Genomic DNA, 72,089 nt, shown 5'->3' on the forward strand with positions numbered 1-72,089 from the left:
AGAGAGGGTAGAGGAGCCCTTCCAGAGAGCTCTTTCACCCTACTTATCCTCTTCTTACAGCATAAAATGGAATGAGGATCCGTGAACTTCGTGTTGTGCAGTATCTCCCAAAGAGGACAAGTAGACAGCAAATGATACCTTTACAACATTCAGACGAGATTGGATAAGTGTCTTTTGCATGCCAAAATTCTGGAGAAGAAACACCTCTTAGAAATTTCTGATCAGGGTGGAGCAGGGTGAGAAGGACATCCTTTGGAACGATGATACTTGGAATAACCCTAAATCAAGTCCTGAATGAAAAGACCTGTCTCCTCCTTAATGATAGAAAATAGATTCTGATACATCCACATAGAGTACAGTCTTGCCTGATTTAGTCAGGCAATTTAGTGTCCTTTATAAAACCGTTTTAAAATTAATGGGTCCCCACAGAGGAGGAATTTTCCCCGTGTTTCCCTTTAAACTGAAGCCAACTAGAGAAAATATTTGAGAAAAATTTCCCAAGTTGATCAACTAAGCAAGATGAATAGGCAACTTTTCTGCCTGGTCATTGTAACAATTATTATCTGGAAATTCCAAGTGGGTATCCCCATTCCTTTCGTATACCCAGCAGGGAACTTACTGGTGTTGTGTTCCAGACAATCTCCCAGAGAGCATTGTTGAAGGCACAGATTACCTGTTGACCAATCTGTACATTGTTGAAGGCACACATTCGTTTCAGCTTGAGCTCACGGAACATGTGTAACACACTAACCCAACACTAGTCTAGGCATCTGAAGATCTGAGGTCTATTTATGGCTCTGCCATGTGGTAACTGTTGACCTCAGGCAAGTAGTGAAGGTCTTATGTGAACTTGCTCATCTGGGATATGAGATGTTGAATTAAATGTACTCCATGTATCCTTCCAGCTCTATAATTCTATGAACAATGTCTTTTTCTTGATAAGCAAAAATTTTATGAAGACTTTTCCCATAATCATTCCTTCTAATCTTTGGTTTTGTTTTTCCTTATCCTTATTACTGTTTCTTGATCAATTTTTCCCTCTGCCCATACTTTCCTAGTCCTTAAAGATATATAAATATTGATAATTGTAACTATATTCCTAACTCTTAACCTAACCATGTTTTTTATTTTTTTCTTCCTTTCCACCTCCCTCCAGACCTCATGTACTTAAAATCACATACTTTCTCCTCATTGCTGACATTAATTTGGAGCTACATTCAGCCTTTTTGTCTCATGTCCATTATCAATAACAAATCTTTATTCAATATGTAACAAATATTTAATGAATTCCTACTATGAGAGAGGTCCTATTTCCAATCTTGGGATACTTCAGGGTACGAAATAGACAACAATTTTGCCTTCATAGAGGTTATATTCTTGGAGGGGGGAAGACAGATAACAAGTAATAAGTGAGAATAAGAGCATTTAATAATATGTAACAGAGGTGAAAGCTACAGAGAAAAGGCAGAACAGGGTAAGGGCACTGAGGAGTGAGTGTGAGAGAGCGATATGACAGATATGATAGGAGCAGAGGGCTACTTTGTGTTCTGGGAAAGCCTCTCTGAGGCAATACAGTGTGACTTCAGAGATGACAGGCCAGCCAGGAGAAGGGAAGGGAAAGTGTTTTAGGGCAGAGTAAAGAATGGGTGAAAAAGTCTTTTCTGAAGCCAAAATAAGCATATCAAATTCATCCATAATGGTCAAAAAAATCTAAAATTCAGGTAAGTGAAGACAGCTTGCCTTTTAGATTCACGGCAATGATAAGTTAAAAGAGTCTGTGCTCGTTCTTATAACTGAACATGTGGTTAATTGCGTACGGAGGATATACACAGACTTATTTTCCTTTCTCCCTCCAATGCAAATATATTTATTTGTTCAGGTGACCTTGTTCTTACAAACATATTTTACACTTTTGCAATGAAAGCATATAGTATTTCCGTCTCATAGTAGGTCATAAATGTTTTTCTTCTTAAATTTAGTGTTTACAGTTATACATTTTGTGACTACTTAATATGAATAGTATTGATGTTCCGCAATTTATTAAGCTATTCCGTAATATTGGACATTCATTTAGGATTTTTTTTTAATTTTTTACTACCTTAGATAAATATATAGCTAACTTAAATCATTTGAATCAGTTAGTCATCCAATACAGTGCTTTTAAAAATGTACCCTTTCTTATTGTCCCAGTTTAATTTACTTAGATATTTTTGTATAATTTAGAAGGTAATTAAAAGGTATGGTACACAAAAATTATCAAGAGGATAGATCTCGTGTTAAGTGTTCTTATCACCAGAAATTTTTTCTAAAATGTGCAGCAAGAGTATTTTTAAAATATAAATGAAAGTCTTTTTACTATTGAGGTAACATTGGTTTATAACATTATAAATTGCAAGTGTACATCGTTATATTTCAATTTCTGTGTGGACTACATCACGTGCACCACCCAAACTAATTACTACACATCACCATACACGTGTGCCCTCTTTCCACTTCTCCCTCGTCCCTCCTCCTTCCCCTCTGGTAACCACCAATCTAATCTCGTATCTATGTGTTTGGTTGTTGTTGCTATTTTTGTCTTCTACTCATGAGTGAAATTGTATAGTATTTGTTTTTCTCCATCTGACTTATTTTGCTTAGCATAATACCCTCAAGGTCCATCCATGTTGTTGCAAATGGCAAAATTTCATCTTTTTTATGGCTGAGCAGCATTCCATTGTGTGTATATACCACATCTTCTTTACCCATTCATCCATCAGTGGGCATTTGGGTTGTTTCTGAGTCTTGGTTATTGTTTTTGTTTTTTTTTTAATCTTTTGTTTATTGCAGTAACATTGGTTTATAACATTGTATAAATTTCAGATGTACATCATTATACTTCTTTTTCTGCATGGATTGCTTCATGTTCTCATGTTCACCACCCAAATACTAATTACAACCCATCACCACACACATGTGCCTAATTATCCTTTTCACCCTCCTCCCTCTCTCCTTCCCCTGTGGTAACCACCAATCCAATCTCTGTCTCTATGTGTTTGTTTGTTGTTGTTATTATCTACTACTTAATAAGTGAGATCATACGGTATTTGACCTTCTCCCTCTGACTTATTTCACTTTGCATAATACCCTCAATGTCCATCCATGTTGTCACAAATGGCTGGATATCATCATTCTTATGGCTGAGTAGTATTCCATTGTGTATATATACCACATCTTCTTTATGCATTCGTCCCTTGATGGGCACTTAGGTTGCTTCCAAGTCTTGGTTATTGTGAATAAAGCTGCAATGAACGTAGGGGTGCAAATATCTTTATGCATTTTTGTTTTTGTGTTCTTTGGATAAATACCCAGAAGTAGAATAACTGGATCATATGACAGGTTTGTTCTTAATTTTTTGAGGAATCTCCACACTGTTTTCCATAGTGGCTGCACCGGTTTGCATTCTCATCAGCAGAGTATGAGGGTGATCTTTTCTCCACATCCTCTCCAACACTTGTTATTTCTTATCTTGTTAATTATAGCCATTCTGATGGAAGTGAGGTGATATCTCACTTCTGTTTTGATTTGCATTTCCCTAATAATTAGTGATGTTGCACATGTTTTCATGTGCCTGTTGGCCATCTGTATATCTTCTTTGGGATAATGTCTGTTCAGATCCTTTTCTCATTTTTTAATTGGGTTGTTTGTTTTTGTTATTGTTGAGTTGTATGAGTTCTTCATATATTTTTGGTATTAACCCCTTATCAGACAAATAGTCTGCAAATATCTTCTCCCAATTGTTAGGTTATCTTTTTGGTTTGTTGATGGTTTCCTTTGCTGTGCAAAAGCTTCTCAGTTTGATGTAGTTACATTTGTTTATTTTTTCTTTTGTTTCCCTTGCCTGAGTAGACATGGTATTTGAAAAGATGCTGCTAAGACCAATGTCGAAAAGAGTACTGCTTGCCTTTTCTAGAAATTTTATGGTTTCAGATCTTACATTCAAGTCTTTAATCCATTTTGAGTTAATTTTTGTGTATGGTGTAAGATCATGGTCTACTTTCATTTTTTTGGATGTGGCTGTGAAGTTTTCCAAACACCGTTTATTACAGAGACTTTCCTTTCTCCATTGTGTGTTCTTGGCTCACTTGTTGAAAATTAGCTGTCCATAGATGTGTAGGTTTTTTTCTTGAACTTTTGATTCTGTCCCATTGATCTGTGTCTGTTTTTGTGCCAGTACCATGCTATTTTGATTACTATAGCTTTGTGGTATATTTTCATGTCAGGGATTGTGATGCCTCCAGTTTAGTTCTTTTTTCTCAGGATTGCTTTGGCTATTTGGGGTTTTCTGTTGTTCCATATAAATTTTAAGATTCTTTGTGCTGTTTCTATGAAAAATGTCATTTGGACTTTGGTGGAGATTGGGTTGAATCTCTAGATTTCTTTAGGAAGTCTGGATTTTTTAACTATGTTAATTCTTCCAATCCATGTGCACAGGATATCTTTCCATCTCTTATGTCTTCTTCAAAGTGTTTCAAAAATGTTTTATAGTTTTCAGTGTACTGGTCTTTCACTTCTTTGGTTAAATTTATTCCTACTTATCTTATTCTTTTTCTTGAGATTGTAAATGCGATTGTATTCTTAATTTCTATTTAAGCTATTTCATTCTTAATGAATAGAAACATGATGAATTTTTGTGTGTTGATTTTGTACCCTGCAGCTTTACTATATTTGTTTATTTTTTTCTAAAAGTTTTTTGGTGGATTCTTTAGGGTTTTCTACATATAAAATCATGTCATCTTAAATAGTGACAGTTTTATTTCTTCCTTTCCAATTTGGGTCTATTTTATTTCTTTTTCTTACTTGATTGCTCTGGCTAGGACTTCCAATACCACGTCAAATAAGAGTGGCAAAAGTGGGCATCTTTGTCTTAAAGGGATAGCTTTCAGTTTTTCACTGCTGAGTATGATATTAGCTGTGGGTTTGCCATATATGGCTTTTATTATGTTGTGGTATTTTCCTTCTATGCCCATTTTATTCAGAGTTTTTACCATAAATGGATGCTGTATCTTGTCAAATGCTTTCTCTGCATCTATTGAGATGATCATATGATTTTTATTCTTCATTTTGATGAGTGGTGTACCACGATGATTCACTTGTACATGTTGAACCATCCATGCATCCCTGGAATAAATTCCACTTGATCATGATGTATGATCTTTTTAATATATTATTGTATTCTATTTGCTACTATTTTATTGAGGGTTTTTGCATCTATGTTCTTCAGAGATTTTGGCCTGTAATTTTCTTTTTTTTTTTTTGGTGAGGAAGGTTAGCCCTCAGCTAACATCTGTAGCCAATCCTCCTATTTTTTGCTGAAGAAGATTTGGCCTGGGCCTACATCCATGCCTATATTCCTCTACTTTATATGTGGGATTCCTGCCACAGCATGGCTTGATAAGCGGTGTGTAGGTCCACTCCCAAGACCCAAACCCACGAACCCCAGGCCGCCAAAGCGGAGTGCACTAACTTAACCGCTATGTCACCAGGCCAGCCCCTGTAATTTTCTTTTTTTGTGTTGTCCTTGTCTGGTTTTGGTATCAGGGTTACATTGGCCTCGTAGAATGAGTTAGGAAGCTTCCCATCCTCTTCAAATTTTTGGAAGAGTTTGAGAAGGATAAACATTAAATCGTCTTTGAATGTGTGGTAGAATTCACCGGGGAAGCCCTCTGGTCCTGGACTTTTGTTTTTTGAGAGGTTTTTCATTAATGTTCCAATCTCCTTTCTGGTGATTGGTCTATTCAAATTCTCTATTTCTTCTTGATTCAGTTTTCAAAGGTTTTATGATTCTAAGAATTTATCCATTTCTTCTAAATTATCCAATTTGTTGGTGTACAGCTTTTTGTAGTATTCTCTTATAATCTTTCGTATTTCTGAGGTGTCCGTTGTAATTTTTCCTCATTCTTTTCTGATTTTATTTATTTGAGCCTTCTCTCTTTTTTCTGGGTGAGTCGTCTCACTGAAGATTTGAAAATTGTGCTTATCTTTCCAAAGAACTAGCTCTTAGTTTCATTGATTTTATTCCATTTTTTGTTAGTTTCTATTTCATTTATTTCTGCTCTGACTTTATTATTTCCTTTGTTCCTTCTACTAATTTTGAATTTTGTTCTTCTTTTTCTAGTTCCTTTAGGTGCACTGTTAGATTATTTGAGATTTTTCTTGTTTATTGATGTAGGCCAGTATTGCTATAAACTTGCCTCTTAGTACTGCTTTTGCTGTATCCCATAAATTTTGGCATGTTGTATTTTCATTTTCATTTGTCTCCAGGTATTTTTTTATTTCTTCTTTGATTTCTTCTTTGACTCAATAGTTGTCCAGTAGAATTTTCTTTAATCTCCACATATATGTCACTGTTCCAGCTTTCTTCTTGTAGTTGATTTCTAGTTTCATACCATTGTGGTCAGAAAAGATGCTTGGTATTATTTGAATCTCCTTAAATTTATTGCAACTAGTTTTGTGGCTTAATATGTACTCTATCCTGGAGAATGTTCCACTTGCATTCAAAAAGAATGTGTATTCTGAAATTTTTGGATGGAATGTTCTGTATATATCTGCTAAGCCCATCTGGTCTAATGTGTCATTTAAGGCCAACATTTCTATGTTGACCTTCTTTTCAGATGATCAATCCATTGATGTAAGTAAGTGAAGTGTTAAACTCCCTTACAATTATTGTATTATTAATTATTATTATTGTATTATCATTATTATTATTGTGTAATTATTAATTATTGTATTACTGTCAATTTCTCCTTTTATGTCTGTTAATAACTGCCATATGTATTTAGGTGCCCCTACGTTGGGTGTATAGATATTTACAAGTCTTATATCCTCTTGTTGGGTTGTTCCCTTTATCATTATGTAGTGACCTTCTTTGTCTCTTGTTACAGTTTTTGTTTTAAAGTCTGTTTTGTGTGATATAAGTATTGCTACTCCAGCTTTTTTTTTATTTCCACTTAGATGGAGTATCTTTTTCCATCCCTTCACTTTCAGTTTGTGAAAGTCATTGGCTCTGAAGTGTCTCTCTTGTATGCAGTATATATACGGGTCTTGTGTTTTTAACCATTCAGCCACCCTACAGCTTTTGATTGGAGCATTTGGTCCATTGACATTTAAAGTTGCTATTAATAAGTATACTTATTGTCATTTTGTTCTTTTTTCCAGGTGGTTTAATAGTTCTTCTCTGTTCTTTTCTTCTTCTCTTGTTCTCTTCCTTTGTAATTTGATGTGTTTTTTTACTGTTATGTTTGGGTTACTTTCTCCTAATTTTTTGTGTATTTATTATTCATTATATTTTGTGTATATAAATTTATTACATGTATATCTTATTTATTGGGTTTCTGGTTTGTGATTACCATGAGGTTCATATATAATAACATATGTAAATAGAAATTTATATTAAGTTGGTCTCTTAAGTTTGACATCTTTCTAAAAGCCCTACACTTTTACTCTCCTCCCCCTATTTTATGTTTTTGGTATCATATTTAACCTCTTTTGTGTGTGTGTCTGTGTGTGTGTGTATCCCTTAACCTCTTAACATGGAGATAGATATTTTTAGTACTTTTGTCTTTTATTTGTTTATTTATTTTGTAAGGAAGATCAGCCCTGAGCTAACATCCATGCTAATCCTCCTCTTTTTGCTGAGGAAGACCAGCTCTGAGCTAACATCTATTGCCAATCCTCCTCCTTTTTTATCCCCCAAAGCCCCAGTAGATTGTTGTATGTCATAGTTGCACATCCTTCTAGTTGCTGTATGTGGGACGTGGCCTCAGCGTGGCCAGAGAAGCGGTTCATCAGTGCGTGCTTGAGATTCGAACCCGGGCCGCCAGTAGCGAAACGTGCGCACTTAACCACTAAGCCATGGGGCCGGCCCAGTACTTTTGTCTTTTAATCTACGTATTAGCTTTATAGGTGGTTGATCTGCTACCTTTACTCTATATTTGTCTTTACCAGTCATTTTTTTCTCTGATAATTTTCTTTTCCTATTTGTGGTCTTTTCTTTTCCACTTAAATAAGTCCCATTAACATTTCTTGTAAGGCCAGTTGATTGGTGATAAACTCCTTTAGTTTTTGCTTCTCTGGAAAACTTTTTATCTCTCCTTCCCTTCTGAATGATAACCTTGCCAGGTAGAGTATTCTCGGTTGTAGTTTTTTCCTTTCAGCACTTTGAATGTATCATGCCACTCCCTTCCAGCCTATAAGGTTTCTGCTGAGAAGTCAGCTGATAGCCTTACGGGGTTTCTTTTGTACAAACTTGTCTTTCTCTTGCAGCTGTTAGGATTCTCTCTTTATCTTTAATTCTTGACATTTTTATTTTAATGTGTCTTGGTGTGGGCATCTTTGGGTTCATCTTGTTTGATGTTCTTTGTGCTTTCTGTACGTGGATGTCTGTTTCCTTCTTTAGGTAAAGAAAGTTTTCAGCTATTATTTCTTTAAATAGATTCTCTGTCCCTTTGTCTCTCTCTTCTCCTTCTGGGGCACCTATAATATGGAGGCTAGTAAGCTTGATGTTGTCCCAGAGGTCCCTTAGACTGTCCTCATTCTTTTTAATTCTTTTTTCTTTTATCTGTTCAGCTTGGGTAATTTCCTCTACTCTTTCATCCAGCTTGTTGATTCATTCTTCTGTGTCATCTACTCTGTTGTTGATTCCCTCTAGTGAATTTTTCATTTCCATTATTGTATTCTTCAGTTCTGATTGGTTCTTTTTGATATTTTCAAAATCTTTGTTGAAGTTCTCACTGTGTTCATCTATTATTCTCCCAAGATCACAGAGCATCCTTATGACTATTAGTTTGTACTCTTTATCAGGTAGATTGTTTATCTCTGCTTCATTTAATTCTTTTTCTTAGGATTTGTCCTATTTCCTTATTTGGAACATATTCCGTTGTCTCCTCACTTTATCTACCTCTTTGTGCTTGTATCTATGTATTGGGTAGATCAGCTACATCTCCCAATCTGAGGGATGTGGCCTTATGTAAGAGATGCTTTATGAGGCCCAGAAATGTGCTTCCCTCTCATCATCCGTTCCAAATGTTCCAGGAGTATCTCCTGTGTGGGCCGCATGTGCCTTCCTGTTGTGGCAGGATTGCTTTTGCTGCGTGTACATGGGTAGGCTAGGCTGGCCCCCAGGACACCTGGTTATAAGGCTCAGCTGTGAGTGGCTGGTATGACCACTTTAGTCACTTCATTGGGTGGCACAAGCCCCAGCACTGCTTGCCACAAGGTCTAATAGCACACACCTGCTGTTGTTTTGCTGTTAAGTGAGTCAGGCCCCCAGTGTGGCTGGTTGCTAGGATCATGGGCTCACAATTGCTGTAGGCCTCCAGCCTGTGAGGTGGTTGTCAGCTCTCTCAGGGGCACAGCTGGGTGGGGTTGGCCCCAGGCATAGCAGCACAAAATCTTTTCAGGCGTTGGAAGGTGGTACAGATCCCTTGTGGCTGTTTAAGATGGCCAGTGGCACAAATCTGCTGCAGCTGACACACCCCACTGCCCATGGGCCCACACATCCAGCTAATGCAGTCTCACCACACATACATGTCCTGCCCCACTGAGGCTGACCCAAACTCCGTGCTACAGAGGGCCCACACACCCCACCTATATGAAACCACAAGCTCCCTATAGGTTTGCTGGTGGGTGTGGTCAGTCCTTAGGGTGGGCTGTCTATCCTGGCTGAGCTGGATTAAATCAGTGCTCTAGCAGGTAGGGCAAACATCTGTGATAACAGACCAGGAAGATATCCAATGGCATCTGTCAGCTTCTGTGTCAGCACGTCTGTACTAGGTCACAATAATGGCCACCACTAGTGTCTCAGTCCCTGGGAAGGAGGGCCCAGCCACCTCCTGTCTGTCTGATTTATATATATATATACATATATATATATATGTATATATATATATATAAAGAGTATACATCAGAAATGTTTGGAATAAAAAGTGTTCATCTACTTTTATATAGACTCAAAACTGGAAGAAAAGTGAACTCATGAATAAATTATACTATAGCTATAAAATGGGATACTACAAAACAATGGAAAGAATGAAGTCTTGCTACACAAAACAGCAAGAATAAGTTTTGCAGACATAATGTTGAAACCAGTTACAATAAAATACATACTTTATTATTACATATATAAATTGGAGCATACTTATACTAATCTGTGGTGATAAAGGTCAAAAGAGGGGAAAAGACTGAGAGAAAACATGAAGGATGCTTGGAGGTTACTGGAATTGATCTATTTCTTTATTTGGGTGGTGGTTATACTGGTATATTTATCGTGTAAAAAATAAAGCTGTACACTTAAGATTTGTGAACTTCTCTGTATGTTATATTTCAATAACAACGTTTACCCAAGAAGTGAACAACACATCAATTTATCTCACTTTGAATATATATACCACTGTACGACTTTTTATTTTAATTAAATGCAAGCAAAGAATTAGCCCTTGTCAAGTGGATTTAAAACACCAGAGTAAAAAAAGACATTTCTCCAGGAATAGCTACACGTCTTTGTCACCAGAAACTTCTGCAGATGAGTATCTATCCTATTCCTGAAGATTTGCAAAGAAAAATATACCATACCCACTATTGTGAATTCATTCCAAGCACTGAGATCAGAAACGGGATACTAAATAGGTAATTCCAAATCAAAAATCAACTTTAAAATCCCTGCTATTTCTTTAGGCAATAAAGTGACTAAGCAAAGGAAGGTACGGCACTTTCTGCTCTTGTTTTGCAGGAGACATGTTTGCTGGGAGCCGTGTCCTCAACCAACCCTGCCCCACTGAGTTTGTGTTCCGTGTGTTCACAGCTGTCCCTGAATTCCAGGTTCCCCTGTTCCTCCTCTTCCTCCTCCTCTACTTGATGATCCTTTGTAACAACACAGTCATCATCTGGGTGGTGCACGCACATAGCTCCCTCTGTACCCCAATATACTTCTTCCTCTCCAACTTGTCATTTGTAGAGATCGTCTACACCACCGTTGTGGTGCCCTTGATGCTTTCTAACATTTTGGGGTGCCCAGAACCCCATTCCGTTGGTGGGCTGTGGGGCCCAAATGTTCTTTTTTGTCACCCTTGGCAGCACGGACTGTTTCCTCTTGGCAGTCATGGCGTACGATCGCTACATGGCCATCTGCCACACACTGCACTACACCCTCGTCATGACCCCGAAGCTGTGCGTCCAGATGGTGGCCAGCGCCTTGGGCCTGGCCCTCTTCCTCTCCCTGCAGCTCACATCCTTAATCCTCACCCTGCCCTTATGCGGCCACCACCGCGAAATCAACCACTTCCTCTGTGATGTGCCTCCGGTCCCGTGGCTGGCCTGCACGGACATCTGCGTGAACCAGGCCGTCCTCTACGTCGTGGGTATCCTGGTGCTGACCGTCCTGTTCCTGCTTATCTGTGGCTCCTGTGTGTTCATCACCTGCGCCATCCTGCGCATCTGTTCTACTGAGGGCCGCCGCTGGGCATTCTCCACCTGCTCCTCCCACCTCACCGTGGTCTTGCTGCAGTACAGCTGTGGCAGCCTGGTCTACTTGCGTCCCCGGTCAAGCACCTCAGAGCATGAGGACTGCCAAATCTCTCTGGTCTACACATTTCTCACCCCTTTACTCAATCTCCTGATTTACATTCTGCGCAACAAGGATGTCAAAGATGCTCTGAGGAATGCCATCATGGGTAAGGCAGCATCTGACACCAGTTGAAGGCTTAGGGGGCCTGGGGTGGGTGTCTGTCATTTGCCATAATAATAAACTCTAAATGACAAATGCAGAATTATAATACTTTATCACACTTTGCAGTTGATATTTCTCTTTTGCCATATTTACCCCATGTCCACAATCTGCATTCATTTTCTTGAAGTGCTTTGAATAAGATTTGAAAATTTGTATAAAACTTCCAACGCAGGCGCTCTAGTGTCCTAGCCCTACTTTAAAGATCGCAGCTCACTGTCATCACACCCAGGGCAATTGCTCTGTCAGGAGCCCTCCATACACCCTGGGAATAAAGCTTGCTTCCCTTAGACATCCTGCCTCCTGAGGAGGGAGTAGGGTTAGTTTATCCTGTGAAAAGTGCCTTAAGTAAGGACTATTCATAAAGACATATTTTACTCAAAGAAATAAGTTTTATTATTGTTTTAGATTTGAATGTATGGCAAACAATTTCTTCTTTAATGCATCAATTTCCCTCACTCCATATATCCCAACTGGTCACCTTCACTTTCTTTCATTCTACCACTCCAGGAAACGGTCAGGAATTAGCGTTCTTTGACTAAGCACCTACTATGTGTCAGTCATGCTAGAGTATTGAAACCTGCCCCTGGTTGATGCCAGCACTGCCTGCATGAACCATCTATACTGGTGGCTTTCACAAAGCTTCAGCTCTTCCTCTTTGCTGACCTCTTCCTGTGCCTTCATAATGGCTGCTGCTCGTAGATCCACTCAGCAGGTGGCACCACTGTTCCTCCCACCCTCTGCTGGATGGCTGTAACATCTTCCTGCACCTGTGCCCCAAACACAGCTAAATCCTCAAGTAGAATCGGCTTCCCTCTCTGGTGATAACAGCTGACACCACACTGCTAAACCTTCCCATTTATGTCCTGAGGAACAATGAGGTGAAGAGGGCTCCAGAGACAGTTCTTAGGAATCATCTCTCCCAGTACGACTAGAGGAGAGTACAACCTCTCAGGCATGGGTCTGGAGCCAGCCCATAAACCTGGGCCTAGTTAGCATCTCCAAGAAGAGAGTGAGAGTGTCTGCCAGTGGGTATGAAAACTGATCTAAGAAATTGGTGTAACCTTTCTGAATGTCATATAGCTAAGTATACCAAAGGCCTAGAAAAGTTTCTATTCTGTGCTTCGATAATTCTTATTCTAAAATCATAACCTCAAAAAATTAACAGAGTCAAACAAAACTGAAAATATAAGATTATTTCTTAAATGTAGAAAATGAAAAGTTATTAAAATTAAGCTTCCAATGCTGGATACACAAACACAGCATCATTAAAATTATATTTAAATTAATATTTAATAATAAGAGGTAATATTTATGATTATAACTATAAGTGATAAAAGCAAGGTACAAACCTTTGTTTAAAATAGGAGCCCAATTTTGTAAAAATACATATGTGGAATGATGAATAGAAATAAACAAAAAGTTGACAAGTGTTATCCGTGGTTTGTAGCATTAGGATAATTTTTTCTTCTTTATTGATTTATGCATTTTTCTACGTTTTTTCAAATAAGATTATATTACTTTTATAATCAGAAAAATGATAATTTCTGAAAAGAATCTGAGGCTCCTATAGATTTATCTGGCACATAAACCTCCCATCATCACAGCACGATCCTCCTCCACTTTTCATTATTTTTCCTGGATTAACATTTTTTGTTTTCATTAATTCATTTTCTCTTCAAAACTATGTTTGATGCTTTTAACTTTTAAGCTGATTTCACACGGGAATAAGGAGAAGAACTACAAAGTGTTACTTATTCTGGGAACAGTCATGGATTTAACAATATATTCGAAATGCCTTCACTTCCAACTAAATGTTGGAGGAGAGGAACAGAACTCTCTGGTCGGCAGGTTGCTTATCAACATGTCCGGGCCAAGTCACATCAGAACATAATAAATCAATTAAATGTACACTGTGCTAGGCATTGTCTGGAATGCCTACCAAAGGAAAATTTTCAACTGCATTTTCATGCCTCCTTTCATTTTTATTTAATGTCACAAATCATACAGAAAATTAACCTGGAGCTCTAAAATAAGAGATGGAAATGTTACTCTGTTGGGAAGAAGGCCCTAAAGAATTGATCAGTCCTTTCAACTGAATTACTGGGCTCCCCTGGATGTCTTTCTGCACATATTTTAGCTGCATAGAATGAGGTCCTCCATCTTAATGAAAATATTTTCCCTTAATATAAGAGTCTTTCCATGAATTTATTACATTCTGGAAATAGAACACTGAGTGGAATATCAGCACATCATGAACTAAACGATGGGACTGAAATATCAATCTATGATATTTCTGGTTAGAAAATGATGATCCCCTCATAACAAGGTAGCCTCCTGGTAGCATAAATGGAACTTACAAAACTACTTTAGGTTTCCTCCACTTTTCCTCTCCTGTATCTTCACCACTTCTTTCCAAATCCTGCTCATCCCCTTCATGCAGCCTTTTGGATTTGTGAGCCTGTCTTTGGTATCAACTACCTTATAGAGACAAACTTGCCCAGAAAGCAACCTCTCTCCTCACTGACATCCTCTATGTATGCCTTTCTCAATGAATTTTATTAAAATATATCTTATCAGTGTATTTAATTGAGTACATGTCTCCACTACTAACCAGCAAGTACCTTACGGCCAGAATACATGAAGAAATTATCTCCAGTAAGTTGTGAGAGTGGATTTTTCCATTTCTTTCCTTACTGTTTTATTGGTGGATGAAAGGAAGTGTTAGTCACAGTGCTGAGAGTAATGTTTCACGTGGGAATTCCTTCCTAGCATTTCTCAAAAAATTTATTTACTTTTATATCCAAATTCTGAGAAAAAGTAGTTGAGAAATCAGAAAATTAGAACAAGTATTATAATTCTGCTGCAAGAATTAAAGCATAATAAGCAACATAGAAAGGTTACGAGTTCACAGGAATCCACTCATGTCAAGGGGAAAGCAGGAGCAGGAAACAAGACACGTGATGTCAAAGGTTAAGTGTACATATCTAGAACCAGGACAAGAAGTGTTGGGAAAGAAGCAGTCACGATCTAACCAGTCAATCTTTCTTGTAGCTGTTTCCATGTGTGTGCTCATGGCCCCATCTGCTGCTAACAGTGAGTCATTCTTGCAAATAAAATAAATATTAATAAGTTTATATTCCTAGGATATTTTATACAAATCCTCTGGGTGATGTTCCAAGACATAACAAATTTTGGAAGCAAATAATTCCTTAAACTGTCAATTTTGATATGTGATTCTGTGTAGTGTTACTAATCTTATTGAGAGATCTGAATGTTTAGTTATTCAAATAGTACCCAATAATGTTCATGGGGCATTTTCCAGTCTTTGGCTGTTCACTATAATCTACACTACTTGGTATATACTAATACACTTAATATTTACAATTATCAAACAAATTTTGGATATCTACAATAACAAGTAAAGAGTATAATGAATGTTGAAAATATTTTTAAAATAATTTATAATTTCACGCCTGTCTTGACATGAGTACAGCCATGTTTGGCCGCTCCATTGACCTACAGCCACCAGCACAAAAAAAATATAAAAGCTGCTTTCTTCGTGGTGGGAACTGGCCCTTCTCCCATGGAGATAGTTGCAATGTGTAAGAATTTCAAGGTCCTTTGGGCGTCGTAGCACGAGACTGACTGGCCATCTGTGCTGGGCTGGGATGATAACCAGAAAAAACAATGCATGTCCACAACTACTGGGCTGGACAATAGCCAGGGGGCTCAGTGCATGTATGCCACTGATAACCATTTGTGCATGGGAACACTAAATGCTTGCTCTGTAAACTCTGTAGCTGCTTATATAAACTGCTGAAAACCGAGGCCTGGTAAGAGTTCCACCTGTGGAAGGGACGCCTTGCCCAGGACATGTGATTCCTGCCCAGCCATGTCGATTGATTGACAGGACTCTCCCAGCAGTGGGGCATGGATGTTGTGAGTAATTGATTTATTGTGAAGTAATTGATCTGATGTGTTCTCTTTACGGTCATCCTGGTGTTTCTCTTTCCGGTTGATTTGTGTCATTTCCCTTCAGTCGATCTGGTGTTTCCCTTTCCGATCAGTCTGATGTTTTTCCCTCTTATTATATGACCTATTCGAATCTGCCGCTATCTCAGCCGATCTGGTGTTTCCCTTTCCGATCGAGCTGGTGTTTTTCCCTCTTATTATTTGACCTATTCGGATCTGTTTGCAGACTATCGCCTTTCCTATCCTCTATATAATAAAATATACCTTCAGTCCATTTGTTTGGAGTGGAAATTTTCTTTTACATCTCCGATCGAATCCCCCAAACCTCTCATAACAACGCCTCCCTGAAAATTCCCAGGAATTTATATTTCTCCTTCCCACATGTCGAAGACCAAGGAAACCATAGAGGGAGTGTGTGTTTGTGCATTTTTGTGTCGTGTAATTGCAACTAGTGATTGTACATAGAGAGATGGCTAGATAAGGAAATGATTGAATGAGAGAAATTATTATACAACAACACATCCTGGGCAGACAGCCTGTTTTATGGATATCGGATGGGTCAAAAATAACCTGCAATGCCACATCATATATATCAATAGATATATTGATAACGATGACAATGTTCTCTCTTCTTTTTTTTTCTCTCCCTCTTGCTTTCTGTCTCTTTCAGTAGTGACTTTGAAACCACATTGTAAAATTACAGATTCTAGTGAAAATCAGTAGAAGCTTGAAATATGAGGGTGATTATTGCTTGGGCTTCTCTTTGCCCACTAGCTCCCACTCTCACTAGTTTGAGAGTTGTCCTAGTTGCCTCTTTTGGGTTCCAATACAGTCTCATGAGAAGGGAATAGCATGGTGCTCCTAGCACTGGGAAAAAGAGGCTACTCAACAGAGATGGAGCACAATTATGCATAACCATTCCCAGATACCATAGACAACATACTCGGTGACCTTTATAAGACTATTTAGAAAGACCTCTTGGACCCGGCCCAGTGGCGCAAGCGGTTAAGTGCACGCGCTCCTCTGCGGCGGCCCGGGGTTCACCGGTTCAGATCCCGGCACGCGCGACGCACCACTTGTCAGGCCATGCTGTGGTGGCGTCCCATATAAAGTAGAGGAAGATGGGCACGGATGTTAGCCCAGGGCCAGTCTTCCTCAGCAAAAAAAGAGGAGGATTGGCAGATGTTAGCACAGGGCTGATCTCCTCACAAAAAAAAAAAAAAAAAACTCTTTATGCCATAATGTAACAATTCCTTCAATAAATATTTATTATGGACATTCATTTATGTATTTTTTATTAAGGTATAAATGACATACAACATTATATTAATTTCAGGTATACAACATAATGATTCTATATTTGTATATATTACAAAATGATCACCACAATAAGTCTAGTTATCATGCGTCACCATACACAGTTACAGATTTTTTTTCTTGTGATGAGAAGTTTTAAGATCTACTCTCTTAACAACTTTCAAATATGCAATACAGTAGTATTAACTATTGTTGGCACATTGTACATTTACTCATTTTTAAACAAAATTTAAAGAGAATCTAGCACTATTTGCCAAAGTCTCTGACTCTCTGGATCTAATGTTCATGAGGGGAAACAAGACAATAAATAAACAGGCAAATGCCATGAAAATAAGCAGAATAGTGGTGAGGGTGGCAGCGATTTAGGATGAGAAGGAGAGTGTTGAGGGATAGTGACTTGGAAATGAAGAAGGGACAATACTATGTGCCAAGCACTGGTTATCTGCTTGGAATTCATAGACAAATCACAAGATACTTGCTTGCAAGTTTAAAGAATATGAGGAAAATAAACACAAGCAATTATAAATCAATCTTTTTTTCCCAGAGTAGAGGAAAATAATATATGCAAGAAGATCATTGTGTATGATATGTCAATGTCTTCCTAAACATAAGTTTTGGTAAGTTATTCTGAGTGTTCACCAAGAAGTGTTTATATATTTTTTTCCATGACACAGGAAGTCTTAGGAACCCTAGTTCCAAAATATCTGAATTGACAACTCCCTCCCACACGCACATACGAGGCCACAGCTTCCAGCAAATCCCTGTGGTTGTACCTAAGTGTCTTCCACTGGCTTATTCTATCATAAGTCTTCTTAGTCCTGAGAAATTGCCAGGTATCTGGTCTCTCTTCTCTTGTCTAATGTGAATTAACTTCCTATTAGACTGTATGGGAGGGTAACACCTTCAATTTCAATGTTGTCATATGTAGGAACATCCTTGGCTCTGCTCTGCCTCCCAGCTTCTGCTTCCAGAATCCAGCAAAGATTTAACATCTCAACCTCTGCTTATCTGGGAGAAAAGATAGGGCAAGAAAAGATGTTCCATTTACTTGATGTGATAATAGATTCAAATCTACTTGAAGCAAAAAGGAGAAAGTGGTGGGCTTGTTTTGTTTTTATTATATTTTAATTGAAATGTAAACAACATACAATAAAATGTATGGATCTCAGTTGGTTCAGTTGGATGTGTTGGGGCAATTGCATTCAATAACGAAATATTTTCGTCACCCCAGAAAGTTCTCTTGTGCCCCTTTGCAACCAATTATTTTCCCTACCCAATCAACCACTGTTCTGACCTCCATCACTATAGATTAGTTTTGCCCATTCGTGAATATCTTATAAATGGAACTCATACAGTATGTATTCTTTTGAGTCTGGCTTTTTTCACTTAACATAATGTGTTTGAGATTCATATAGGTGGTTGAGCATTTCAGCAGTTTTTTCTTTTTAATTCCTGAATAGTATCCCATTGTATGACTATACCACAATTTCTTAATCCAGTTTCTTTATCCAATGTGAGCTTGATTTTAATGTCTGTTGCACACTCTTTTTTCTTGCTCTTTTATGCTTGACACATGAGAGGCCACTGATCATTGGGTGGTTTCTCTGACTGGCCCCCATATTCCAGTTCTTTTCCACTCCCATCTCTCACTGTTCCAGAGCCTAACACAACTGCCTCAACAAGGCCTTTCTGGAGTTATTTTGTTGTCTGAGCCCTTGGTGATTTTATCAATGTTTATCTCAAACCAGCTAAGAGAGAAGGCTGGGATTGTGGAGCTCTTAAATTATACTCCCTAGGATGCTTACCTCTCTGGAGTAAACAAAAGAGGAGAAGCTGATAGCTATTGAGCTGCTAACTATGTTCCAGGGACCAAGTTAGTTGTTTTGCAAAGATCGTCTCCAGTTTATTGAGATGGAAACAGGGGCTCTAAGGAGTTGAATGACATGCCCAAAGTCACACACCCATTAAGTGGCAGAGCTGAATTTCAAACCCAGGTCTATCTCATTTCAAAGTCCCTGCTCTTTCTGCTGCATCAACCTGAAAGAGCATCAACCAGAGGGCATTGAACCAGGAACGACTCATGTGGATTCTCCTTTTCGTTGTACCCAAACTAATCAACTGATTTTAACAAGTCACCCATCCCTCTGGGGATGAATTTATTCATTTATACAGTGAATGATGTTCTCATTGACCTTTGTGGTGCCGTCCAGCTCTAGATTCCATGACTCTGTGGAATTATTCTACATCGTGTAATTTATGAATGACTAGCAATGTTTGGTAAGGAATCAGTAAATGCAAATCCAAACACCTTATCTTGACATTAATAGTGTGCAGGATCAGGCCACAAGTTACAACTTTGTTTCTTACTTCTGTATATGACCTCAATCTTAGCAATGCTGCTCTCTTTACTGAACCCAGGATATGCAATGAGTGGTCTTACCACTTGGTCTTTGTTCATACCATCCACCTGCTTCAACACCCTTCTCTGTGTCTCCCCAAATATATAAACCCTACTCATTTTAAAAGAATGGCTGTAGTTCACATCCTGCATGAAATATTTACTAATTACCTCAGTCCACGGATAGCTGTCTCTCGCCTGAATTCCTGAGGCATGTTCCCTGCCATGCTTGATATCTGACAGCAACCATTGCACTTATCTCCACCTGCCATTGGAAACTACAAGCTCTTACTTCTTGTTTACATCTTATATCTGCAAGTCAACTGTGAGCTCCTTGAGGATAGAACCTGAGTGTTAGCCCTTATGACTTCCCCATAATACTTAGGTTAGAACAAAATACAGAGTAAAGTCTAAGTAACGTTTTATTAATAAACTTTGAGTAGATAAAATGCAGTCAGAGACTCAGAAGATTTTTCCAAGTCCTTCTCTTTAGATAGGACTAACATTCAGGTTCTATCCTCAGCAATTTCACAGCATTGTTGAGAAAATGGGCTTCTTATTCTTGGAACCATGAACCAGGGTAATCCCTAACTCTGGACGAAAGACTGTAATGAGCAATTACAACAACCACAACTCAAAAGGTCAGGGCAACTAAGAATTCATACTCCTCAGGGAAAGAGTTCTGCGTCCCACAGAAAACAACCCAGATCAGCCAAAGTGTGAGCCAAGAGTGAGGAAATCTAACGAATGATGGAGGAGGAAGATGCAGAGTGTCAATCAGAGCCTCAGGGCCAGCTACAGATGTGAGGACTTGTTTTGCTAACACTCTTGCATTAGTTTTCCAAGAGATCAAGACTGGCTACCTGTTGAAGGGGTCTCAACAGTGAAAAGAATTAGTTCTGGGTGTGGGAGGGGCAAAAAAACTTAGGTATATTAATGGGTTTTGGCTCTTTAAAGCTCACCCTTGTCTGACCAAATCTTACCATAATATTTAATTTAATGGGAGAGGATAATGGATAAAAGTTCCTTAAGGGGATGTCTGGGCAATAATGAATAAAAGGTTGAGAAACACTGCTCTAGATCGACTGGATTTGTACTTTCCTCCTCAGTCTATTTTCATTCTTTTGGAAAAATGGAGGCACCATACTATACTATAGAGTCTAAAGATAATGAGAGAGCATGAGTAGATCTGAGGAGCACAAGAAGTGGATTGTATTGGACACAAACCTTATATAACCTCCTTGTTTCTAATGACCCTGCTCACCTCCCAAATTCTGCTACCTCTTTCCAAGGTCTCTCAGCTAGCAGACATCCACACCTGTGAACCACTCAATAATTATTCAATATTAAAAAGCCAAAATTTACAGCCAGCACAGTGGCATAGTGACTAAGTTTGCGGGGTCCACTTTAGTAGCCCAGAGTTCACAGGTTCAGATCCCCGGCATAGACCTATGCACCCAAGCTGTGGCATCAACCCATGCTGTGGCGGCATCCCACACACAAAATAGAGGAAGATGGACACAGATGTTAGCTCAGGGCTAATCTTCCTCACCAAAAAAAGAAAAAAAAAGCCGGAATTTATCTTTCATTTACAACTAAGAGGCCTGAGTGCTGAATCACTGAGTCTCCAGATTCCCTTCAATGCTGACATTCATTGAAGTAGTACAGATGGCCATAACTGATCCCCTTCCCTAGAGATGGCATCTCTATGGAGCCACAATCCCTAGTGCAGGAATTTAACTCAATTCTTGAGGTGTTTACCGAGTGTTCCCCACTACTAGGCACTAGACAGAAAACAGAGAAGGAATTTTCAAAGTACATACCGTATCACTGGGAACATAAGGCATATAGCAAAGAATTCACTTGCTATGAAGAGCAATAACCAACTAAGTTATAAGCAGAAAATCAAAGTAGGAAGGGGCACCTGAAGATAAACAAGCAAACAAAACAGTAGGGTTTCCCGTCTATTCCCCATTTACCTCATTGAGACTGGGGTGTGAAAACAACTGCCTGTCTTGAAGAAAACACTTCAGGGATATTATCCCAAAGGACTTAGAGGAAGCTATATGTCCCATGTGAGCCCAACACCATGACTCTATTAACTCTGGTGCTGCAGAAAAGAATCTTGTTCTGAAAAATACATAAGAGCTGTTCTCAGTCTCCCCTCTGCTACCCTGTAAACAAGAAGTTAAGCTACTGGGTCCAGATCCAGTAACTTCCTGAGATCTTACCATCTTTCAGAGGTGAGCCTTTTTAGACTTTAGTGCTTCTCTTAGACAGTGAGGCAGGTGCCTTAGGAACTCAGAAGACTTTGTGTGGGACTGCTGATGGGGGGAGAGGTAGGATAGGAAGGTGAGATTAGAGTTTGTCACTCAAAAATACACAATCCCCATTCTGGTCAAACTCAAACCAGCCCAGGGTTTAGAGATCACAGGATACTCTAAGCCCAGTCTGTATCTTGCCTTGAGGTTTAGATATAGATGCTTGCCAGTCCTTTATCTCATTTTAGTTTTGCCTTGGAATCTCCCTTCTACATACAAGTTTTCCCCTCTCTGATTTGTAAGCCAAGCTTCTCAGGGGCAAAAAGACCTCAGAGCTACTGCTCCAGGTTCCACTGCCTTCAGTTTTCCAGAATTCCAGAGTGGAGGTTTCATGTTTTTCTGGCCTCTTCATGGAAAGACAAGCTCTTTGGGGACTTGGCTATCTCTAGTCTTTGAGAGACAAGTGATTTTGGAGATAAGTAGAAGTGAGAAAAAAATGAGAAGGAGACAATGCTAAGAGAGTAGAAAGGCAGGAATCAAAACATCTTGCTGGGCTAGCCCCATGGTCTAGTGGTTAAGTTTGGCGCACTCTGCTTCAGTGGCCTGGGGTTCAGTTCCCGGGCACGGATCTACACCACTTGTCACTGGCCATGCTATGGTGGCGACCCAGACACAAAATAGAGGAAGATTAGCTCAGGGTGAATCTTCCTCAGGGAAAAAAAAAATCTTGGCTCTGAAGCCAATATTCTTTCCAATAAGCCACAAGGAAAACCATACTTAGTTCAATCTCCCTTCCCTGCCTATGGGTAACAACTTGCGTGGTCCCTATAGCTTTCTGGTCACTTTTAGTTTAAAATTAAGCTTTACTTTGCTACTAAAGACCCACTTCCAGGTATTCAAAAGCCCAGCCCAATTTAAAACTTCAATTTCACATCCTTCAAAGCATGTGTCCTCGCTCTTGAGTTCAGGTAGCTTGGGGATGTGCAGCAGTAAAGGGGAAGAATGGGAGTGGCGAAAAGGGTTCAAGTCTTCAAATCCATTTTCATGGAATAGTAGCAGTTGGTGAGTTATGTGTGGCAGGCATGCTTTGTCATGAGATTATGTTAGGTTCTTCAGAGGACCCCTCTCAGGGACTGCTCCATTAAGCACTTCCCTAACAAGGGCAATGAATTTTCTCCCTCATCTCTTTATGACCTGTCCTTCATAGGAGAGCCTCTCCATGACCTCCTACTGCTACAGCCTCCTCCACCCTAGTAGGCTGCTCCTCGGTTGGAGTCCCAACAAGGTGGCTTAAGCCCAACGACCTCTTGTAGCATTCACTTGGCCTATAGGTAGCTTATAGATTTATATTATGCCACAGATGAGGATGCAGGATGTCCCTATGATGCTTTCCCTGTATCGTTGCCATAGTGGCCTAGTCCAGTGAGCCTCCCACCTTTAAAAGTGAGAGGCAAACACAAGTCTTCAGGTTCTTATGTGTCTCCTAAATTTCCTCCATTCGTCTAGCATCTACATGTAAATTTAGTAAAATTCTGGTCTCTTTTCTTGTACACATTCTCCAAGACCAGTTCTTTTGGAGTCCTCCTCCTGGCTTGAGTGGGAAGGAGCACCCACACTACAGTATATTTCTATAGGCATTCCTAACCCTCAGTTGTTTTTACTTCCACAAACTGTTCACTTTAATGACTCTCAAATTTTCACCTTCTCAGATTTAAAGGATAGGTGGGATAGGTCTTAGGACCAGTTTGTTCATTTTTCAGTAATTCCCTCAGGGATAACTAACATCTTTAGAGTACGGAATACGTCTATTGTCGTCAATTTAGGGCATTAAACTACATTTGGAGCCAACTGTAAAAATCACGTTCACAATCATGTTAGAGTTTAAAACGTGTTCATTGAGAAGTATCTATCATGTCTCTGTCTTTTCTTTCTAAGGCATTTCCTGAGTCTCTGCACTGCTGACATAGTTCCTTATTAACTGGTCTTTTTCCACGCTTCATTCTCCTTCAGCCTAGAAGGAGTGCCTACCTCCTTGCAATGGCTGCAGCTAAATGGTACCATATTGGGGTTTCTTGTAGGGGTATGAAGATCTTGTGTTCCTTTCTTCAGATCTTCAGAAATATGCATCAAGGAAACCAAACCACCGTCTCTGAATTCCTCCTCCTGGGACTCTCCAACCAACCTGAGCAGCAGAAGCTCCTCTTTGTGCTTTTCCTGGGTATGTACCTGGTCACTGTGGTTGGGAATGGGCTCATCATTTTGGCCATAGGCTTGGATTCTTACCTTCACACTCCCATGTATCTCTTCCTTGCCAATCTATCCTTTGCTGATATTTCCTCCATTTCCACTTCAGTCCCCAAAATGCTGATGAATATTCATACCAAGAGTCAATCCATCTCCTATGAAAGCTGCATCACACAGATGTACTTTTCTATTGTGTTTGTTGTCATTGACAATTTCCTCTTGGGAGTCATGGCCTATGACCGTTTTGTGGCTATTTGCCACCCTCTGAACTATAGGAGCAGCATGCAACCTAGGATCTGCATTTTGCTTACAGTCATTCCATGGCTACTCAGTAATATTGTTGCCCTGATACATACTCTTCTGCTCCTTCGACTGATCTTCTGTGACAGCCATACTCTCCCACACTTCTTCTGTGACTTGGCCCCTCTGCTCAAATTGTCCTGCTCAGACACAATGATCAATGAGCTTGCTTTGTTCATTGTGGGCTTATTAGTCATTATCTTCCCCTTTGCCCTCATCCTCTTCTCCTACATCTGCATTGTCAGAGCTGTCCTGAGAATCTCATCCATAGAGGGAAAGTGGAAAGCCTTCTCCACCTGTGGCTCTCACCTGACAGTTGTATTGCTCTTCTACGGAACCATTATAGGGGTTTACTTTTTCCCATCATCCACTCACCGTGATGACAAAGATAAGATTGGTGCAGTAATGTTCACTGTGGTGACACCCATGATGAATCCCTTCATCTATAGCCTGAAGAACAAGGACATGAAAGGTGCCCTGAGAAAGCTCATCAGTAGGAAAATCTTCCTCCCATTGACGCCCTAGGCATCTAAATTCCTTTTATTGCTATAACCACGTGTATGATTCTGCCCAGAGTTTGTGGCATAGTTGTGATGGTTCAGCTTTTGATGAACTTTCAGAAATCTCTTCTATTCCAACTTCTGAGGATTTGGGGCTTTTGCACATAGCTCTGGTCTTGGAAGCAAGAACTCTAACCCCCACAGTAAGTCACAACAATAAGGCACCTCTTTATAATCTATGTTACTACAAACTTTGGTGCAAATTGTTTATAACTTAGACAATAACAAGTGCATGTTGTACCTACAGTCCAGCTTTTGCAGCTTTGAAGACAGTTGTTACTATTCCTTTATTCAATCTAGATTTCTCTAGGTCAGCTTTTCTCAATGTTTGTTTCACCAAGGTACTATTCAGTGGGATGTTTAATAGTTGTAAAAATGAAGGATCTGATCTTCAAATAGTTTGGGCCAAGTCTGAGTTAAATGAAGTAAAGGATCTTAATTAGAAAACTTCTCAGAGACTTTAGTATAGTATAAATCTCCAGGAGGGTAAGATGGTATGCAGCATTTCTCAAAACTAAACTTATTCAGTCATACAGAACCTCATTCATCACAGAGTGGTTCATGGGTCAAGTGTAGTGAAAAACACATTTGGGGAAATGTTATTTCAATGGAAAACCAGAAAGTGTGTCTATGGAAGACATCAGTTCTAGTTCTAACTCCATCCCCAAGTAGCTGTGAGACTTGAGGCATGTCAGCTCACATTCTTAAGTCTATTTTCTCACCTATAAAATGAGACTAAAATCAGACCCTTCAATGCCTTCTCTGCTCAACCAGCTGCAGGGGTCTTGGGTTCAGGTTGGCAATTATACTCACAAGATACACCAAGAATCAAATTTTAAGAAAGCTTTAAGAAAAGATACAGGACAGTGTCACAACATACACAATGCCAGTGTGATAGGGGTCCCATGATTCCCAGGCATGCCTTCTAAACATCCTAGTCATTCCATTACTTGGGATGTGCATGGTCATGAGAGAAAGTGCTCAGGGGGTGTGGACCACCTCAGTCTAGGGAATCTTCAGCTCTGGGACTCCTTAGCCATAATGCTTTGCTTATCAATAGCCCCCTCAGAGTTATGTGACTACCACCCATTTTCTGGTGCAGCTGCATCTTAGCAAATACAGGTTACTCATCAGTTACAGATTCCTCCATAGCCAATTTTAACAAACAGACGGAAGTGCTCGAGTCACTGCAAAGCCATTTTAGCAGGACTGTCATGTATCTTGGATACAGTGTACAGTTATATAATTTTTGAATTACTTGCAAAGGAGATTTGACCAAAGGTCAAACCTCAGACTTCTCTGAGGCTGAGAAAGGCTACAAACCAGGTTTGACTACTTTCCTTCCAAATCCCACCCTGGATGTACTCAGACTCTAGTGATGGAATCAGGCACTTGTATTCTGAAAACACCCCTCAAGTGACCCCGATGTGCTAAAGAATCACTGAACCACATGAACTCTGAGTTCCAGTCCAGCCCTGAGATTTTGTGAATCTAGATGCCTATTGATAGATGGAGAAGTCTTTCAGACATCCGTCTTAAAAATACTCTGTAGCTGCCCACAAGTGTGTGTTCTTTTTCCCTGTCAAAATCTTCTTTTTAAATATTTCCAGATCTGTAGCAAAATATTACTAGTTATTGAATCTAATTTCTCTAATAATTGCACTGTAGTGTAGAGAAAAGATCTTGGTCTAAATCTCAGCTTCTCAGCATATCATGATCCATTTATGTGATCTAAGGGAAATTATTAAAATATTGAAACTTGTCTCCATCTGTAAAATGGGAATAATAGTCCCAATATCCCAAAATTGTTTGTGGCTACATGGACATGTATATTAGACATATACTCACAAGATATGCAGATACTAGGCACTGCAGTGCCTAGTACATCATAGACACTAAAATTTAAAAAGCGTTCCTTTTTTTGTAACTGTCTCCTGTCTTCCAACTCCAATCTACCTGCCCTCCCAAACTCGGTTTATTAGTCCCCAGTCTAAGCTGACTTATATTCTTCTTGAAACATAAAAATCCAACCTCTTTAGTAGGAAATATATAATCAGCCACTTGCCTTTCTCTATGGTATCTCAAACTTATACCCTTCATTTGAGTTTTAATTCCACCTGCTTTTATATGGATTACCAAACTAGCCTCTTAACAGTCCAGCCTTCCTCAAGTTCCTCAAAATCCACCCTATCACCCCCACAGCTCCAACATGAAACATCACAGAGCTCTGCTCTCGTTATTCCACATGGTGTACTAGAGAGTCCCAGAGTTGTAATTGAGAGACTTGATATCTGGCTCATCTCTGCAGCTAACTCATTGTGTGGCAAGCCATGATAATAACCTCAGTTTCTTTTTCTGTAATATAACAATTGACCTAATACGAACAAGGAAGTTTTTACAACAGCATGTCTCATTAAAACCCATATATGTAAAACAGAATATGCAAAAAGGGATGCCTGTAAGGAGAGTCAAGAAAATATTATCAGTGGTTGTGATAGATTGTATTTTCCAAAAATGGACACAATATTTTCCATCCTACATGCTCTTGAAGAACCTTGCCATTTCCCCATCAAGAAGTGGAGTCCGTGTCCCTCCCCTTGAACCTGGAGGGCTTTGGGGACTGCTTTGACTAATAGCGTAGCCCAGGAATGGTGCTGCATGATTTCCAAGACTATCTAGGAAAAGCCAATACAGCTTCCGCCTGGCACTTCTTTCTCAGGTTGTGCACCTCTGGAAGCCTGAATTGCTGTGTAAGATGTCCTGCTGCTCTGAAGACGCCACGCTGGAGGGACCATGTGGAAGAATCACATAGAGTTAGAGAGAGGGGCCCAAGGTGCCCAGCTGTTCCAGCTCACACATCTTTGAGTCTTCCCAGCCAGTCATACAACATATGAATGAGTGAACACTCGTATGATCCCAGCCTCAGCTCTGACTGCAAACACATGAGACTTCAAGTGAAGACAGCCCTGCTGAGTCCAGTCAACCCCTAGAACTGTGAGAGATAACAATAAAATAACTCATTAAGTCCCTATAGTTTGGGGTGATTTGTTACACAGCCATATAACCAAAACAGTGGGTTTTTTCATGGAATAGAGTGATTTATTTTATACTCTGTATTGCTTTAACATCTTACAGTAACTGTCATTTTAGGAAGACAAAAAAACCTTTCTTATTTTAAGGAAAATACACTGTTTTGCCTATTAAGCTATCATGCTTAGCATGGTGTCATAATCTTCTCAGCTACATAAACATCAGTTGAGCATATCTGTAATTTTCTCTCTTTATTCTGGTTTCATCTAGCCCATATTTGATATAATAAAACCATCAGGGTTAGACCTGGGTCAATTGGTTTAAATTGATCATCAATGGTCCTCTATTACCTCTGACTTGCAGGTTCTACAGGAGGATGTATCCATTCTAAGGTAAAGCTCCATCAGCAGTGAATCATAGGGAAGCCGATTTGGCTAGAAATAGACTTGTATGCTAGTTAGGAGTTTGCATAGAAAGTGAATTGGGATTAAGTTTGGGACACAAAAGACAATTGGTTAAAAAAACAGAGGATCACAAACTTTTATGAAAACCTTGACAAGTTTTCACAGAGGAGAGGCATAAATCTGTACCTAGATGCTTCTATTTCCCTGAGTCATTCTCCTGTTTGTCATTTTTAACAAACATCTATTGTAAACCTTCTATTTACCGGTATCTGATTCTGGCCCTGGGACTATTAAGATGAATAATTCACAGTCCATGCCTTCAATGCACTCACAAACTAAAGAAAGAAACTGACATAAAAATAACTTTAAGTGATCTTTAAGACTGGATAAGCAAAGACACTATTTAGTCAATCATTAATATCATTAGATTTAGAAAGTATAAATATTTTGTGCAAAGCACAGTAAACTGAATTTTATGCTATACTTGTTCTTTTGTGTTAGCCATTTCTGAGAAAAGCCAACTTATGGTTTTATGAAAAAATTAACAGAAACTCCTGCCGTCCAAGTGTAGGAAACACAAATGCAAGAGAAATGTCTAGAAAAAAAAACCAAAAAATCCACACACCGGGTAGGAATGACTTGTAAGATCTGATGTATAAGTGTCAGCAAATATTCTTTTATTGATTCACTAAACAGATATTTTTTTGAGTAACTAGTGAGAGTCAAACGGAAATGAGACAGTGCTATTGTTCTCCTGGCTCTTACTTCATAGTGTGTGAGACAGACAATGAATATGTGAATAAATAAATGGTGGCAATAATACGAGGCAGCCAGAAGGCCTGTAGCAAAAAGTAAAGCAGCATCAGAGGATGGACGATGACACAGGATGGAAGGGCTATTTTAGGTATAGAGGTTCAGGAGCTGGAGAAGCCCTCTCTTAGGTATTAAGCCGAGAACTGAATAAAATAAAGAAGTGAGTCATCAGAAGATCTGGGGAAACACATTCCAAGACAAGGGAAGAGCAGGTATAGAGAAGCTGGTGTGAGAAGAGTTTGGCATCCTCAAGGAATAGTAAGCGGATGGGACTAGGGGCAAGGAGGGGAGAAGTAAATATAGTCATGGAGGTAGTTAGGGACCCAACCTGGCTGAATCTTATAGGTTATGGTAGAAACTTGGAATTTTGTTTAAATACTTTAAGTATTTAATAAAATAACTATTTAAATCCATGGGTCTAGGTGAAATTACCTGAGTGACTACACAGGGAGAGAAAGACCTGTGATGAAGCCCTGAGTAACTCTAATATTTAGAAATAAGGACTCAGCAATGAATTCTGAGGAGCAGCAGCCAAGGAGGTAGAAAACCAGAATAAAGTAGTGTCAGGAAGACTGAGGTAGAAAGTGAAAATTATTCCAAGAAAAAGGAGGGATCAACTGTTTCAAAAACCACAGGAGCCAAACCATCACTCCTGAAATCATACTTTCTAATCTCTCTTCAACCCAGGCAGCTATCATCCCTAGAGATCTCTTGACCAGTCCTGCATCCTCAGGGTTGAATTCAAATGGAAACTAGCTCCGTCACAACCTATTTCTCAGAAGATGATAATATCTCAAATTTCTTCTTTGGCTCCATCTTCCTTCCACCGCTTATGCCTCCCTCTATATTCTCCTTTTAAAAGAGGAATTTAGATGACTTAGAACTACAAACCCATTTTCAAACTGGAATATGGCTTTAGGCAATACATCTGTGACCTTTTTAACCAGCAAAGAATGCTCAGGAACATCTTCTACTTTCTTTGATAATGAAAAGAATACTATACTATGACCAAGTGCAGTTTATCCTAGAAATACAAGAAATATTTAACATTCCAGAAGCAATTAATGTAATTCACCATATTAATAAACACAAAATAAAACTATATGACCATCTTAGTGGAAGCAGAAAAATCTTTTGACAAAATCCCAAATCCATTCCTGATTTAAAAAAAAAAAATCTCAATAAACTGGGAATAAAGGGAACTCCCTTAATATGATAAAGGGCATCTATGAAAAAATTTACATAATAAATGATGAAAGACTAAATAGTTTCCCCTAAGATCAAGAACAGGACAAAAATTTACACTCTCATCACTTCTATTCAAAATTGTATTGGAAAGAAAATAAGTCAGAGAAAGACAAATACTGTGTGATCTCACTTATATATGGAATCTTGAAAAACCAAACTCGTAGAAACAGAGATCAAATTTGTGGTTGCCAGAGATGGGGTGGCAGTGGCAGGGAATTGGGTGAAGGTGGTCAAAAGGTACAAACTTCCAGTTATAAGATAAATGAGTTCTGGGTATGCAATGTACAACATGATGACTATAGTTAACAATGCCGTACGGTATATTTGAAAGTTGCTAAGATCGAAAACAGTACGGAGATTACTCAAAAAATTAAGAATAGAACTACCATACGATCCAGCTATTCCACTGCTGGGTATTTATCCAAAGAACATGAAAACACCAATGCATAAAGATACACGCACCCCTGTGTTCATTGCAGCATTATACGCAATAGCCAAGACTTGGAAGCAACCTAAGTGCCCATAAAGGGACGAATGGATAAAGAAGATGTGATATATATACACAATGGAATACTACTCAGCCACAAGAAATGATGAAATCCAGCCATTTGTGACAACATAGATGGACATTGAGGGTATTATGCTAAGTGAAATAAGACAGAGGGAGAAGGTCAAATACTGTATGATGTCACTCATAAGTAGAAGATAAAAACAACAACAAACAAACACATAGAGACAGAGATTGGATTGGTGGTTTCCAGAGGGGAAGGAGGGAGAGAGGAGGGCAAAAGGGATGATTAGGCACGTGTGTGTGGTGATGGATTGTAATTAGTCTCTTGGTGGTGAACATGATGTAATCTATGCAGAAATAGAAGTGTAATGATGTACACCTGAAATGTATATGATGTTATAAACCAATGTGACTGTAATGAAATAAAAAAAAAAAAAAGTTGCTGAAAGTAGATCTTAAAAGTTCTCATCACAAGGGAAAAAAATTTGTAACTGTGAGGTGATGGGTGTTAACTAAACTTATTGTGATAATGATTTCACAATATATACATATATCAAATCAATATGTTGTACACCTTAAACTTATATACAATGTAATATATCGATTGTACCTTAGTAAAACTAGAAAAATAATTTAAAATAAATAATAATATTAATGAGGACAAAAAAATTGTTTCAAATTCTAGCTAATGCATGTGAAAAAAGGAGATTAGTTGTTGCCTGAGGGTATGAAGGTGTGGGTGGTGGGAAGGGGCAGGTGGGAGAAAATACAATGGGGTAAAAGGAAACTTTTGGCAATGATGGAGATGTTCATTATCTTGATTGTGGTGATGATTTCTTGAGCGTGTTCATATGTCAAAACTTACCAAATTGTACATTTTAAAATATGTGCAGTTTACTTCATGTCAATTACACCTCAATGAAGCTGTTTTTTAAAAATCTTAGCAAATCAGAAGGAACTTCAGACACACCCCCTGAGTAGCATCTTATGAGATAATAGATGATAGATAGATGATTGATAGAACAAAATAATGAAATATATATATTTTTTAATGCTATTACATGGTAAGAAATAACAATGATCAGCTTTTGGATAGGAATTTTGAATTGTTAGGTGATCACTGAAGATTGAAAAGAAGACATGAAGGCAAGATTGCTTGGAGGCACTGTACAGCTAAACTACTTACTGGAGGAAGTTTGACTCAAGAGGTGCTCTGGAAGGGCTTCAGAAAGCAGTAGTTCATCTGAGCCAATCCTGCTTTTTCTGAGGGAGCTGCAAATTCCCCCAGATCCTTCTCATTGACCTACAAGGGAGCTAAGGTGAATTTCATGAACTTCATATTTACATCAGGCCAGAAGATAAACCCACCCTAGCCCAAACCTATCAAACAATGAGACCAAAAATGGAACTGAAGTCCAGGCCCCTCTGAAGTAAATTGCAACTGAGCACTGAGGGCTGGGAGAAATAGGGAAAAATGCAGACAAGTGTATATTATTTAAGAGTACACACTTTGGACATCTTCCCTGGTCTGCCAATTTGTTGCTGCAGAACTTGGGCAACTTACATAACCCCTTTGGGTCTCATTTCTTCCTTTTGCTAAATGAGGTCAATAATAATTACTTTCCATTAAGGTTGTTATGAGGACTAAGATAAATGATTCATGTAAAGCTTTTAGCATAGTGCCTAGCATTAGTTTAAGTGTACATTTAAGTGTATATTAGTTTAACAGTTAAGTTAAAAAGGTAGTAGTGAACTCTCCACTTCTGGAGGTGTCTGGATCAAGGCTAATGTCAGCCCAGGAGAGACAGTTCCAGACAGTTCTGAAATGAAGATGTTTACTGATCACCTATGGGTCCCTCTGCCCATCGATGCTCATTGGGCCATGGAGCCTGTGACTATCCCCATAATAACACTGATTAACATTTATAGAACTTCACTTGGCACCTTCCATTCTCCATGTGCACCAACTTGTTGTGAGAATAAGTGAGATAAGTAAAAATCCTGACCCAGAGTAAGTACTCAGTAAGTTTTATTTCACAGTTGAGAAAGCAGGCCGATAGGCCCTAACTAATCTGAAGCCATACAGCTAAGAAGTGACAGACTGGACACTTTGGTGCCAAATTCTGAGCTCTTTATACAAAACAAATGCCTCTATCACCTACTACAGAAGTTGATGTGTCAGGCGAACATTTGCGTGGCAATTAATATTTGAAAAATGGCCCCCAAGATGCACTCTGTGGAGTTGTTTCACCACATTCTGCAGTTTTTAAGTGATTTGTGCAAAAACACCTACGAATGCTGATGTTTGAACCTAAATCTCTTGGCCACCAGTGCAATATTTTCCCTATATCTTTTCCTAAACAAGCCCACCAAACACCTCTCTAAAATTTTTGTCATATGTCCTCAAAATGCAAGTTCCTAGAGTTCAGAAGCTGCAATTTATTTAATCTACACACCTCATTTTCTCATACACAACTATATACATGCGCATACACACACACACTGACACTTGCCGTCACATTACACAATACTAACTCATCAGGTCTATAAAATAAATGTTGTTGACTGCCTCCTACCTCTACAGATTGGACTTTTATCTTTTCTTTACCAGGTAAAAGGAAAAAGAAAAGTGCAACAATAATAAATTCAAGACTGAGCTATTATATGGAGTGGGCAGTAGGTCATAGCAGGAGGCTGTGTGTATGGCAGTTAAGAGCTCAGGCTCCATGGGGTGGAAGCCCCACTCTGCCGCTTGCCTGCTGACCTTGGGAAAATTACTCAACCTCCCTACGTCTCAGGTGCCTCATCTACCTGTAAAGCAGAGATGATAATAGGACATGCCTCATAGGGTTGTGGTGAGAATTAAATCAGATAATTCTTGTGGCCAACATCACAATTCCTGGAAGGTGATAATTGCCTAATAAATGTGAATTGTTATCTATTATCATTATCATTAGTTATTTTCAAAAACCACAGAAACAATAAAAAGGGAAACAATGAAAGAATAAATAATGATGGGATTTAGACAATCCCTTTGGACCAAAACAGTAGTTGTATATGTAGATAGATTTTTGATTTTACAAATATTTTTGATTCACTCATCAAGTATTTGTGGTGCCAGGCACTGCGCTACATTCAACAGATAGTAGTGAATAAGACAGACACAGTCCCTGCCCATTCATGCATTGGATCCTCAAAAATATAGTCCTATAGAGTATTTAAACCCACTTGGCAGATAAGAAAACTGAGGACTGAAGAAGTTGGAACTTAAAGGTAGACACTGGAACCTGGGATTAATTCATTTATTCAACAAATATTTATCGAGTGCTTCTTATATGACAGGTGCGTTGCCAGGCACTGGGCATACAGAAATGAATCTCACAGATAAAAATGCTTATTCTCATGTAGTTCACTTTTGTTGTGAGAATTAGACAATATCAAATATGTAAAACATCGTACATCAGATAGTGACAAGTATTACATAGAATAATAAATCAGAAAGTGGAGGTGGAGAGTTCGAGTGAAATTTTAAGTAGGGTTGACTCCCTACTTGTCTCCCCAAGTAGGTGATATTTGAGGAAAGACAGAAAGGATGGAGAAACTAAGGAATGACAGACGTATTTGACAAAACTCCATCTACAGGCTTCCAGAAATTTTTGGTCTGCTCAGGGCTTTCATAACAGCATCTTTTACCTCCTTATTCCTCAGGCTATAGATGAGGGGGTTCAGCATCGGGGTCACCACTGTATACAGCACTGACATCACTTGGTCTTCCTCTGAGGACAGGCCCGAGTTATCTCGCAGGTACATGAACATAAGGGTCCCAAAGAAGAGAGCCACAGCAGTGAGGTGGGAGGCACAGGTTGAGAAAGACTTGGCCCAACCCCCAGCAGAGCAGATCTGCATTACGGCCACGATAATAAACAGGTAGGACACTAAGATCACCAATATACAGGCAGGCATGACAAAAATGGCAAACACGATAATCACCACCTCCTGGATGTAGCTGTCCCCACAGATGAGTTTTAACAAAGGAGGGAGGTCACAGAAAATAAAGTTGATCTCATTGTTTCCACAAAAGGAAAGACTGAAGGCTGTGACCGTTCGAACAAAGGCACTGGAAAAACCAGCAACATAAGCCCCAGCTACTAAGCCCCAGCGGGCCCTCTCAGTCATGATGATGACATAAAGCAGGGGTCGGCATACGGCCACGTAGCGGTCATAGGCCATGATTGCCAAGAGGTAGCACTCAAGAGAAGCAAAGAAAGTGAAAAGGAAGAACTGAGCTGCACAGCGAGCTTGTGAGATGGCTGTGCCATGTTCCAGCAGCACAGCCAGCAGCTGAGGGACGATGACAGAGGAGTAGCAGATGTCCACAAAGGAAAGGTGGCTGAGGAAGAAGTACATCGGGGTGTGGAGCCGGCGATCTTTGCGGATCAGGATGATCATTCCCGCGTTCCCCAGCAGAGTGAGTAGATAGAAACTCAGAAATACCGGGAAGAGAGGAGGCCCCCACTCAGGACGTTCAGTGAATGCAATAAGGAAGAACTCTGTCACTACAGTGTAATTCCTCCCAGCCATCCATTCAGCGGTTTACCTGCGAGGGCTAAGACAAAAGAGCCAGATGAAGGAATCCCTGAAGAGAAGTTCAAGTCATTTCAAGTAAAAAGCTTTAATTTGAGTGTCTGGTATGTAGGTACTCAACTTCAACAAATTTTGCAGCCTAAAGTGGAAATGGACAAACACAGAGCTCACTAAAAGGAAGACAAAACGTGATGAATGCTTCTATTATACTAAGATTGGAGAGTAAGTGATTCCCTGACTTACAAGTCAGCTCTTGTATTTGCAACTCTGTCCCCAATTAGCTGTTTGATCTTACACAAGGCACTTAACCTCTCTGAACCTCAATTTCCTGTTCTGCTAAAAGGGGATCATAATATCTGCCCTGCTGCTGAGATAAGGTTAATGCATAGATTAAAACAGACGCAAAAGCGCACTGGAAAGCTAAAAGCATACATACGGTGGCTATTTAAAATTTTAAACAAATGCTTTAAGGAAGGAAAATTTATATTCTATCAACAAAAGAGCATGAACCAAAAAAGTCCACTAGCAATCAGCAAAGGGCTCTGCTTATTGGGATGTTTCTATTCTCAGTCTAACAACATGAATGTTTAACAAACAGCTGTTATCTTAATTAGAGTTGGCTGGCTTCTTAAGGGTTTTTTGTTTTTTGTAAGTACTAGCATTAACCTTGAAATGAAAAGAGCAAACATAAGCTTCTTTTAGGACCTAAAGCTCCAAAAGCGTTGTTTGGTTGTTCTCACAGTCCCTAATAAAAGCAGTAGTTTAATAATAAACGGCATCCACATTTGAAATCAGAAATATTTCTGCAGCCTGGTGTTGTCAAGCACTGTTGAAGGAATCTGGGTTAATGGATTTGGGGTCCTTAATAGAGTTCCAGAACAGGGCTGTAGAGGAGGGCTTTCATTGTATTTGATTACCCAATGCACCAGGAGCCAGGCCAATACTGAGCTGACCCCTTAGGGATAATAACAAAGAAAAAGAATTAGGTTTGGAAGCCATGAGCTGGGCATGAACCATCCTCACCTGAATTCCACTTCGCTAGTGCCTTCCTCCTTTGTTTAGTGTTTCCTCTGCAACAGACCTGCTGATCCAGAGGAGACCTGGGTTATAGTTCACCCACAGTAGATGTGTGACCCTGAGCAAGTCACTTTTCCTCTCTGGACTTCAATTACCTTCTCTTTGTTTCCTTTCATAAACAACAATGCAGCATGAGTCCATAATCATAGCAACCTGATTGATATGGAGTCACTTCCAGAATCTCTATGTCTTATTCCCACTTTGTGGAGTCTCTATCTTTCCTCTCACCCTTGACAAAACAATACATCCCTGACACTAGAGTTTCCTGGGATTTTTTCAGACTCAGTCCAGAATAGCAGGCTAGGGGACCAGCCTCTCTCCCTGAGCTTCTGATCCAGCACTAGACCTTGCCAATGGTGCTTCTTGTATTCATTGCCCCTGCATCATCAGTTCCTGAGGGGAGTCTCCAGGGAGAGGCAATTTATCTTCAGGCGACTTCCTAACAAGGTGTCTAATATCATTGAAGATTTCTTTCTAATTTCAAACTCCCAAAGCCGTATCCCACATCCTGCCATCACTCACCAGGGTCTGATGGGGCTGGTTCCTAGTCTTGCCTCATTCCTGCCCTGTACCAAAACGAATGCATTTCTTTGAAGTTTTCCTATATCTCAGTGGGAAATTTTGTCAAGAGTTTTGCACAATGCCATCCTAGCTGGCTATGCCCTGATCCCAAAGGAGGCTGTTTTGTAAGCACAAGCTTTTGCTCCCCATCGCCAAGACACACTGCAGTTGGTGCCTCTGAAAGTTCAGCATTTGGCAGAAGCAGAATGGTGCAAGTGGGGCAGTCACAAGACAAAACATTGGAGAGACAGGTGTGCGCGGGTAGTGAACAGACTTCTACCAGGCAAACTGAGCAAATTCTTAACGGTGACCAACCTGTCCTCCAGATCACTGGTCCTCAAACTTCAGTGTACATAATAATTACCTAGGGAATTTGTTTAAAATGTGAATACTATAGCCCCATCCCCATAAATTCTGACGCAGTGCCTCCACCACAGGGTGCAGGCATCTACATTGTTAACAGGCATCCTAAGTTGTTCTGATACAGCTAGTCCCCCAAAATTATGTCTTGAAACAGTGCCTGGGGAAGCGTTCTTAGGAACTCTAGTCCTGCTTGACCCTCTGTGCTGTAAACTAAGTAAAATAACAAAGGTGTGTTCTTGAGGAGCATGATTTCTCCAAATTCCCGTCAGTGCCCTCCTTCCTCAAAGGAGACCTCAAATAGTCAGGATGGCTTTGATGTTTCCCTGTCTCATAAATTAAAAAGTCTAGATACCGAGAGGGTTATTCAGCTACTTGGTGGCAAATCAACGACTTTGAACCAGATCAGTGTTCTGTTGACTAAGCCTATTCAGAAGATGGGACAAGACAAGAGGACTCCAGGACAGCAGTTCTCAACTTTGCTGCACATTAGAATCACCTGGGGAGCTTTTAAAATCTTGAGGCCCAGAGTGTAGCCCTTAACAATTAAACCAGAATGTCTGAGTATAGAAGTCAAACATCAGTATTTTTTTAGATCCCCAGATGATTACAAAGTGCAACATGTTTGAGAACCACTGGCAAATTGCTCCTACCTTGCAAAGCCTTACATTTTCCCAGGTGTCTTAGGTAGATGCTCCAGGGAGGAAAATAGGTTTACTGTTCTCATAAGTTTGGAAATCACTACATACTGTATCCTCCACATGGAAAATGATATTGCATATCAGCATAATAAAGGATCTGTAAAGTCCTATAGTTAAGAAACCTTGTCAACTTCCATTAACCCACCATTTCCCAAAAATATTTGACCACAGAATCTCTTTTTCATTAAAAGCAAATTAGCATCTTATAGAACTAGAGTTCCTAGGGAAGGATGCTCCTTAGACAGTGCAGCTGTAAAAAAGCCCAGCAACTGACCAAATGCCAAACAGCAAAGCAGTAACCATTCCAAGAGAAGTCATCTCCTGATGACTCATCTCAAGATCTGGCTCCTTTAAGTCTCTGTCAGGCTGACTGCCCCCAGAGCAATGGCTTCTACTGGGAAAGGATTTGGGAAGGGGCCAGGTGGAGAGCAACATCCTTCCAGAAGGATCCCTCAGGAGCTATGAAAGAGGAAAACATCTTATCCTTTAAGAAAGACTTTTCCTTCAGTTGTGGAGTGAGTCCAAGAGCTGAGCCCCTGCAGTTCTGCTCCGTAAACAATAGAAACTCCACCCAACCCCAGGTGAAATAAGAGGCTGAGGCCGTCAGAACTCTACTTTCAGGAAGCTGTGGTAGATTTTCAAACTATCTAGTAATTAAGATGATTCAGTCACCATGAGGCCAGCCTCAGAAAAGAAGCAGAATGAACCTCACAGAATATAGATCAAGATTTCATACATTGTGAGCATTGGGACCTATAAAACTAAAGTAAAAGAAGTTTAGAGATTCGTTCCTAAGACCTATAGATCTGAAATCAGAATCTAAACCAACGTTGGTTTCCTGACTTAGAGATTCAAGGCATAGTGGTAGCTGAGCCAAAACGTGAAAGGGAAACCCAATAGGATAATAATAGTGAAGACTACTTAAGCTTCTTGCTATATGCCGTTTCACTCTTCTAAGATGATAGATGATATAGATAGATAGATAGATAGATGATAGATAGATAGATAGATAGATAGATAGATAGATAGATAGATGTATTAGCTCATTTAATCCACACAACAATCCTATGCGTTAGGTACTATTATTATCCCCATTTTAAGGAGACAAGAAAATTTAGGCACAGAGAGTTGAAGTGGATCACCAATAGTCCCACAGTAAGGGATAGAGCTAGGATTTGAACCTAAGTAGTCTGGCTGCAGAATGCACACTCTTAACTCCTATACTACACGGCAAATCCTCATGAAGATGTCTCTGAACTCCATGTTTGGGGATAGTTGGGGTGTTCTTCCTTCTACATCTCTATTTTCTTTCCAGCCTTTTAGAAAGAAGGAAACTGGGCTTAGAGATGGAATCTAAATTGCAGAGTGAGCAGATTGTGGTAGAAAATTTTGGGTGCACTTGGCAGGCCCTTACTCCTTCTCAGAAGTATTGCTCACAGCCACGAGGAAAGGATGGACTCAGCATCCACTTTGGCCTCATACAGCCTTACCTTTCTAAGCACAGATGATTAGATGAGGAGAAAACTCTGAGTTGATTGCCAAAAAGTCTTTTCTTGAACTACTGTAAGTAGATATCTGTTCCTTGTAACCAGGGAGTCATGACTTGCAGCCAGGAGGAGGCATTAGGAAGGACTGCAGGTTTTGGTATAAGAAGAACATATTCTCAGCTCTCACCATGGAATCCATCTCTACTGTCTTCCCCCATGCGCAGGTGGATCTCATGCCACTTCAAGGCTGAGGACTGCCTAGTGCTCATAAATTTGCTTTGAAAGAACTTATCCTGTTGTAACAGTTCATTAGTGGTAAACTGCCCTCACTTTTACGTATTCTGGAACTGCAGAATTTTTATATGCTCCTTAAGATACTAGAACTAAAGGGAATATTAGAAGTCAAATGACCCAGGCTTTCCAATTCACAGGCAAACAGGCTGAGGTCCCCAAATAGGAAGACGGTCAGTGGTTGGATCAGTTCATTTGATTCCCAATCCACAGCTTTTTAAGGCCAAACAGGTTAACTGGCTGTTAACCCAATGGTCCTTTATTTCTCTCAAATACAGAGGAGGCCCCAAACAACAGATAACCAGATAACCAAGCAAATTCATCTTGATTCCGTTCTAAATCTTAAAAATACATACCTGCCCTTCCTATCCCCCAGATTCTCTCAGGGGTATGCAGACCTGAGACAAATTCTCCCATTGCTTCTTTTATAAGTTTTCTCAGAGCTTCTATGACTAAACTTCCCAAAATGACGTAGCCAGAAGAAACTCAGGATGCAGTCCAACTCCTCACAAACATGAATAATGAGATCCTAAAAGGGGAATGATTTGCAATCCCTGGGTTTCTTAAAGAGGACTTCTTAGTTGCAAGTGACAAAAACCCAGCACATAACATGGCTTGAACACACACATGAATTCACGACAAGATTCTCAAAACCATGGGGAAGGCAGGCAAGTGTGCAGCTAGATCTCAGGGACAACAGGGACGAGTAACTCTCATGACATCAGGAATTTCTCTAAGGTCCATAACTGTCTCTGAATATCAGCTTTATTTTCTTCCTAAACCTACTTCTTCCACAAAGTAGAAAAAATGACCTCTCGTTGTGTCCACACTTCACACGTCCCATCTTTTCCACCACAAAGGAGATGAAAATCACTCTTTCTGAAAATCACAAGGAAGTCCTCAGATGTCGCATGGCCAAGGGATGGGGTACCACAATTGGCCTAACATTGGTCAGGTGCCTACCTCAGGGTCAATCACTGAAGACCAGAAAACTGGGAATTACAGGGAGATGGAAGTACTTGTGTAAACCAAGAGTAAAGAAAGGAGCGTTTCCCAGACAAGAGGGGATGCTGTTCTGGAAAGATGAAAGAATAGATTTTCACCATGCTAAGGTAAGGAAAATCAGAGATATTCCCACCTGTGCTTCAGGGAATCCCATAGAGGTGGTGGCTGAGCAGTGACTCAGGGAGGCAACAAGTGACAGAGCTCGCAGCAGATCTGCCAACTGTGCTTAAACAATTCATGTCTATGTCCTGCTTGCAAATCTAGTGGCCATCAATAAGGCATTGGAAAGACGACTGCTGTTCAGTGATTTCTTTAAGCTCTATGCCTGACTTCCTAGGGCCAATGTAAATTGTGGAAAGTTTGTCTCTGGCCACTCCATCTTCCTTGGCCTCGGCACCCATTCCCATAATTCTCAGTTACCTCATTCTCAGGTGCTCACTCCCCATCCTAACCCATGCTCAGAGAGGCCTCTGGACAGTCACCTTCTGAATAAAGTGGCTAGCAATGCATGGGGGTTCCCTTCTCAAATAATTTACACTTGAACAGTGGTAAAGCCCAGATATATAGAATGTCAGACCACAAAGGGACTCACAATTCTCTCATTCTAACCTCTCCCCAGTTATGCAGATGGAGAAATTGAGGTGAAGAATGGGTAATTCCCTTATGGAAGGACACACAGCTGGTTAGTGGCAGTCACTAACCGGCATTCTTTCTATCACATCCTACAGTCTTCAGAAAAGGTCCAAGAGGCTAATTTCAAGCAAAGGAACTGGAAGCAAAGAAAGGAGATTTAGAAGGGAATCAGAGCCCTTCTTGGCACCTTGAAAATCATGCCATATTGCTCACGTCTGCTGCAACCAGTGTAAGGAAATATCTACTAACTTGCACTGCCCCTGGAAGCACTGTGGCTTTTCTTCTCCCACCTCCTGTACCAAGAAATGTGGTGCCCAGGACCCCTCTGTCTGGGGCAAAAGACAGTGGGGGAGTCTCCTGAAGCTACCAAAGGGGCCATGATACCAAGTCCCTTCTTGGACAGTTCTTGGAGGACTTGGCTCATGATAGTGGAGTCACCTTGGAGGAAACCATGTGTTGGCAGGAACTTGAGAAGGGCGATGGGAAGAGTCCAGCTGAGTGCGAGGCTTGAGACCAGGCAGGGTGTGGGTATGGTATCATACTCGCCATCCCCTCATTGATCTGGATATCCAAGGTTATCTCTCCAGAAGACCTTTTTATTCTCCTTTTAGGCATTATAGCCACATTCAAAACCTTCATGTAGATGGTGTTTTCTGGTCTGGATAGTCTAGTATTCCCTAAGGATGTATATCCAAAAGCAGATTTTTGAATGATTTCTCATCAGCTGTATATTTGCTGTTAAAAAAAGACTTTTAGAATTAAAATAATTCAATTAATCACAGGTTGCTTTATTTGAATGACTTTAACACAAGATATAGCCAGACTTAAGGTGATGCTAACACCTATTTATGACAAGGTAACCTCCCTATTATCAACTATTCTTTAAAATTACCCAATTTAATCCTGTCTCTGCTTCCATACATAAGTGGAAAGAATTTTTTTAAACCTTCCCTGAGTTCTCTTTATAGAGCAAAAAATAAAAGTCCCATTGAGGCTTTGTATCCACTAGTTCCTACAGACCTTTAAGTTAGCGCTTTCTTCTAAAATAGAAGTCTTTAACTGCCTACTTAGAATTTCATCAGAAGAAGGCATGAAATTGTCTCCTTAAACCTGGCAACTCATCCTCGGATTAGTCCCTTTCAATTCCTCATGAACTCCTTGCCTTCTGGCAGATTCTAAGAGAGCAAAGAACTCTTCAGTGTATTACTTTTATTCACAAAGATCCAATATTGTCTTTTTCAATCAGGAGGGAGCTTCATACAACTAATCCAAGCTTTCTAACTACTTCCTTAACTTTTCCTAGCACCTGTAACACAATTGACACATGAACTGTTTATTAACCAGTCCCCTTAGTGGAGCTATCAATTTTCAGCCTGGGTTTTAACAACCAGACAAACCACTATTTAAAGGATCAAATATTTCTTTTGAAAATTATAATATATATTTTAAAGCATCCTGTCTTCTAGAATAAGCACAATGTCTTTGAAGATTTAAGTGTGTTTTATTTTACTATAAGTGATCTTAAATTGAATATCCTTTGTATGCCTTCACCATGAATCTTCTATGCTTCACTTCTCTGATTCTTTCCATTTAAAATCCTGTTACTGTAATTCCAGGTGTGACATAGCAGCATTTTTGGGTGGCTGAGTTTGGAATCATCCTCTGTTTGTAATGTTATTGATACTGTTATACTCTCCCTCATGGTTTATATCATTCATACCCCTGGGACCTTGTTTTTGGGTAATCAAAGGGAAAGGGAGAAAAGGAGTTTGAGTTCCAGGAACAAAGATCAAAGAAGGAACATAAAATGATGAGTAGATGGGGCCCATTCCTTTCCAGTGCCTTGGGTCTGATTGAGGGACCTACAGTTAGATAACTGAAGATCAAGAGCCAACAGATTATTTCCATGTGTTGGCTGTTGTAAATAATGCTGCTGTGAACATGCGGGTGCAGATATCTTTTTGAGTTAGTGTTTTCATTTCCTTTGGATATATTCCCAGAAGCGGAATGGCTGGATCATATGGTGGTTCTATTTTTAATTTTTTTGAGGATCCTCCATCCTGTTTTTCATAGTGGCTGTATCAATTTACAATCCTACCAACAATGACAAGGGTTTCCTTTTCACCACATCCATGCCTGCATTTGTTATCTTTTATCTTCTTGATTATAGCCATTCTAACAGGCATGAGGTGGTATCTCATCGTGGTTTTGATTTGCATTTCCCTAATGACTAGTGATGTCACGGATCTTTTCATGTACCTGTTGGCCTTTTGTATGTTTTCTTTGGAAAAATGTCTATTCAGGTCCTTTGCCCATTTTTTTAATTGGGTTATTTGTTTTTTTGTTATTAAGTTGTATGAGTTCTTTATACATTTTGGATATTAACAGACAGAGAAAGACAAATACTATATGATCTCACTTATACATGGAATCCAAAATAAATAAATAAATAAAACAACTCATAGAAATAGAGATCAGACTTGTGGTTACCAGAAGCAGAAGGTGGGGGAAGGAGCAACTGGAAGATGATGGTCAAAGGCACAAATTTCTAGTTATAAGATAAATAAATACTAGGGGTGTAATGTGTCCATAATGTATAACATGAATCCTAAGAGTTCTCTTCATAGGGAGAAAATTTTTTTCTTTTTTCTTTTCTTCTTTTTTTTTCTTTTTATTGTATCTGTACAAGATGATAGACATTAGCTGAAGCTATTGTGGCAATCATTTCACAATATGTGTAAATCAAACCACCACGCTGTACACCTTAAACTTATATATGTCAATTATTTCTCAGTAAAACTGGGGGAAAAAACCCAACAGATTCTGGGAGGCTTTGGACACTGGCTGAGGTGTTGCTGAATGCAGGGACCCAGTGTAGGCCAGGATTCACTCCTGCTCACCCCTGCGTGGAATGCAGCAATACTCTGCCTGCCCAAGGTCAAAAGCTTTAAGAACACAAAGAGTTGACATCTATGATACAGGCACTATAGATACTATTATAGGCAATGGGAATAATGGGAATTCACCAAGTGGTTTCTCAGGCAAACAATGTGACTAAGTGGGAGCTAAAACAGGGAGAAGAAAGAACAGGGCGTATTTCCAGTGCTATGACATTGACAGACATGTTATTGTGGGAGTTTTTTAGTGATTCATGTGAAACATCTCTGTGGACTACTACAAGAGTCTGAAGAATACTTTGAGCATAGTCAGCTTTATTGGCTGGACCATCAAACTACCCTAATCATTAAAAATACATGTAATCTAAATATCGAAACCTAATTGGTGATATCATTCTGAAGTGTATACAAGTGAAGAGTACTGACAATGATGTCTGCAACTCATTTTGAAGTGCATCAAAAAATATGGTAGAATGATGGATGAATTGAAGGATGGATAAATGAATAGATTACATATATATATATATGATAAAGCAAATATAACAAAATATTCGCAATCGCAGAAACGAAGTATCGGGTATAGGGAGTTCACTATACATTATTTTCAACATTTCTATATGATAGAAATCTTTCATAGAAAATTTTGCCGAAAAAATGTAATCTTATTTTATAGTCACAGACCAGAGAGGTGTGCACATCTGGATTACACAGGATTTAACTTCAGATCCTTTTGTCATTTGTCCTGGGAGTTAGAGCTCTCACCCCAATCTCTTCTCAGCCTGCCTCTTCCTTTTCTTCCTTTCTTTCTCCAGGATTAAAAGTTTGGGCTCTTTTTTACACCTTGTACCATGACACATACATTTAAACATTGAGCGTGCTATAAATAATGACTGCCCAGAATGCTAACACTGCAGAGGAGGTGATTCTCAGGATTTTCCAAGGTTGGAGACAGTTAGGACAACTTGGCTTTGTTGAGAATTTTCCTCAGGGCCTCCTTCACTTCCCTGTTCCTCAGGCTGTAGATGAGGGGGTTCAACATGGGGATCACTGTTGTGTAGAACACAGACACCACCCGATCCTCCTGTGAGGACTGGCCTGAGTTATCTCTCAGATACATGAAGATGAGGGTGCCAAAGAAGAGTGACACAGTGGTGAGGGGGGAGGCACACGTAGAAAAGGTCTTGGCCCTGCCTCCAGCTGAGGAGATCCTCATAATGGTCATGATAATAAACAGATAGGACACCAAGATCACCACCATGCAGGCAGGGATGACAAAAATGGTGAACACAATAATTACCACTTCCTGGGTGTAGCTGTCCCCACAAGTCAGCTTTAAAAGAGGAGGGAGGTCACAAAAAATGAAGTCAATCTCATTGGTTCCACAGAAGGAGAGAGTGAAAGCTGAGACTGTCCGCACCAAGGCACTGAAGAGACCAGCAATGTAAGCCCCAGCCACGAAACTCAAAAGGGTCTTCTGTGTCATGATGGTGACATAAAGCAGAGGTTGGCACACGGCCACGTAGCGGTCATAGGCCATGATTGCCAGGAGGTAGCAGTCAATGGAGCCAAAGAAGGTGAAGAGGAAGAATTGAGCAGCACAGCGTGTGTAGGATAAAACTGCCCCATGCTCCAACAAAATGGCCATCATCTGAGGCACAGTGACAGACGAGTAGCAGATGTCCATGAAAGAGAGTTGACTCAGAAGGAAGTACATTGGGGTGTGGAGCCAGTGATCCATGCGAATCAGGATAATCATGCCCAAGTTCCCTGACAAAGTGATGAGATAGATAAATAGAAAGAGGAGGAAGAGAGGGAGTGACCATTCAGGACAGTCAGTGAAAGTGATAAGGAGGAATTCAGTCACTGAGCTGAAGTTCTTCTCTGCCATGAAGCCAGAGGTACCTGAGAGGTCTAGGATCAGAGGCAAGTTAGGAAGATATAAATAGGGCTTAACTATATCTCTAGTTTACATCTACTGAACAGGTACTATGGACGAATTATGCCAAGTGCCGTGTGAGGCTTCAGAGATGACTGGTCTTAGCTCCTACTTTTAAGGGAGTTCTGTAACAGAGTCATCTTAGTATGTCAAGAAAACTGATACGGACAGGCATCCTCAGAATAGGAGTGCATAGTCTCCAATCTTTATTGCTAACTAGCTGTATGAGCTCCTATAAGTGAGACAATCACTCTTACCCCAAATTTCCCTATCACTCCAATAAGGGTTGATACAGGGAGTCCTGCCTACCATGGGAATATCCATCTCAGGACTCTGTCCCTTTTTGTCCATGACCACAGTTCCTCCCTTATTTCAAAACCTCTTCATCTCTTGCCTGGATCAAAACAACAGCCATGTAACTACCAGCTCTCGCTGCCTTCAGACTCGCTTCTTGCCAATTCTTGCTTCTCATTGTGGCCAGAGTGATATTTCTATGACTTTCATTTGATCATGTCTCATTCCCCTGTGAAAAACCCCACCACGGCTCCCCATCAAGGACAGGAATTATTTAGATTCCTTGACATCTCAGGATGCCCTCTATGAGATCTCTCCTATTTCCTTCCTCATGTCCCTTTCTTCTCTCTTCTCACACCCACAGCCACACTCCAGACTCCCACACTTCTCTTCAGCCACACTGAATTATTTTCAGCTTCTCCAATCCTCCATGTTCTCTCACACCTCTGTGCTTTCCACAGGTCACCCCTTCTGCCGTAACACCTTATCTTTCCTATCCCCAGGGTCATGCCCAACTCCTACGCCACCTTCAAACCTCAGTTCAGATAGTACTTCCTACAAGAAGTCTCTCTTGAGTCCACCTTCCCTGCTCAGGGCATGTGCCCCTGGAGCTCAGCACATAGTAAGAGCTTAACATGTTTTTGAGGAATAAATAAAGTTATCAAATGACATACGAAGCACCTTGTAAAGGCAAAGGCACTGTACACACGTTCAAGTGATTATTTTTATTCTTATGAAAATGTTTAAAAACAAAAAGTGTCTGAAGGCTAAGAACTCATTAAAATCCATCAACATTCATGAAGGTCATAAGCCATCTTTGGGTTTACCCTTCCGTTCCAACCTAACAATGCGCTTACTTAACAGATGCTGTCTTAATTAGAGCCCCCTAGTTTACCAAAAATAGATTTTGTAAGAACTGATATTGTCCTCAATAATAGAAACAATTCCAAGTGGTTTATACATCAACTCAGTTAATCCCCACAACCACTTTATAAGATAGGAACTTTTATTATCCTCATTTTATAGATAGAAAACTGAGGCAGAAAGAGTTTAAGTAACATGCCCAAGATTGCACAGCTACTAAATGGTGAAACCATCATTAGGAACAAAACTGCACACGGAAGCACTATTTATCTCATAACAGGATTTCACATGCATCACGTGTCTACTCCAACAGCTTCTCAGGACTCAGGAACTTTCTACCTTTAAGTAGACAATCATGAATACCAGCACTGCAGTCTATTCATATCTGAAGGCTGATGCAGACTTTTGTGCTAATGGATAGAAAGTCCTTCGGCAGAGTTGCAGTGCAGCAGGAAAAAGAAGATATTTGATCATCTTTAAAGCATTAGACTTTGGCAGCTACTCCAGTGTTGGATTGTCATATTGGGGAAAATAACAAATAAAAGAAATTGGATCTGTTGATCTGAATTGAGCATGAACCACGAGAATCAGTTTTCTGGATCAGTTTTCAGGATCAGTTTTCTCACCTGAACTGCACTTCACCTTTACCTGGCCAGTCCTCTTCTCTCTTTGCTCACTAATTTTCCTTTGTCTCTAAAAGGTCATTTCTCTTCCACTGCTTGGAGAAACATCCCAAGGGTGTAGAGGAGAGATCAGTGTTCTGGGCAGTAGGAGGTCTGGGTGGTTCTTCCATACCTGCTCAGTCATGACACTGAGCAAGTCACTTAATCTCTCCAGGCCTCAGTGTCCTTCCCACTCCCCCTACACTCCCCTCACACAAAAAAAAATAGTGAATCAACATGGGGACAATAATGTCACAGCTGCCTGAATGTCGGTCCCTGCAACGTATCATCCTCAAGTCCCTTGCTAGTTCTGGTCTGTCAAGCACTTTCTTCTCTCTCTTCTCTTAATCTTTCTGTTTCTGTGATCTGGTAAATCTGATTAAGATGCATTCCTCACCGTGGTTTTTGTTCAACTGCAGGCTGGGACAGCAGAGGTTGGAGAAAAACCTCTTCCTATGGGCTCCTGGATCCAATGCAAATCCCTTTTGGGGAAGATACTAATAGTTGCTACAAAAGCTCTGAAGTCCCCAATCGATGCCTATCGTGGTCTCTAAGGAAAAGCAATTATTGCTCATGAGGATTCTTAATAAGACACCTGGTCCCAGTCCCAGCTTCCAAAGCCCTGTGATGCACCCACTGAGTGGAGTCTAAAAACCCTGAATCCCAGTTCTGCATGGTCCCTTGAGGAGGGAGATGTCTCTGGCTTTAACTTCTCCAGTCAGAACAACGTCAGAAATTGTGCCCATTGCCACCCTCATCAGTGTAGCCATATCCTCCAAGAAGGGCACTTTGTAAACTCAAGGCTTTGCTCTACATTATCCGGGAGGACACACTGGGGAGTCTACACAGAGACCTCAACAAGACAGATCATGTCTTCTAAGTTTGCCCTCCCTAGGGGTTAAGTGTTTCATTAATTCTCTCCTTTTTCCCTCCTTTAAAAGCAAATGAAACCATAGGGGAAACAAAAGCCCGGGATGTTGCCCAGAGGAGAAATTGGCAAGTTCTTCTTGTTGGCATAGCTTTTGCCAAATCTCTGCATCTTTGACACTATAGTATTTCTTCAGTCCCAGATTCAGAGGCATTTTGTTAAGTCATTGAATTTCAAGTCCCAGTTCAGAAAAGGAAATAAGGAAGATGGTGAAGAACAGAATAATTGTTCTCTGACAATTATGAGAACCAAGAGGAAATGAGAACGCATAGCTCACTGATTCATCACTGTGCTAATAGTTTTAAATGAAGAGCAAGAGATACAAAATGAGGCAAACCCCTCCAAAAGAGAAAACACACTGCCTGTCTACAAGGAAGGTGCAACATAATAGGAAAGATAATTATCCCTCCTAGAAGATAACAAGTACTAACTTTTAAGCAAGATGTAGGTAAGGTGCCATGGGGATTCAGTGTAGGGCAAGATTACTTATGGGTGGGGTAGATCAAGGAGGGCTTCCGAGAGGAGGTGGAATTTGACAATCAGTTTGGACAGACATGGGAGGGGGACAAAGGGTGGGCAAAACTCAGGTAGGAGAATCAGTGTGAACAAATTCACAGGGACAGGTGAGCCCAGGGACTACTCCCGGGACAACGAGTGGGACTTTGCAGCGGCACAGGATGATAGATACTAGGCAAGTCCAGGACTGGGATGAAGTGAGTCAGGCATTCAGCTCAGGTACAAAAGATAAGGCAGCACCTTTGTTTCTAAAAGGGGGGACATTAGTAAACAAGGTAAACTATATTGTAATGTTATTTAAAAATCAAAAGCAATGCAAAAAATCTAAGATGAACAAAATATCAAAATTTTAAACAATATGGCACTAGTATCGCTGACTTTCCTTTTGCCTCTGTCACTAATAGGGCTCAGCATAGCACTGGAGATATACCTGAAAAGGGAGGGCAAGACAAGGGGCTTCCAGGGGACAGGATTAACAAATGTCTTTTAATCATCTAGGGACATTCCATTTCTTTCCTCTCAACTCTCCACTTAGGAAAAGAAAATATAGGAAGCCCAACTTAATAAGATCTAATACTTGCAGAATCTCTTTAACCATTTCAAAGCACTCTCCTCACCTATCTTCACAAGAGCCCTGCAGGATTAAGAGATATTGTGGGACTCTCCATTTGTACTGATAAGAAAACAGAGGCAAAAAGTGGGGCCCAAGATCACAGAGTCACTTGGTGAGTGGACTAGAAATTTTGTCTGTCCTGTACACACTGGTTGCTAATGGACTCTGCCTAGGCCACAGCCCCTACTGTCCAAGAGGACATTTTTTTTTAATGATCACACACACACATGCACATGCATGCCAGAGCTCATTGGGTAAAGAGGTGAGTTTTCTGGGCTATGCTGTATTAATAGATCAACTAAAAATCACAGTGGCTTTACATAGTAAATTTGTATTTGCCCAGGAAAAATCCAGTGTGCATTAGGTAGTTCTCTTCCGTCTTGTAGCTATGCCATTCGGAACAGGTGGCCTTCAAGATTGCTAGTGCAGAGGAAGAGCAGGGAAAGACCATGTAAGACATCGCTCAGGACCAGGCCTGGAAGTGGTCTGCCTCACTCCTACTCACATCCCAGTGACCAGAATCCAGTTACATGACCTCAACACAACTGCAGGGGATGCTAGAAAATGTGCAGAAACACATGGATATTTATGCAAACAAACGTTTGGGCTAAAATCTCTGCCACATCCCCCATCCTTTGTGCAGTAGAACGTCTAGAACCGCCCCCCCTAATTTCCAAGGACACTCAAAGGCTCACTATTGCATTTGCATGGCTCTCTGCTTTCCTGCTTCCCCCATACCGTTCTCCACAGTTGTGCCCACTTCCCATGACCACTCACCCTTCCCAACACCAGCACCACATCATGCCAAGCATGCAGCATGGCCTTTTTTCTTTTTCCTTCATTCTCTAAAGCAAAATGAACACAGTGTTTGTTTGGGTAACAGATTTTCAGTCAAGATATTGTAGAAAACCTAAGAGGTTCACAGTACTACACAGAATGAGGGGAAAATAGAATTGAATGATTGATGTCATTGTGCTACAAATTCCCCAGCCATTCCCATCACAAAGAATCTGTCACTGGCTGCTTCTCACCTTCATCCTAAGCCTGCCTGCTAATGTAATACCCCCTATCTTTCTCTGCTGAGATGATCTTTTATTTATATCTCTCTTCTCCCACTTCCCCAGCCTTCCAAATCCCTATCCAACCTAATCCACTGGGAGAAGACTCAGAATTCTTTATATATTGTTATGCATGATAATCTAAATCTTTAATACCCAAATACCTTCCATTTAGACCATACATTAGAGGTTCTTAAATTTCATAATCAAGTTGCCTTTTAAGATGTTTTCCTCAACAAAGGGGAATTTCTCTCTCTAAAGGAAGAAAACTAGGTCAAACTTCAGCTAACATTTATTTTTTTTTCTTTTTTTTATTTTTAACATACTAAAAAAGGAGTCAGTACTCAAAGACATCTGGTAAACTGGGTTAAATAAAATTAACTGTCTTTACTAAAGGATTTCGCAGAGACTTTAGTATGATAATATACTTTATAAATGTCTGAAATTAAGTATATATTATGCAGCAATTCTCAAACATATTTGACCACGGAATATTTACTTAGCTACTGTGGGTGTAAAAAATACCCACAAATTCAGTGACACACAACAATAAGCATTTATTCTCATACTCATAGGGCTGTGGATCAGCCAGGATTTAGCTTATTCAGGCTGGGGTTGGCTAGCTTGGCCAAAATGGAGTTTGGTTTGTTTCATGTGTTTCTCATTGTCTTTGGGTCAGCAAGCTACCCAGGACATGTCCAACTTCTAACAATGGCAGAAGCACAAGTGGGCAAAGCCCCATTATCAAAGCACATTTCAAGTCTTTGCTTATATCAGGTCTGGTAATGTCTATCAGCCAAAGAAAGCCACGTGGCCAAGCCCAACATCCTGAAGCAGAGGAGTATGTTCTACTCACAGTGGAAGAGGAGTGGAGTGAATATTTTCTGAACAATGATCCAGTCTTTCCTATGAACTGTAAATACTTATGTCCTACTGCCCCACCACATGCAAAATATACACATCATGACACTAAGACTCCCCCCCACCAAAAGCTTTAACAAATTACATCATTGGGATCAAAGTCTAGGATCTTGTGATCTCTATCAGTCCAGACACAGCTCCCCTTGGTCTAGAGAACTATGAACTAAAAAGACAAGTTACCTGCCTCCCCTACAAACGCCCAACATACATGGGTGAACCAGGCAGGATGATCACAGTAAACACACCCATTAGAAAAGAGGAAAATGGAGTCTGCACAGAAACTGATATATAGTAATGTACACCTGAAATTACACAATGTTATAAACCAATATAACCTCAATAAAATAATTTTTTTTTAAATCTCTGAGTAAAAAAAAAAAAAAATTTAATCCCTATTGCTAAAAAAAAAAGAGAGAGAAAGAATAGCAGGCACATGGGAATTACTGGTCCATAGCAATTCTGAGATCCTACTGAGCAGATATTGCCACATCCCCCTACCCTAAAGTAGGAAATGTCCCTTGTTAAGCTGTGAACCTGCTCCTTGGTGAGGACAGGTCCCTCCACTTTAGTGCCCCTCTTGGATCTTAGAAAATATCATGAACATTCTATCTTTTTCATACGCAAAATTACTTTAATCCTAAATTCAGATAGCTTCTATTTTAGTTTTTTCTCTTTTAATTAGAATTCTCTAACCACTTAGAGTTTACCAGAGAGAAGACATTATAACTTTTGGTTAAGACTACGGATTCTGGTATCAGACTGCCTGTGTTTGCATCATGGCTCCATCATTTTCTAGCTGTGTGATCTTGAAAAATATACATAATCTCTCTATACTTAAGCTTCCTTATCTGTAAATCGGGAATAATAGTACTAACCTCCTAAAGTTATGAGGAAATCAAATGAAAGAGAAATGAATGAGAGAAAGTAAAGCCACTCTTCAGGAGGGTGCCCTGATCTTCACCATCAGAAATGTGTTTCCCAGACCAGTTCCCAAATTCAGCCTTTCTTCTTACTTCCTATCTGAATCTTTACACATTCAATGACACTGTAGAGTTCACACCAACTAGTTACTTTAAGATAGCAGTAAAACCTTCTATCTAGGTTTTATTGAACGTAGAACCCACTAATGATAATCGTGATGACCATAAAAATAGCCAACATCCTCGAGTGTTCACTATGCGCCAGGAGCCATGTCAAGAACTTTACATGTAACTTCTCACTTAGAAATAAAATTATAAATCACTCAAACAAAATGTAACATTTCTCATCATATAAGGAAATATCCTCATAGATGATAAAGCATTCTTTCTTTGGATGCTAGCTCTCATAAATCTATTATGCAATTGTCATCTCATCATCTTCTATCCCATTTTGTTCTTCTCTAGCTAAATATTAATGTTACTACTGATGTCAAGCTTCCCTGTTGTTGTCATTACATAATTTAATTTCAAATCTTTATTAATATTTCTCCCCATTAAATATGGAATTTCTTTGTTGATAGTCTGCCTCTGTCTCTCATTGCTTTCCCTGGAGGCAGGCTTCATGAAAAACTCCTTTCTAGAAGATTCTCTACCTCTGGGGGCCTGGTTCCATGCCTTGTGTGCTGTGAACATTTGCAAATGATAATAAGAGCCCAGATGGTTAGTACAACAGAGGAGGTTTTTGATGAGCGTTTTGCAGAGCTGTGAAGCTCATTAGTAAACTTGGTTTTATTAAGAGCTTTCCTCAGGGCCTCCTTCACTTTCTTGTTCCCCAGGCTATAAAATCAGAAAGTTCAGCCTGGGGCTGACTACTGTGTACAACACAGTCACAGCCTTTTCCCCTTTCAGGAGTTGCCTACATCATTGCATACATAGATTAAAGCTCGAGTCACAAAGATCAACCCAACTATAGTTATATGTGAGGCAAAATTAGAGCAGGTCTTGGCCTGGGGACCTGATTTGCAGATGTTTAGATGGCCTTGTTGATGAAGAGGTAAGTGAACAGGATCACAGCTAGTCTGGTCAGAATCATATCGAGAGCAAATCATTTCTAACAGCAGCTGCTAGAGGAAGCTATCCACCCAAGTCAGTGCCAGCAGCAATGGAGGTCACAGAAAATGAAGTCAATTGATGAGGGCCACAAAAGGAGAGGGAGAAGGTGAAATGTGTAGATAGGATTATATCTGTCAAACCCTCTAAAATATGCGGTCACCAGCTTCTGCCAGACATCATGGGAGTCATGATGGTGTCATAAAGCAGGGGTTGACAGTGGCCACAAAATAATCATAGACACATCTGAAAATCTAGTATTTCCAAAGATGAGACCCTAATTTCAGTCAGGTAATATTTTGAGATTTTAAGCACTGGTTTCTCACCACTGCCATAATTCCCACCACCCAATAACCTGTGCTCCTTTTAGCCCTGGTTTCACCTCCATGATTGAGAAAGTGGTGATTACTTGTCATGCACTTTCCCTTCAGAAGCAGACCTGATACATCTTGGACAAAGGAACCCATTAAATTTCTAAATAGATTTTTTAATGCATTAAAATAATAATAGTCGACACTAAAGCTTTTAATTGCAACTGTGACTATGTTGAAAAGTAAGAGATTATCCTTGAAATTCCCAAAAATGAATCTTTTACTATAAAGAGCAATCCTAGAAAACAGGAAGCAGAGAGTTTATACCATAAATCTAAAATTCACACTATGATAAAGAGTCATCTTCTTACTTAAAAGGAAAATAAGATGTTATCAGCAGGCAGGAGAAGAGAAAATCAGAGGGTATCTTGATTAAATTATAGCTGTATAGAATAGACATTTTGTTAAGAGGGGGTCAGTGCCTGAACACCTCCCAACCCCAGATGAGTCCCAGAGGGGGTCAGTAGATGATATAAGCCCCCATCTCATTTTTTAGAGGTGTCTGGGCAAGAAGTACCTGTGCCTTACTTCCTAGGGTAGTGGCAAGCCTTCTAGGGATTCTCTGCATTCAACATGGCAGTAGAACAACATATCAATAATGGTTGATGGAGGCAGAGGGACCAAGAGCAAGTTCATAAAATCCTGACACCTCAGTGTAAAAAATTGATGAGAGAGTTGGAAAACCAAAGGAGCTTTAGGGCCATACAAAGAGAATGCAGAGGATATGTCTCTTAAGAGAGAAACCACAGACAGCAGCAGATACAAACATATGACAATAAGAATCAGAAAGAACCAGAACTAGCTACCTCTGTACAGAGGACAGAGAGGACAGAGAGAATTAGTTGTACTAAATGTCCTACTCCCAATGCCAGGATGATGCATAAAACCCCTGGGAATTTAGATCAATCCCAGAGGAAAGAAAGAATAAATGGAAGAGAGAATTTTGAATTGACTGAGTTTAAATCCTCCATGGGCCACGTTTAATCAGTGACTGAGTTGCCTTGGATTGGGAAGGATTCATTTTTTTTGCCTTCACTGGAAAAAGATTGAGTTCAGTTAAAATGAAATTTTAAGACGTTATTTTTCTTGCATACCTGTATTGAGACTGTAAATTATAAAACTATTACACCAACCAGACTATAAAGCAAAAATGCCAGCCAGGAAGATAAGAGTCATGAAAAAAAAGTTAAAAGGCACAAAAAATAAGTATCTATTTAATAAAAGCTCAAGGGAAATATACAAAGAGCATGATAAAAGTAAAGTAATAGTAGAAGGAAATTTTCTTAAGCTTAAAAAAAAGCTTAAGCCTTCAAATCCAAAGAGCTCACCAAGATTCTGATACCAATATTGAAAATAAGAGATGCTTCTAGAATCAAGAATAGAATGAATATACTACACATATCTGGAAGAGAAAAAAAACAAGTGATCTATAAGGAAAGAAGAGTATCACCAAATTTTTATCTACTGTACTGAATACCAGAAGTCAAAGGAAAGAAAAATGTCTATGAAGATCAGAGGAAATGATTTTGAATCTAGAATTCAATTTCCAACCAAACTATCATTTAAATGGTAATTAATCATATAAGAAATTGTTTGACCACAATGTAAGGCACACAGAAATTAACAAAGGTCTAGCCAAAAGGAATATCAAACATTTTGACATATTGAAATGGCCTGTTCAGTTACACTCGAGATAAAGTGGAACCCATCCTGAGATTTCAAGCTATTTGTAACTAACTGACAGTGGTAAGTATATATTAAAACCTGTGAATTGTAGCAACAGTGGTAAAGGAGAAAAACTATACTCATGAACACATTTATTAGACAATGCGGACAACTAAAATAAATGAAACGTGTTGCAAGCAAATACTAACACACACACACACGAAACCAAAAGAAACTAGAAGGAAGCAAAAAAAATAAAGAAAACGTAGGAAGTAACGATATATAAGACAAATTTTTAAATGAATCTGACAAATAAAACCAGGAGCTGACCCTTTGAAATAATCAATACAATAGAAAACATATTGCCAGTCCATTGGAAAAAAAAGAGACAGAAAACAAACAAATACCTGCCATTAAGACTGAGAAATGAGAAAAACACAGTTTGTAGAGGTGACTTTAAACTTTGAGAAAGAGCAGTTCATACACATCAAATTGATAAAAAATTAAATATGACTTGGAGCTATGTATATCAATATGAATAAATCACAAAACTACTATGTTGAACAAATTGCTAGAGATTTGAACATTATGAACATTATGGCACCACAGATGTGAAGTTTTAAAATAAATACAAATAAACTGTGGGTTATTATGGAAACAAAAATATGTAGTAAAAATATAAAAGCACATGTGGGAATGTGAACACAAAATTCAAGATAGAGGTTACCTCTGGAAGAGAAGGAAATGAGATTAGAGATGGGCACACAAAGGTTTCAAGAGTATCGTTACTGTTTTATTTTTTTAAATATTCAACATATATAGTGAAATGTTAATATTTAGCAAACTTAAATGATGGATACAGGAGTGTTAATCAGAATATTCTCTATGTTTTACTGGATGGTTAAAATATTGCCTAATAAAAATTATAAGAGAACATCCTGCATAATTCTATAACAATAAATTTGAAAATCTGAATGTCATGCTTTATTTATCAGGGAAATATAAATTATTAAACTAGCACAAAAGAAATAGAAAACTAAATACACTATCAGAGTTGAGAAGTAGTCAAAGCCCTACCCCCATCAAAGGTATCAGAATATGATAGTTTTTATGCTAATGTTCTTTGGAACCTGCAAGGAACAGATAATTCCTGTAATATTTAAACATTGAGTACACTAGATATAACAACACTAATATCAAAACCAGAATCAGATAGCATATATACACACCAAAATAAAACCATACAAAAATCTCTGATCAAGAGCTTCCCTTTAGCATGCCCCATGCAATATGATTGCAGCTCCACTGTTCAAGAGATTGAGTCTATTTTGCCACCTTTTGAATATATGCCTGTTTTATGACTTTGTCCAATAGAATGCAGCTGAAAGGATGGCGTTCTGAGTTCTGAGGCTCAGCCACAAGAGACCTTGCACACTTCCACTCCAACTCTTGGGCGCTACCACTGACGTGTGAACAAGCTTGGGCTAGCCTGTTGGAGAATGAGACACCATGTGAAAGACAGCCCACTTGTCCCAGCCGAGGACTGCCTATGGTCAGCCAAATTCTGAATACGTGAGAGAACCTAGCCAAGCTATGACCTGATCCAGAGTTGACTGCAGATACATGAGCCTCCCCGGCTAAAATCAGAAACACTAGTTAGCTGACCCATAGACTCAGGAGCAATAATAAAAGCTTATTGCTTTAAGCCAATGAGTTTATGACAATAGATAACTAATACACTGATAAAACATGACAAGTTGATCTTAAAGTTTATCTAGAATTTTAGATACCTAAGAAAAGCAAAGAAATTTCTGAAAAAGAATGAGATATTTTGCTCTGACCGATATAAAAATAAATTCCAAAGCTTCAGAAATTAAGTTAAATACTACTGTAGGGTTAAAATATATCCTTGGGGAAAGAAAATAAATACTGAAAACAAACTCAAGTAAATGTGGAATATGATATGAATATGAAGTGTTGAATTAATGGATATAGAAACCAACAAATAGTATCTGGACAATTGGCATAGCACATCAAAAAATAAATTATATATGAAGCAAAATTTTGGTGTTGTTAGTGCCACTGAGTGGATTCTGACTCCAGTCTCCAGAGCCTAAACGGAGTATGGCTTCCACTTTGTTCACTTCCTTCTTCCAAACTCATGCAAAATGTTTCTTGTGGCCCACACTGAACCAAAACTATGCAAGGAAAGAAATTGTGGGAAACGGGGCTCCAGCTTGTCGCACTGACACAGGACAAATCCACCAGCAATCCTCTTTCTGACCATTTATCATCCGAATGCTGAGCATGCGTGCATAACTACTCATGATCAGAGATGTTTGTCCCAACATTGTCTGTCATTGGAAGGAATTAGGGAAATAAATGGATAAATAAGGATATCTCCATACAACAGAGCCTTTTAATAAGAAAAAAGCATTTAACAAGTTACAAGGGTATCCATAATGTAAAGTAAAATAGTAAGTTGCAGAAAATGATGTGAAATATGACACAATTTTTGTTTAAAAACAAGTAAATAAAAGTTTGATGAGCATAAAAAGATTCATGAAAAGTAATAGTGGTTACCTCTGGGTGATTATACTGGGAGGCAGAGGGAAAAGGAGGGAGCTACTCTCCCTTTTTTATTTTATGTATTTATATATCCTTTAATTTCATTACAACAAACATATATTATTTTTGTAATAAGAAACCCAATAAAGTCCTTAAAAGAAAGAAGCTAAATACCTAAAAACATAAATCATGGGAATCAATAAAATGCTGACAAAAGTATTTGAGAATCCTAGGCTCTGTACTGAATGCATTTAATAAGGTTTCATCTATTAGAATAAATGAAGTTAGTAACTATTATTGTTATTAATATTATTATTATTAATTTTATTTGGTTAGTTCAAGGAGGCTTTTTGGTGACCCACCATCTCTGCCTCTTTCCTGCAAGTTGAAAGACATAAGAGAAGCAATTTTTAAATATAGAGAGATCTGGGTAGGGCTTTGTAATTCTCCTGCGCTGAATAAACAGTGAATCTCCACGTTAAATCTTGGAACCCAGGAGGTGCATAGTTTCGTAAATGTGGAATCTTCAGATGAAGGAATTTCCCTAAAGAAGTATGCACTGGGGCACTTGAGGGGAGGGGATTTCCCTACAGCAGTACTCGCTCAGTGCCTGAGGTCAAGGAACATATTTTAATCTCTCCTTGGCACTGCTGACAATACTTGGCCCCTTCAGTCAACAAACACTCATTAACTGTCTACCAAGTGTCAGGCAGTGTGCTGGAAGTTCGGGAAACGGCAGTGAGCGAGGCTCACAGGGGTCCTGCCCTGTTGAAACATTTAAGGTCTGTTGGGAAAAAGAGACATTAATAAGTGGTGTGTGTATTTCAAAAGAGAGCCAAGAGGGTGCCACAGGGGCAAACAAACAGCAAACTTAGTCTATTGGGGGAAGCAGAGAAAAGCTCAGTATGTGAGGGCCCTGAACGTGGGAGAGATTGTTGCCAAAACAGTCCCTTCACAAAAGGGGTCAAGGAGTCAAGAAGCCTCAGGAGGTAATAGCAAATGATCAGAATACTTTCAAATAGAACCCTTGGAAGAAACAAAGTTTATCTTCTTTCATTCCATAGACATCGATCAAGCCTGCGTTTGGTGTCAGGACTGTAATAGATGGGTCCAACCTGAAGGAGTGCATTCATTCACTTGTCATTGAGTCCACAAATATTTACTGGGTACTTACTATACTCCGGGGACTTTTTTAGGCACTGAGGACACAGCAGAGAACCCTGCCCTTGTGAACTTACATAATCGTGAGGTGACACAAAATAAAACACAGAAGGACAACATATATTATGTCAGATAGTGACAAGTGCAGTGCAGAAAAAATACAGCAGAAAAGGATGTTAGGGAGGTTGTTTGCAATTTTAAATAGGGTGATCAGGGAAGGCCTCATCAGCAGGTGATGCTAGAGCAAAGATTTGAAGGAATCAAAGGAGCAAGTTCTACAGCTATCTGGAAGAATAGCATTCTAGTACAGGGAACAGTGAGTGCAAAGGTCCTGAGGTGGGATCATCCCTGGTGTGTTCAAGGGTCAGCAAGGAGTTCAGAGTCTAGCAGAAGAAATGAGCATACAAAAAGGAACTATTTTATAATTCGATGTGACAAGTGATGATGCTGAATATTTTTGCTAATTAATTAAGGGAAGACATGGCAGAATTTTGGTGCTGGGCTGCATAGAAAATGTTGGATATTGCTGAGAAGCACCTGGGCAGCAAGGCCAACGTTAAACTGAACCACTGTGCACATGACAAGTGAAAAAAATTTGATTTGGCAGCACTGGGATGGGTGTGGACCAGGTGAACCTGATCAGCTTCCTTACCCGAAACTCACGTCATCTTTCACTGAACAGTCTCTTTCTCTCCTTATTCCTTGTTCTTTCTTTGCTCATGACCTTCAGCAGTTTCGCTGATTGTGATCTCAGACTGAAGGTGTAGAAAAACAGCACTGCATGGGGCAGCCAGACCCCTGGGTCCTCATGCCCATCCCCTGGCCCATCCCCTCCGCCATCCTTGGCCAGCTGTGTGATCCTGGGTAAGTCTCTTAATCTCTCTAAGCTTCCACTTTCTCATCTGTTTTTCTATACCCCTTCCCCCCCCAAAAAATATGAGGATAGTGACTTAGCCACCTGAAGACAAGAAGCTGGAGGGATTCTGATTTCATGGTTCTCTTTTCTTCCTGTTCCCTTTCCATAAATTCCTACCTGTAGTTACTGTACATCCATCTCCCACACAAACACAGGCGGGGTGGGGGAATATCCTCTGTCTGTGGGGGACTAGAAAAGGTTTCTCTTCTATCCCTGTTTCTAAAAGCTTGTGTCCTATTGGGCCCTCACTAACAATGGTTGAGGGAACCTGAATTCTAGTTCTGACTTGTCCCATGAGGAGTCACCATTCTTGCTGGGTCCGATTTTCTCAGAGTGATGTCATGAATCATAGGTTCTGCCACTCTCACCAGCTGTGACTTGGGGAAAAGACATGTTGTAAATACAGGGCTCCCCGCCAACACTTCACCCACAGATGGTATAATGGGCACCTATTTACCTAGGCAAAGACAAGGCCCATTGTAGCCACAGTTTGCCCTCTGGGGTCAGGTGTTTCATCAAGTTTCTCCCTTTAATCTTTAACACAAGAGAAATCCTAGGGGAAAAATAAGTAGGACAAGTGCATTGCCCTGCGAAGCAATCGGCATAGTCTGCAGGTTGGCATGACCTTTGCCAGCTCTCTGTGGCTGAGAAATTGTGGCAATTATTCTTAGCATCTGATGCACAAGCATTTTTTATGAGTCTCAAAATGTCCAGGCAAGAAAAAGGAAAGGAGCAAGGTCAGGAAGAAACTCCTTTGATAAAGGTGGGACCAGGAAGGGGACAGGTGGGAGCCACCTGCACATTCAGTCATTTGTCATTTTTCACCATGGGAGGTGCTATAGAGATCGGGGCTGAAACTTAACACACAGACACACACAAACATCCACATAATCACACATAAACACACGTACATACACACACATACATATAGATACACTCACATATTTCCTTCCTTCAAGAATTTCATGAGTTACCATGAGAGCTAGGTCATATATGTAATCAAGCATTTCCACATAGAAATTCAAAAGAGATGATTTCCAAAGAAGTGGTATTTGAGCTGAAGCTTGTCACTTAAAATTGCAAACTCCGCATTCCCCTTGCCATGCCTGATTATTCTCCAGAGGAATTACCATCTTCTAAAATAACATATAATTTGCTTATATGTTTATCGTCTCTCCCCCTCACTCCTATTGAAACTCTCACCAAAGCTGCTCCTTCACTTTCTTTCCACTGCATCCCTCCTAGTAGAAAAAAATGCAAAGAAAGAAAAATTGACAGGCTCTTATATTTGCAGAGTACCTTTGACCTTTCAGAGCAATATCCCATCCACTTTATGTTCAGAAGAGCTCTGTGAAGAACAGAGATTATGTGACTCTCCCTGTTCTGCTGAAGCAGTAACACAGGCAGCGGGTGGGTAGGAGGATGGAAGGTTACTAAAGGTCATTCACCTAACACTCATCAACCTTATGGAGATGTCACTAGAATCTCTCCTGGTGTACAAGAAGCACTCAAGCTACAGAAATTATTACTTCATTTTCTTATATCATATTTATCAGAAAAAAAGGTATTAAATTACCTTCTTAGTACTACCATCTGGCTCTGTGAGTATTTTTCTGACTCCTTTGCCTTTCCTGCCTCCTTACACTGCCAGAAAATAAAATCACCCTTCACTTTAATGCCCTGGCTTTCACAAAGACCCAGGATGGTGTTTTTCCAACAACCAGAGGGTGGCACAGACAGCCTCACTAATGCAAGGCTCCCGCCTTTTCCTTGCTCCTGAAACAATTTTAATAGCATGTATTCACGAACCACATTCTTAGTACAGTTGCAAGTTAGAGAGCCTGAGTTTTATCACCCTGACAACCCATTATTATAATAATACTTTTTCTATGTATCATTACATAATACACATTCAAACAAAATATAATATTTCTAAAAGATGAAAGGTGATTTTCTCAAAGAACTTACGACATTTTTACTTATTATGACTTCTTATTACTGGTAACTGATGACAATAATGGCAGGTTGGCATGTTAAACAAAGAGAGTTAGAATAACTGTTAGGATCCTTCCCCAAGGACTCCTTCTTTTTCTTGTTTCTCCTGGATATAAATCAAAGGGTTCCATGTAGGAATCCAAAGTCCATGAGGCTCTTCATGAATTGACTTCTGGCTGGCTGCCTACAATAAGAGGATTTGTTACAGGTTTAGGTGGGGAGATGGGATCTGTTAAAGATTTCTCAATTCCTCCAAGCTATCACCAATGTATGATTAATTTTTTTATCTGGACCTCTGTAATATCAGCTATGTGGATTCTGTATTTTCTCACGTAGGAAGTCTGGATAAGAATTTTCTTGTATTTTGTTGCTCTCTGCCAAAAAGTACAAGGAGCAACCAATACTCTAATATCCTGATATTTAGCCAACAAGAACTCTAAGCTCTCTAGTCCTGTGGGCACATGGTCTGAGTCCCAGGTAATAACAAGTCCACCATTTCCTTTGCCAGCACATACCAAGGAATGTCATTTTCTCATCCTAGGATTTAGAAGTCCCCACTGTCCCCCTCATTGTCTCAGATGACACCCCATTTTTTCTGAAAGTCTGGTTTTGCACATGTTACTCCTGATACTCCTGATTTTTGTACTAGTTAAGACATTTGGATGCAAGTATCAGAAACCAACTCAAATGAATGGAAGATTTTTTATGTGTGTGAGGAAGATTAGCCCTGAGCTAACATCCGTTGCCAATCTTCCACTTTTTGCTGAGGAAGATTGGTCCTCAGCTAACATCTGTGCCCATCTTCCACTATTTTGTATGAGGGATGCTGCCACAGCATGGCTTGATGAGCGGTGCCTTGGTCCGTGCCCCGGATCCGACCCTGCAAACCCCAGGCCGCCAAAGCTGAGCCTGTGAACGTAACCACTACTCCCCTGGGCCGGCACCTTAAAGATTTTTAAGAAAGGATTTATTGTATGGACTGAGGGGATTCTCACAGAACTCATTGGCAAGTATGCAGCCAAACTCAGGGAGCACATCTCCTGAAGAGCTATCAGGAACCCAAACAGTATTTCTTCATCTCTTATCTCTGCTTCTCTCTACACTTCAACTTTGTATTGCTCTACCCCTGAAGAATTTTTTCCTTCACGACTCAGTCCATACGGCAGAATATGGCCAACCATAGCTCCCAATCATACATACTATAGGTCCAGCCCCTTAGAACAACAAGTCTTTCATAGTTGCAATTTCAAATTCCTGCAAAAGGGTCTCAAAATAGCCCAGCTTGAGTCAGGTGACCTCCCCTGTTCCAGTGAACAGTGGCTATGAAGGTGGGACCACCTTGGTAATTGAGTATCCATTTCTGTCCTTTTGGCCACAGTGTACCCATTGCTGGGAATTAGATAATAAAACATTAGAGAGCTTTACTATGAGCTTTAGCAGTCTATTCAAAGGTGAATGATGCAGCAAGGACCTAGACTCAATGAAAATGTACAATATACATTATTTTGGACTGTTGCCCCAGACATGATCTACTTCTCTTAAAACTGTCCCTATGAAAAAATATCTAAAGCACAGCAGACCTAGGCAACCATGTTTATATCATATGACCCAGACCTCATCTGAATGTACAGGGGACAACCTACCCAATAGTCTGTCTGGCCGGTTGACCCACCTTCTTTCTCTAGAGAATTTTAACTAAGACAGTTAAAATTTCAACTAAGAAGATTCATGGTAAGAACTTGAACTGATTCATCGTGTATATTTGAGGGCTGACTACACTGAGCCCTTACAAACAGAGGAAGTTGGCTAGAAGAAGGACACAGTAAGAATCAGAGTGAAGCAGAGATGAATCAGACCATGGCACCCTTGAGACATGAGAATGAAGCTTTGGTTCCCGGTAGCTTCTGGAGTCCAGTTCCCATGAGGTCTAGCTGCAATTCGGCTCCTATATCCATGAAATTGCCTGTTTTATCTTTACAGTATAATCTCTCACTTTTGTTGAGCTAGCTTAAGTAGATTTCCATTTGCCACAACTAGCAATCCCTGACTAGGAGAGCCTGAGAGGGTGTCAGATGGGGAGTGAGCCCTGAAGGGTGTGAGGACATCTCATTAGCCATTTAGCTGAAGAACTTCAGAAAGTATCAACTCATGCACCTACCTACTCATGTCTGCTTCTTCCGTTTTCAGCAAATTAAGTCTTCAGAGTCCTTTAAACATCTCCAACCTGTTTTCTAAGCCTCATCAGGACCTGCCAGTGAGAGGCTATTGGATGTTGAAACAGCAATACACAGTTTTTCCTGGGCAAGATGGGCTATTCTCACTGGCTGACAGGTCATCTAGCAGAACTTTCAAACCCAACATGTAACACTAAACTGATGCTACTCCAACCACTCCATAATCTCTTTCTTTCTTCCTTTCTTCCTTCCTTCCTTCCTTCCTTTCTGTCTTCCTTCCTTCCTTCTTTCTTTTCTTTCTTTCTTTCTTTCCTTTCTTCCTTTCTTCCTTCCTTCCTTCCCTCCCTTCCTGCCTCCCTCCCTCCTTCCTTCCTTCATTCCATGTCAACCATTATTTGTGTGTGTGTGTGTGTGTGTGTGTTTGCTGAGGAAGATTTACCCTGAGCTAATATCCGCTGCCAATCTTCCTCTTTTTGTGTACGAGCCCCCAACACAGCATGGCCACTGACAGACAAGTGGGGTAGGTCTACACCCAGGAGCCAAACCCAGGCCACTGAAGCAGAACACGCTGAACTTAACCACTGGGCCACCAGGGCAGGCCTTCGACACTTATTTTTGTTACTAGAGGATAAGGATTCAATGATGGGCAAAAGAAACACAGCCTGTGTCCTGGTGGAGTTTATAATCCAGTTGGGAAAATAGATGGTAATGAAATATTAAATAATCACTCAAAAATGTAAAATTACATTTGTGTCAAGTGCTACAAAGGAGAGACATACATAGCTATGAGAGCAAATAAGAGGTTCATATTATCCCATCAGGGAAGTCCTAGGAGGATTCCTGAGGAAGTGGGCTGAGATCTGAATGTCATTAGGAGCAACCCTGGTAAGAAAGTGTGTAAAGGGAGCAGAGTTGATGACTTGCACAGGCCCTAGACTGGAATTAGCCAAGGTCATGTATTTGAGAGACTGAAAGGAACCAGTGTGACCAGGGCTTGGCAAAGGAGAGCATGGTAAAAGGTGAGCACAGAACAGTTGGTTGGATCTGGATTATGTAGGGTTTCACAAGCCAGGTTTAGGGTTTGGTCTTCACACTAAGAGTAACTGAAACCATATGCTCCAGAGCATCAGATTCACTCACAGCTTATTGAAGGAAAATGTTTATTATCCTGTAGTAATGTTCAATCTTTCTCATTCTCCAGCATTCGCAGTCTGCCAATTTCTCATGTGTTGGTAGTTTAATAAGCTATTCTCAAACTGAAACGGCAAGACATTGCCTCTACGTCTATAGAAGGCTCTGCTACCTAGGAAATGAACCAAAAATTATCAAATATTATTTATATAGAGACATATATATTACACTTATGATAGGTACATAGATATTATATATACACTATATCTATCTATCTATATGTGTGTGTTTGTGTATGTGGTACATGTGTATACAGAGTCAGAGAGAGACACAGACAGACAAAGAGAAAGAGAGAGAGAGAGACAGAGACAGGGAGTATAGATCAACACAGTGAAAATTTCAAATAATTTTCCTTATCTCCAAAATATCTGCTATTACAATATTGTTCCACTTGTTAAATAAGATATTTATTATTTAAAATAAAATATATGTTTAAGCCATATGGACATAAGTAAAATATCTTTAATATAGAAGAGGTACCAGATGAATTTTTTCTTAATATAATAAGGTCTCACTAACCAAGAAGACCGATCTGAATTAGGGAAAAGACTGAATTACAGAATTTCTATTTTATGGCCTACACATCAGCTTGTAATTTGAACTAATTGCAAACAAGGTGGTTTTGAAAAATGTTTTAGTGAATGAACTTAAGATTGCCCCATACAATATAGCAACTGGATACACATGGTCTCTTGGTACTATCTCATGCGCATCAATCTTCTTCCCTCTGTATAGGACTTGAGGACATGACTATGCCCTTTATTTTCTTGAATTTTCCAAAATAGACTTACCCCAGTGGTGAATACAGAATAGGATTGCAGTAAATGTTTGGTTTTTAAGGAATAAACTGGAATCCTTTTCAATGATCACATCAGTTCGCTATAAGAAAACAGATGAAAGCATCAAAAAATAATAAAAGACCTCTCTAAAATATTATCTTCTTGATTAGGCTATTAATTTGCAGCCCTCTATAATGCCCACTGTATTCTTTCCTTAGCAGTAGAGGCAACATTATTCTGAAACAGTCAGTCTGAGTGAAGGAGCATCGTTTCATATTACTCACAGAACTTCACTCACAGAACTTCACTCTGCCAAAGCTGAGCTGCCTTCATGGGAATTCCACTTTATGCAGCAGTGCCACTGGCATCAAAATGAAATTTAACTTTAAGATCATTCATTCTGTTTTTCCAGAAAAGAATTCAGGTTCTATTTACACAAGCCAAGTTTTCACCATTCTTGTTAATACTTGAAAGTCTTTGCCTCAGGCTCTGTACCTAGATTAGTCTGCTAGGTCTGCCGTAACAAAATAGCATAGACTGGGTGACTTAAACAACAGAAATTTATTTTCTTACAGTTCTGGAGGCTGAAAGCCCAATATCAGAGTGTGAACATGGTTGCATTCTGGTGAGAGCTCTCGTCCTGGCTTGTAGATGGCTACCTTCTTGCTGTGTCCTCACATGGTGGAGGGAAAGAGAGCTCTCTAGTGTCTTTTCTTATAACAACATTGATTGTACCAGATGAGGACTCCATCCTCACGGCCTCATTTAACCTTAATTATATCCTCCCTCCAAATACAATCACATTGAGGTTTAGGGCTTCAACATATGAATTTAGGGAGGATAATATCCAGTTCATAGCAGCATACAATACCCATAGTCAGACCTTATCTATCTGGAAACATTGAAATAGTGGTATGATAAAAATTTGAATTGTCCAGAGGATTAGGAGAGACTCACTCTTAGCTAGGTCTGAAATTAAGAAGTTCAAATAAAGTAAACTCTAATTATGGAGAACTTTTCTTTTTTTTCTCGCTGAATAACATCAGCCCCACCTTCATTTATGTTCTTGATTACAAAATTTTGACTGTTTAAGCATGTGTTTGTTTTCCTGAGATGAAAGCTATCATCAAGTTTTGAAAGTCTTGGTGCAAGAAACCCCTCTAAAATTAAGAAACATTGGCGGTTATAACCGAATAATGTATGTTGAGAATAAAAAGCTCTCCCTCAAGAAACCATCAGTAAATGTCTAAAGACACAATCTTGCCTTCATTTCTAACCAACCACAATATCTGGTACTCAGTAGGACCTCAATAAGTGCTTATTCAATTGAATTACAAGAGTCCTGAACTACTGGCCAGGATGTCACGGGGGCACAGAGGCTCTTGGAAGTTCCTATAGGAGTGTGAAAAAAGCGAAGTTGACTTCACTCAATTAATGACTGTGTTAGTAGAGTACTTACTACATGCAAAGATTGGGTTAAGAGATGAAAATCAGTCCAGCCAAAGAGACAACCACATTCTTAAAAATACAATATAATATGATATGGGCCAAGATGGTGGAATGAATGGAGATCTATGGAGACAAAGGGAAAGAAGGAAGTAAATAGTCCTGCTGAGTAACTGGGAGGCTCTAGTATGGAATAGAGTGGAAATGGGAGGGCCTGGGAAAGAACAGCAGGGAACCCATAGACTGGGCAGATTGAATGGAATTTCTTGAGTGGGAGGAATGAGAGTGGCACTGAACTGGATATTGGGCTGGGAGAGAAAGTGGCAGAAAAAGTTTCCTAGGGCAAGTGACAGTTGAGCTAGACATTGATTGATAAGGGGAAGTTCACCAAACAGAAAAGTCAAAGTAATGATATTCCAAAACTGGGACCAGATTGAGCAAGATCCTAGAGAGTATAAAAGTGTGGGGTGCTTTTGGAGCCACCAGATAGACTTTGGTGTCCTTTTTGCTGTCTCCCCACTTCCCAAGCCTGAAGACCCTATGTGAGTCCCCCAAAATGTCCAGCAATTGGCAGCTGCCCCGCTCCACCCTACCACAACAATCATTAGTCTTTCCCTTCTAGAAGTATCTTGAGATCCACGTTATTCCTGATGTTCCCTCAGCTGCCACCACCTCCTTCATCAAGACCTTCCTGTCCTCTGCTCCATTTGCTAAAGGCTTTCTGTTCCCCTTAGGGACCATGTAAAGATATCAATAGCTAAAGGTTTTATTCCTGCATGTAGAAATATCATTGGCTAAGAGTTTTATTCTCTCTTGAAAATAAGTGAACGTTGGCCAAGGTCCTTGTGGCACTACTCAAAGGAGTAAGTAGTTCTGTGAGAATTTCAGGCACCATGATGTAGAAAATGGGACGAATATTTGGAGATAGTACAACTGCGCTGTGGTCTCACAGATCACAGCACTCCAACACCTTTTTGGGTTTTACATAAGGCAAAGAAAAGGGAAAACATTCTGGGTCTCTTAATTGCACATAAATAGCTGATAAATTTAAAATAATTATAAGCACCTTGAGAAACTATTTTTATAATCAGTACAGTTGGAGGGCTATAAGCAAAATAGTTCCTAAATTCTGAGAAGAGAGAAGAGAGACCGAGGAGTCTGTACTGGAACTAAAGTTGATCCTGCAACTAAGGGTGACATCAGACAGAGGCTGACAGACGGAGAAAAGGTGAAAGGCCACATAGGGGAGACTTTCTGGGCTTTTAAAAATCAAGACTAGGCATCAAGTGATGCAAAAAAAAAAAAAGGTAAAATTTGGCCATTTCGTATCCTAAAATTACAACAAATGCGAAAAAAAATAATTCCTCTGTTGTAAGAAAAAAAGAATTTGCCATAATGAATTATACTCTTCACCCTCCTTGTGTCTGAGTTGATATTCTGTCACCTCACTACGTCCCTGGAAAGCAAATGATGTTATTATCCCTATTCCACAGTTGAGGAAACTGAGGCTCAGAATGATTGTGCCACTTGTCCAAGATCTCACGGAAATGATAGAGGCAAGACTCAAACCATGGTCTGTCTGCCTCCCAGACCGTACTGTTGTAAGAAAGCCCAGGTTAAAGACACAAGCTTAGCTCTTTCGTGGACAGCAAGGCCAGGACCAGGGTGAGGCAAATGAGGTGCCTAGGGTACAAAATTTAAGGAGGTGCTCACTCTCAGGTGCTAACTCTGCACTTGCACCACCCTCAGAGTGAGTGCCTCCTTAGGATTCATGGCTTATGCCACACGATCTTCAAGTGACTTGTGGTGAACAATTTTAAGTGTCAACTGGCTAGGGTATGGTGCCCAGTTGTTTAGTCAAACACCAGTCTAAATATTGCTGTGAAGGTGTTTTTTAGATGTGATTAACATTTAAAACAGTTGGCTTCGAATAAAGCAGATTACCCTCCATGATGTGGGAGGGCCTCATCCAATCAGTTGAAGGCCTTAAGAGAAAAAACATGTTTCCCAAAAGAGAAGGAATTCTGCCTCCAGACTGCCTTCGGACTGAAAACTACAACATCAGTTCTTCCCTGGGTCGCCAGCCTGCTGGCCTGCTTTGCAGATTTCAGACTTAGCAGCTCCTAAAATCATGTGAGTCAATTCCTTAAAAAAAAATCTGATAGATATAGATAGATAGATAGATAGATAGATAGATAGATAGATAGATAGATAGATAGATGATAGATAAAGATAGAGATAGAGATGATACAGATAGAGAGATAGAGATAGAGATAGAGATAGAGATAGAGATAGAGATAGAGATAGAGACAGAGAGAGATAGAGAAAGACAGAGAGAAAGAGATTCTATTGGTTTTGTGTCTTTGGAGAACCCTGACTAATACAGGACCTTAAAATCACCGTCATCTAAGCAATTAAGAACAGGCATCTAGGGCCGGCTCCGTGGCTTAGCGGTTAAGTGCGCATCCTCCGCTGCTGGCGGCCCGGGTTCGGATCCCGGGCGCGCACCAAAGCACCGCTTCTCCGGCCATGCTGAGGCCGTGTCCCACATGCATCAACTAGAAGGCTGTGCAGCTGTGACATACAACTATCTACTGGGGCTTTGGGGGAAAAATAAATTAAAAAAAAAAAAAAAAAACTTTAAAAAAAAAAAAAAAAGAACAGGCATCTAAAAGCTCACTCGATAGAAGAGCCCAGTCCAGTGGGACGTGAACCTCATAATGGATAAAAGTGTGGCTCTAAAGACAGATTGCTAATGCTCAATGCTAGTTTTGCTACTGACAAATGTCTGATTTTGGAGCAACTTTCTTAATCTCCCTGTGCCTCAAACTCCTCATCTGTAAATGGGAGATAATACCAGTATTTACCTCAAAGGCCTACTGTGAGGATTACATGGGATGATGCGTGTAGAATGCTCAGAATAATACCTGGGCCAATAGTAAGTCTCAAAAGATGTCAGTATGTAGCAGTTTGTTAGGGCTGCCATAACAGAGTACCACAAACTGAGTGGCTTCAACAGCAGAAGTTTATTTTTTCGTGGTTTTGGAGGCTAGAAGTCCAAAATCAAGGTATCAGCTAGGTTGGTTGTCCGAGGATTATGAGGGAAGGATCTGTTGCAGGCCTCTCTCCTTGGTTTGTGGATGGCCATCTTCTCCCTATGTCTCTTCTCATCACATTTCCTCTATGTGTGTCTTCCTCTGTGTCCAAATTTCTCCTTATTATAAGGACAGCAGTCGTATTGGTTTAGGGCCCCTTCTAAGGACCTCACTTTAACTTGATTTCCTCTGTAAAGCCCTGTCTTCAAATAAAGTCACATTCTAAGGTACTGGGGGTTTGGACTTCAGAATATGAGTTTGGCAGAGGATTCAACCAGTAACAATTCAACCAGTAATGCAGGAATTATAATGTCCTTGGATTTACCTACACAATAAATTCTTTGTTGCCTGCTGTAGATTGGGTTTCCCCTGAATCAGACCCTGAGGCAGGGGTTTGAGAGTAAGTGGTTTACTTGGGAGGTGATTTCAGGAAGTGCAGGTAGGGAAGAGGGGAAGTGAAATAGAGAAGGGAAGGAAGCCAGAACAGG

General features: G+C 39.9%; 4 protein-coding genes across 4 annotated transcripts; 2 read left to right on the forward strand and 2 right to left on the reverse strand.

Annotated features, from left to right (window-relative positions):
• Positions 1-10,773: 10,773 nt before the first annotated feature.
• On the forward strand, positions 10,774-11,734 carry LOC101398303 (olfactory receptor 10Q1-like). Its single transcript, XM_014793104.2, is given in 2 exon segments — positions 10,774-11,040; positions 11,042-11,734. Coding segments are annotated over 2 exon segments (960 nt in total).
• A 12,060-nt stretch (positions 11,735-23,794) lies between these two features.
• Positions 23,795-24,781, forward strand: LOC101398047 (olfactory receptor 1S1-like). The gene has a single exon (XM_004437750.1). It carries the CDS (start codon positions 23,795-23,797, stop codon positions 24,779-24,781), a length of 987 nt encoding a protein of 328 aa, XP_004437807.1.
• Positions 24,782-34,458: 9,677 nt separating this feature from the next.
• On the reverse strand, positions 34,459-35,403 carry LOC101397789 (olfactory receptor 9Q2-like). The gene has a single exon (XM_004437749.1). The coding sequence runs from the start codon at positions 35,401-35,403 to the stop codon at positions 34,459-34,461; it is 945 nt and encodes a 314-aa protein (XP_004437806.1).
• Positions 35,404-45,370: 9,967 nt separating this feature from the next.
• LOC101393743 (olfactory receptor 9Q1-like) lies at positions 45,371-46,306 on the reverse strand. Its single transcript, XM_004437385.2, has one exon. It carries the CDS (start codon positions 46,304-46,306, stop codon positions 45,371-45,373), a length of 936 nt encoding a protein of 311 aa, XP_004437442.2.
• Between the last annotated feature and the right edge of the window lie 25,783 nt (positions 46,307-72,089).

This window comes from Ceratotherium simum, chromosome 34, assembly GCF_057802395.1.
Source record: "Ceratotherium simum simum isolate JZ-2026a chromosome 34, ASM5780239v1, whole genome shotgun sequence".
NCBI classification, from domain to species: Eukaryota; Metazoa; Chordata; class Mammalia; order Perissodactyla; family Rhinocerotidae; genus Ceratotherium; species Ceratotherium simum.

What these genes read in the sequence shown, in the direction of transcription:
- LOC101397789 (XM_004437749.1), bottom strand. Translation starts at nt 35,403, where the DNA reads ATGGCTGGGAGGAATTACACTGTAGTGACAGAGTTCTTCCTTATTGCA.
- LOC101398047 (XM_004437750.1), top strand. Translation starts at nt 23,795, where the DNA reads ATGAAGATCTTGTGTTCCTTTCTTCAGATCTTCAGAAATATGCATCAA.
- LOC101393743 (XM_004437385.2), bottom strand. Translation starts at nt 46,306, where the DNA reads ATGGCAGAGAAGAACTTCAGCTCAGTGACTGAATTCCTCCTTATCACT.